The sequence below is a fragment of the Papaver somniferum genome, chromosome 2 (assembly GCF_003573695.1).
Source record: "Papaver somniferum cultivar HN1 chromosome 2, ASM357369v1, whole genome shotgun sequence".
NCBI classification, from domain to species: domain Eukaryota; kingdom Viridiplantae; phylum Streptophyta; class Magnoliopsida; order Ranunculales; family Papaveraceae; genus Papaver; species Papaver somniferum.
In genome coordinates this window covers 80,149,908-80,221,996 of record NC_039359.1, presented here as the reverse complement: position 1 = coordinate 80,221,996, position 72,089 = coordinate 80,149,908, and the positions used below count along the sequence as shown (strand labels likewise).

At 36.6% G+C, this 72,089-nt stretch overlaps 3 protein-coding genes and 4 long non-coding RNA genes across 17 annotated transcripts in view; 5 read left to right on the top strand and 2 right to left on the bottom strand.

Annotated features, from left to right (window-relative positions):
* Positions 1-749, bottom strand: part of LOC113348158 — a 9,448-nt gene extending 8,699 nt beyond the window's left edge. For both annotated transcript variants that reach the window (XR_003359514.1, XR_003359515.1), the window contains exons 1-2: positions 599-749; positions 323-466 (exon numbers count right to left, since the gene is read on the bottom strand). This is a non-coding gene — a long non-coding RNA (uncharacterized LOC113348158). The remainder of the gene's footprint in view (positions 1-322; positions 467-598) is intronic.
* A 1,037-nt stretch (positions 750-1,786) lies between these two features.
* On the top strand, positions 1,787-4,421 carry LOC113348159. Of its 9 annotated transcripts, XR_003359524.1 has the most exons (8): positions 1,787-2,051; positions 2,152-2,704; positions 2,794-2,893; positions 3,059-3,189; positions 3,323-3,417; positions 3,485-3,556; positions 3,763-3,794; positions 4,045-4,421. It is a non-coding gene; the product is annotated as an uncharacterized LOC113348159 (long non-coding RNA). The 9 variants fall into 9 exon arrangements; XR_003359523.1 differs by having other exon boundaries at positions 2,152-2,217; positions 2,664-2,704; positions 3,485-4,421; XR_003359519.1 differs by having other exon boundaries at positions 2,152-2,217; positions 2,315-2,704; positions 3,485-4,421.
* A 1,208-nt stretch (positions 4,422-5,629) lies between these two features.
* On the top strand, positions 5,630-6,871 carry LOC113348157 (calreticulin-like). Its single transcript, XM_026591863.1, has 2 exons — positions 5,630-6,568; positions 6,691-6,871. Exons 1-2 carry the CDS (start codon positions 6,340-6,342, stop codon positions 6,825-6,827), a joined length of 366 nt encoding a protein of 121 aa, XP_026447648.1. The 5' UTR covers positions 5,630-6,339; the 3' UTR covers positions 6,828-6,871.
* A 342-nt stretch (positions 6,872-7,213) lies between these two features.
* Positions 7,214-8,789, top strand: LOC113348160. Its single transcript, XR_003359525.1, has 7 exons — positions 7,214-7,275; positions 7,360-7,525; positions 7,638-7,752; positions 7,843-7,934; positions 8,018-8,141; positions 8,358-8,442; positions 8,606-8,789. It is a non-coding gene; the product is annotated as an uncharacterized LOC113348160 (long non-coding RNA).
* A 12,002-nt stretch (positions 8,790-20,791) lies between these two features.
* Positions 20,792-22,150, bottom strand: LOC113351470 (putative F-box/LRR-repeat protein At3g44810). The gene is made up of 2 exons (XM_026595450.1): positions 21,710-22,150; positions 20,792-21,013 (listed from the first exon to the last, which is right to left on the bottom strand). Exons 1-2 carry the CDS (start codon positions 22,148-22,150, stop codon positions 20,792-20,794), a joined length of 663 nt encoding a protein of 220 aa, XP_026451235.1.
* A 9,953-nt stretch (positions 22,151-32,103) lies between these two features.
* Positions 32,104-33,042, top strand: LOC113351469 (uncharacterized mitochondrial protein AtMg00810-like). The gene is made up of 2 exons (XM_026595449.1): positions 32,104-32,392; positions 32,492-33,042. Exons 1-2 carry the CDS (start codon positions 32,104-32,106, stop codon positions 33,040-33,042), a joined length of 840 nt encoding a protein of 279 aa, XP_026451234.1.
* A 9,355-nt stretch (positions 33,043-42,397) lies between these two features.
* LOC113353621 lies at positions 42,398-44,781 on the top strand. Of its 2 annotated transcripts, XR_003361423.1 has the most exons (5): positions 42,398-42,651; positions 42,742-42,781; positions 43,479-43,691; positions 43,904-44,041; positions 44,544-44,781. It is a non-coding gene; the product is annotated as an uncharacterized LOC113353621 (long non-coding RNA). The 2 variants fall into 2 exon arrangements; XR_003361424.1 differs by lacking the exon at positions 43,479-43,691.
* Positions 44,782-72,089: the final 27,308 nt, after the last annotated feature.

Below are 72,089 nucleotides of genomic sequence, written 5' to 3'. Positions count from 1 at the left end.
TAGACAACCAATCCTTCATGTTCACACTAATTAACCATAACCCCAATCAAATTACACAAAACCCTAACATTCCACCTCTATTAAGTAAATTTCCAAATAATTCCCTAATAATCAAGATATTACTCTTCAAAATCATTAACTCAAATCAAACAAAGGATCATTCCATCACAATCAAAACTTAATATACAAACTTAACTCAAAACCAGTGCAGATCAAACCAAAACCAAACCTCACCATAGCGCCAACATGAAGGAATTACTCAAATCAAACCAAAAATTAAACAACAAAAAAAATAATCAAAAGTAAAACGATCCGTACCTACCTGATCAAGTTTGAACTAATTCGAAGTAAATTTCCTCCTCCTCCTTCACCTGCTTCACCTCCTTCTTCTTCTTCTTCTTCTTCTTCTTCTTCTTCTTCTTCTTCTTCTGCTTATTCTTCTTCGAGTTGTTTTCAGAAATCAACCCTGTAGAAAAACGATACTAAAATCAAAAATCAAAACAACTAAAAAATCAACCCTAATTTCAAATCTCAACTTCAATTTTCGAATCTGACTACATATATAACCCAAACGAGAGGGGAACCAGTTGAATCATACCTGAATCCAAAAGAAATTAACGGTTTCTATGAAAACTCGCTTGAATTCTCTATGGATTGAAGAAAAATCGAGAGCAGCAGGAGGGATAGCGACCAAGAGAGTTTTGAGAGTGAAAAAAAAAAACGAGAAGAGTTCTGAGAATTCGAGGAGTAGAGGAGTAAAAGTTAGGTTTTGCTATTGGACCCCCAAAAATTTTGTGAGCTGTCTGTTTTTTCCTCTAATAGAACTGAAGGTCGCAGGTTCGAGCCACAGTCTCTGCAATTGTTTCTTAAAATTTATCCAAAAATCTTAATGGACAGATTTTTGATCACAAAATAATGATGAGAGTTGTCAAATGCATTGTAAGATCACACTTTTTAAAATATATGAGATGTATAAATAGGTCTTTATATCTACGATCACAAACACTATAATATTAATGGTCTTTATAAGTTTTAGCCCTTAAAAGACCAGAAATGTTCATACACTGTGATGTTTAGTGTGTGATCTATAGCACTTTTTGTTGTGTGAACCCACCATTAGGTAATTTAAGAGAGTCTAATTTACAAGGAAAGAAAGTACCAGTATTATTTTGGTTCTTCCATTGGATTCTAAAGCGGAAATGATTAACTTACGGTAATTTTATCCCGTAAAAAAATCCAGCCTAAGATACAGGGCGGGGCCCACTTGAAACTCTTCCTAATCCCAAAAATCATTTCTTTTAATATTTTTTTTTCTATAATTAAAAAAATATAAAAAAATGTAAACAAAATCCTTACGAATTATTTTCCTTATTAAAATATTTTGTTTCACGGTTAGTAATTGATAATTAATTAAGAAAACAAATAAAATGTAAACAAAATCTTGAAAATATTATTTTACTTATTTAAAAAATATTATTTAATGATTAATAATATCTTGCCAAAAAGATACTGCAAGTATATTGTTGATTTCTTTATATTGTTCATTCAAAAATATTAATTTTCCTAAAACAAATACTTTCAAGTAAATATGGTAGGTAAAAAATAATACATTAAGGAAAATCCGCGACCTTATCTTTCTAAAAATATTAGTTATTCTAGATATTTTGATATTGATTAATATTATTCTCAAAACAAAATCATTTTATTTATGAGATTTGTGTCTCTATATAAATCATTGGACCAAAAGCTAATCTCGACTATTTTTTCCACGCTGCTTCTCTCTTGCTTTGAGTTTTTTTTTTCCATTAATTGTTGATTGACGGGCGTTGTTTGATGTGCAGGTATCTTCGAAATCGTGATGATTGACATTGCAAATGCTATTGTAACAGGAGTCACATGAAATAAATTGGTAATTTTCTTTTGTCTAATTTGAATTATGCTGTTAATATTATTTGATTTGCATGTCCCTGAGGGTGCCATGGTTGCTGCGACAATCTATATTGGCTCTTTTTTCGAGCTTCGAGATGATGATATGATAAATTCAAGCGAAGGTATGTAATTTTTTTTATTTTATTTTGGTTTTTATTGGGAGTTTTTTATTTTGTGTATTGCATTTGTTGATGTTGAATCTGTTGATTTTGTTGGTTGAAGGGCCCTAATCGACTTAAATTTTATGATGCTCTTAACAAAGCTTGCGATAATTATAGGTTAATTAAGGTACATGTCCACTCCACTACTTTTTAATTCGTTGATCATGGGTAATCCAACTTTAAGTTTCTTTGAGTCTCATTCAGAGTCTTTTAAATTACTCTAGCTTGGAAGTCTAAGTTTGGTGATTATATCCGGTGTGGTTCCAAAGACTGTTATCGGGTAAGTAAATCTGCTAATCTAGGATATATTGATAAATAAAGGCCTGAATTTCTTATGTGTTTGCCTCGTTCAAACCCTACTTCATCATCCTCTTCAGAAATTCGAGATTCTGAAACAGAAATTCCGTGTTTCTCTAATTCTACCAATCTGTTTCGAATCTCTTTACTAAGAAATCGAAAGTCTGGAATTCGAATTGGTATACTATCTCTTTCAGACGTAGATATAATTTGGGTTTTGCGTATATGGATAGTTACAAAAGATTGATTATGATTTTGTGCAACTCGGTTTCAAAGGTTTGTGAAGATTTGGAGTTTATGCTGCCACGGAGAAGAAGGTAAACCCTAAAGAAGATCTTTTTGACTATTCGTTCTAAGGTGTTTCCCACAAGTTTTGGATTAACACATCCATGATGTCATATTTCAGCTGTACAGAGAGAACTTGATTTACCAGCTCGAGGTGATTTTTTTATTGTGCTCGAGGATTGCTTGGGCGGGGAGAAGATCGAATTGAAAGAGATGCACATGTAAGGAAAAATAACTATGAACTTTATAATTAATAGTAATTGCCTTACTTCCTAACCAATATGCTTTAATTCTTGGTATTTTTCTTTGATCCAATTAGTGCTGGTTCTGCTTCCTTTCTCATGTATTAAATAGCTATAAGATGGTGAATTTTTGAAATCTGGCAGGTTAAGAAGATACTGTTGCTGCCATAGTTTTGAGAGTGTGTATCTAGAAGAGGTGAGACTGGTGATGGTGGATAAGCTGGTGGTGATCTGTAGAAGAAAGATGGTGTTGTAGCTGCTGTTGAAGTAATTAGGTATCAATAAGAAGTTCCGTGGTTGTTGCTTTTGATAATTTAATGGTTTGTTTCCAGGTACTGTAACTTACTGATAATGTCAAAGGTATGCCAATGCCCAATAAATAGTAAGTTTTTGCTTTTTACTATGCAGGCAGAGTTAGCCAATTAGCAAAACATTTTTGAATGCAAGCCTATGGAGTGAATTTAACGAGATGGCGATGGAGTTATTATTTACGATATGCTAAGGTAGTACTCTTATCCTTCGGTTTCACTGGATGATTTTAATCGTTCTCAATTAACTATACATTTACAGTCTGGATTGCAGTGGAGATGCTGGAGGAGTGTTTTGATTCATTATGAATTGGATACTCATTATGTCAATAAGGTTGTCATTTATTCAGTTTTTTATTGGCAGTGTTTTTTTTTTGTCTTGCATCATTATCTTTATAAATCTACCGGTTAATATAGTATACATGCTGTTAGGAAATCGATAGATCCCTCCGACAATAAAAACTCGGTTTATATACATTTAATTGACATTCAAACAATGAAACTCAGTTTGATTTGTACTTTTTGGTGAATTACTTGCAGGCTTACATGGCTTGCATTATGCAAGATCATTGGTAAGTCTCTATTTACAGGATATCCAATTTACTGTTATGTTTTGCATCGAACTTCAGAGCATATTGATCACATCTCAATTCTGATAATATTGCTTTTAGAACTGAGCAATGTTGATCTAGCGACTCATATAGTCTCATTCTATGATTTTTTTCTGGATATGAGTTTCTTTTAAGTGATTAAACTGGAAAATTATCAAAATTGTAGCATCCCTATCACATTAACATTGTTAACAAAAAAATGTGAATGCAGTGTGTACCTTCAGGGCATATTAATGATTTCAATGCAGAGAAACAACAACAGAGGCAACTGCGAAGAAAGGTAACTTTAATACGCCCAGTAACATTTGCTCGAGCTTGGGTTCTTTAACTCCTCCAGTCACTCACGGATGGTATGGCAGAAGCGCTTTGTTTGAAATAAAATGAAGTGGCAAGCTCCAAATACATGTTAAGATCCTTCAGAGACAAAAAAAAAATGCAAGGCTTGAGAGTAGTAATCATTTTCAAGGTACAGGACATGCAGAAAATGACTGCAAAAATGATTATTGATTATCAAGAGTAGTCAATTAATGATATTCCCTTCCTTTTAACATTATTCTTTTTTCCCGTGCATGTATTGACTGCACTAGCTGATAAACTTGGCATAGAATTCTTAATTTTGTGAGTTATCGTTGCTGGGCACACATTCCTTGATCCATATTATCATTGCAATTGTATGAGTGAATTCATGGGTCTAATACATGGGAAATATGAGGTGAAGTGCTACTTGAGAAGATGAGAGGACAAGGCTAACTGATTTTAATATAGGGACCACCTTTGCCTCTAGAATTTCAATCCACCTTCGGGCAGTAGGTGCCTAATTTGACCCGGCTATCAAAACATGCTGGGATTACTTCCACGACTAACGGTAACCTATAATGATGTAACAGGAACACAGCAACTCCAAGTTGCACCATGACTTATACGGTAGCATTTGAAACCTATACGGTAGCATTTGACACTACACCAAATTCCCGGATTCGTAACAGGCATTCGTAACGGCATAAGCGCCGTTACATATTTTCTGTTACAAAACGCCGTTACAAAATATTCGACAGGCTTTAGTCGATACTAATTTTTAAAACTTTTGTAACAAGGCTTAGCCGTTACGAATATATTTTTAGGCGTGCCAGTCACACGCTTGGTCACACTAGGTGGTCACACTTGGATATTTTTTTCCACCCAAAGCAGAAACAGGCAGAGGATATATCCTCCCCCTCTTTATCTTACCCATACATCTCGAGTCTCGACTATTCCCCATTCTTCTTCATCTCTTTTTTTCTCCGCCTTCTCTCTCTTCTTTTCTCTTCTGTCGATCAAAGCTACTTCCATACGGATCTGCAAAGTTCTAATGAGTGTGTTGGTATCCCAACAGAGTGTCCATGATATTTGCTTGCCCTGTACAAAGAGAGACGAAGAGAATTGGAAATTAGAGTTTCAGTGATAGATGGATTTCAAAAAATTAGGGTTTCAATACACAAAGAAAGTAGTGAAATGAAGGTGAAATTTAGCTGAAGTATTGAGTATAGAGAAAAGAAAGCGAGAAAAGGATGATTTAGATCTTAATCTTTCGGAGATGGGTTCATTTTTAAATCAAGTTTCGAGCGAAGTTTGTGAGTATTTTACAGAGTGGGTTCGAGTTGAAAAACATGAGGGATTAGAGGATGAGCTGATGCTGTGAATCAGTGATGAACAAAATGGATTTCTGGAGTTGAAATTGATTTGTGGGGCTTTCAAGTTGTTCAATGAGTTCGATTTGGTATGGACAAGAATATTGAGATCGATGGGTTTTAGTCGATTTGAGTTTTAACCCCAGTATCTGTAAGAGATTAGCTGTTGGTGGATGTTTACTGTGAGAATTCAATAATTGAAGAATTGTTTTAGTTGATTTGAGAGATGGTGGTGCTTTGTTGATGGGTCCTGGTGGTGATTTAGGTCAGGTGAATAAAGAGATGATGATACAGATTTTGGTTGTTTTGTGTAATTGAAGATCAGGGATGAAGAAGGATTGTTTCTCATTGTCGCCGTGGTGATGGTGAGTTTGTTTGATGTTGTCAAGTTCAGAGATAGAGATGTTCATTGAACAAGAGATGATCTGGTGGTTGCTGGTTGTAACTGAAGTGCTGAGAAGGTTCTGAAATGGAGTCGAAGGAACTGAAGATGGTGATAGATTGATACAAATGAAGAATTAGGGCTTGAGTATTGAGAAGAAACTGAATGAAGTGTTTGTTGACATGACTGAATGGGAGTGTGTTTGAATGTTCATGCTTGCTTCAGATTCAAATGCAGTTGATGTGCTATTGAAGCTGAGAAGAATGGAAAGTTATAGCCTGAATGGAATGATGCAGTTGGAAGTGGAGTTGCAGCTAAGTTATGGCGGTTGAAGCAATGATTGTGGATTGTATATGAGGTGCTAAGTACGGATTGCAGTTAGGATTATCCGTGTTGGTAGCTCTGTTGTTGTTGCAACTGCAGTTTGGTGAAGATTGCAGGAAATGATCGAAAGTCAATGAGTTTGGTGGCGTCTTGGTGTGAAGGAAAGCTGGTTATGAAGCAGTTGCAGGAGATGGTTGAGTTTCAAATGGTGGTTCTGAGAGTCATAAGAACAATGGATTTCTGGATTATTATAGATGGATGGAAAAATCGATGGGTTAAATCTGACTGGAAGAAGGATGAGAACATGGCTGGGGAGTGGAACTTTACTTCCAGTAAATGGGACGGTGAAGCTAATGACAAAGGTAATGATACTTTACTCATTCTTTTTGAATCACATTAATATCTGTAATTGTGATGATTGTTGATTTCTCATAGACTTGCTAGATTCTAAAATACTCATGTTAACTCTGCTTTGTTTGATTAGGTATCCAAACCAGCAAGGACTACAGATTTTATGCCATCTCTGCTGCATTCCTGAGTTCAGTAACAAAGGAAAGATATTGGTTTTCCTATTCAATGTTAAACACGAGCAAAAGCTTGGTTGTGGTGGTGGATACATGAAGTTGCGTAGTGATTATGTTTACCAGAAGAACTTTTATGGTGACACTCCGTACAGGTAACTAATATTGGTTTGTAACTTTGTGTACAGGTATTGGTTAAATAAGGTTTCAATATAGTAAATTGGCCTAATACTTATTTATGTATTACCAGACACATATTAAAATCTATAAAATTCCTTATTTGTTTCATCATGTACAGTTCAATTTCTCTGTTCACGGTATACCATATATCCCATCTTCTCCATTTAATATTTTCTTTGTGTTATATTGATTATTTTTCTTGAAATATGGATAATTACTTATATAGCTTAGATTGTCAATAGGTTACTCTACTTCCATTATATATAAGTATCAATTGACTGCATTTCTTATTTACAGTGAATGAAAAGTGGGATCCCAAGCACGACGCACGCCAAGTTACAGAATAAGGATGCAAATATATGCCTTTGGTAAGTGTATCTATCTATCTATCTCTCTGTAAGAATTTTGTTCATCTTCTATATAAAAAGCCCGACATTGATTTCTTCGCACAGGTGAGTTTGAGGTATCATTGCAGACTATGGACTGCCTTTGATGGTTCTTGTTTGGACAGCTATTCAATACATCCCAGCCAATAATGTTCCACATGGTATCCTTAGACGGCTCCTCAGCCTAAATCCGTGGTCGTCTGGTGCCTATGCGACCTGGACAGTCATCGAGGTATGTGGTCTCCTGGCCCTAGAGAGTTATGTACTTTTTTTAGCATGATCATTAATTATTTTTCTTTGGCTTCGCAAGACATGCTAAATGTGCCTATCTTTTATATGTTCAGAGCTTTTATCCCAGCGACGCGATGCTTTATTATTTGCCTATAGTGTAGCATCTCAACTTGCACAGCAAAGCGAGTTCAATTTCAGAAAACCATGTATTTTCCATTACGATTTCTGGTAAACATCTAATTTCTTCCTTTTCCTGCACTAATTTGTTTCCATTCTCCATTTGGTATCCCACTCAAAGTTAATTGTTTCCATTTTCAGACTCCATTATATGGTCTTCTTGGTGTCCCCCTATCAAATGGCGTCATCCCACAATCTATACAAACTGTCTCGCCACTCTCAAAAAACACCAGGTGACCTAGCGCTGCCCCAACTTCTGTCTGAACAACTACTTCAATTTTTACCTTACATGATCTTTGTTATCTCATTGCTTCAGGTAGTGGATGGGAAACCTATTTCAACCTCCGAGGCATCTCCACCTGATACAAAAAATTGATGACAAATCAGTTGCGGTTGTGAAGAAAGATGGTGAAGCTGCATCCTCTCCAGCAAAAGCTCACGTAAGTTCAATTTCCTAAACTCCTAAATCCAGAAGTCTATTATTTATAAATCTTAATGTCCATGCAGGCAAACAAATACTAGCCACAGTACCTGGAGAAGTGCTCTTAGATTCTTTCAGTACTTTCAATAAGTGAAAAAATAACTTACGCACATATTCAGAAAATGCAATATTTTTAACGTTCAACAAATCATTCAAGTATTTTTCTTGAATACAGGAAAGCGTATCGATGCAGCTGAAGTTGCCGAAAAACAAGCTCTTTCTACTTCATCCAAAACTGCAACCAAAATGGTTAGCGATAGGTGAGGATACTCAAAATAATCTAAACAGATAATTGAGTGATTTTACTAGTGATGTTTGCAATCTTACTTGTTTGTGCATTTTCTTTGCATAGTGCAAACTAGTTTGTTGTACATCATGCATGTTGCTTACCCGCAGTTTATATGTTTTTTTTGACACTTGCAGGCAGAAGAAATGCTCTTGTCCGATCTTAATGAAAGCAGCTGAGGCGAACAAAGATAAACCTATCCGCTCTTATGGTATGCTTAGCTACAAAATATATTCATGATGTTTGTAATACATAGAATTTGTATTCTCTTAGGACATAGGAATGAACTGAACTTATGAAGTTTCTATGTATTCCCTTAACAAAAAATAATTGCTACTTAGGAAAATTTCAGTTATTTTTTATATGAAATGATTGAATTTGATATGAATGTAATATGAATTGATTGAAAAATTGTTGTTGAATGGATTGGAAGGCATATGCAGGATATTTGGAATTCCGGCAGAAAATGAACTGTCGGTCAACCTTGACCAGGTCAAGGTTGACTGGCAGTAATTTTTTTGCTGTTACAAAAAAGTTCGCAACGTCTAAAAACTGTTACAATATGCCACGCAGTAACGGCTGCAAGCTGTTACAATGTGCCACGTAGTAACGGCTGGAGAATGTTACGACAGCGTTGTTACAAAAGAAATTCGTAACGGCTTGAACCTGTTACCAAGTGGCAAATTAGTAACGGCTTTTAACTGTTAGGATGTCCGTTACAACCAAAATTCGTAAAGGCCTCAAAGCCCTTACAAAAAAATGTAACACCCACTTTTGAAACAGGCAAAACCCGGTACAACTCGTTTTAGTAACGGTCTTATTCTGTTTCTAATCCCAGAATTTGGTGTAGTGTGAATTTTGTTGATCTCTATCTCACTCTCCATATACACCTATGGCTATGATGTAACATTTCACATCCCGAATATCCCTTAGTCATTACTACGTACTGGCAGCAAGCAATGTGGTTTTTCTTAATTGATGTATTGATGCATTAGTTAAGTGTACTATTGACATCTATACATATTAGTGTTGTTAAATTGTTGGAGGATGACGTTCAATTTTATAACCTAACATAATTTAGTTATATTAGAATTACGCTACGGGAGAAAGCTAACCCTAGCTTGCCATAACACTAAACATGATTAATCTTGGTTTTTCCGGTGAATAAGTTTTTTATATCATTTGATGACCAGTCCACATTTTTATTTGTAGGAAAAATCTTTTGGACAAGCTGGACACATGTGAACTGAATGCTCATCTCAGAGAACCATGCTGTGGTTGTGCCTCACAACCATGGTTGATGGAAGCTAAATATCACAACCGAATGAGGTGATCTTGACTGGAAAAATGTCATTTATGAATGTGCTAACCAACAAGTAATTTTTATTTTATTTTTGCAGTTGAATTACCTACTTCCTGCTTTACAGTTATCCACTACTACTTTAATCGATAGCTCAATGTCATTTTGCAGGTTGCGCAATTATTTTGTAATTCCCACCCTGCCCAAACGTTAAGTTGATTGAGAAAATAGTTTAAAGATAACTACCATTTCATAATTTTTAAGAAATAGAGTTTTTATAGGTACCTGTTACAATGAAGATGCAATCTAACTTATTTTTTAATTAAAAATGCCAAGTATTAATTTTAAAAATAATAGACAACCCGAGTGGACAGCAAAACTCTTTAAATGCCCCGGCCAGAGCTACTATGACACGATTACCTAATCATTATAGGACCAATGTGTAGGTGCATTTTTCGGCTATCATGATCTAACTAATGAAACACACTACTATGACCCAACTAACTAACACACTATAATATGACACGACCAACTAAATATTTGGTCCGTTCTGCTATGACCTAAATAATAAAATATGTTCCTGACTATTATAGACAAGACCAACTAACACACTAATTTAAATGTGAGCATTATATTTGTTGGTCGTGCTAATTGTATCTCAAAATTTTGAAACAGAATGGGACAAAAGGAAGGTTTGTAACTTTAGATCATAGGAAGGAAGAATTCTAGAGAAGTGTCCTTACTATTAGGAATTTTTTGGCCCAGTTTAACGAATATTGTCACTGATGGTTATGTGATCATACACTTAAAAGAATAATCTAGCCTATGATGAATCGATGATTATTAACTGTTCTTCCCGGCGAGTGTGATTAGACAGTCCAACTAACCCTCAACTATGAATATCCGTGTAAGACACATTTTGTGCATATTCCATTTAACGGTCTAAGAGTGTCACTCTATCATTCTCTACTGTTACAAAAAAGAATAAATTTGAATAGTGCTTCTGCAATATTTGCTTGATATTCCTCAGTCCGGGATTATTCTTCCGCGTTACATATAGGCTATTGTCAATGTTGCTACTTAATTGTATCAATTTCCATGTTTTAGGAATCTAACTAGGTAGTAAAAAGATAGCCTTGGCAGGTGTTAACAAACTATCGAGTGAATTAGGATCTGTATGTTATAGTTCCTCTACTTGGATGTCATCATCTATTAATCTTCGTGAGCAATAAATTTTGGGTTCAGTGACTGTTGATGTAAATCAGAGGTAATAAAGTAGTATATGGAGGAAACTTCCAACGTGTTGCTGAAGAAAAAAAGTCAAGAAACGAACTGCCTTGGTTTTCAACACGCATGGGAAGGAATATAGATTACTTATGTAAATGTTCATAGACTTTGTTGCATGAAAATGTATGAACTAGATGGTTGTCCAACTTGTGCACACTATGTCAAGTATCACCATATATGGTTTTAAAATCTAGGCAGTACGATTCTAATTCAATTTTGTTACTCATTTTTATTTTCCTGTCATATGTTCGCATTATACAGATGCAAGATAAAATTTCACATCGCTGCTGTCATATGTTCACATAATTTTTATGTGACAACTTAATGTTTGTAAACAATTTTCCTTTAGGTTAGCATTTTCCTTTAGGGCTGTCAATGGATATCCAGTATCCTACTTCTAGATAATTTCGGGATTCAATCTATACTTAAAAGGTATATATATACTCTAGATCCCTGCATAATCACTTAATTTGAATCTTGATTTTTATTGCGCCGAAATAAAACATATGACTAAACGTACGATGATTATGTAAATAATTAACATGAACGCAATATATTCACGAGTTTAACTTACACATGATGATATAGTTCGCAAATTTACGTATATGCTATATTTATAATTAGAGATTTATATATGTTATTTTTAATTTATTTTAATTTTGGTGATTCCCAAGTGAAAATGTATTCTAGGTTTATGTAGTCGATTGAGCGAAATGAAACCAAAAGAAGGTCATTTACTAAAGAAATTCATTACTTAGTATCCATTTTGACTTTAATAAAACATTAACAAAATCACATGAATTAATTTTCATAAAGATTTTATTTTCGAAAGATGTATTGTATCAATATCATGATCTCGATAATGATTTTGTTCACGAAGTAAAACCACATAATAATTAGTTAAGATCAAGAAAAACAAGAATACATAGAAGAGCAAAATCATGACCTTATAAATAATAAGATTATCGAAATTTGGAAATGGATTTAGGACATAACTTTTGGCCAATCAATTATCGCACCAATAAATGTTGTAGTCCTTTATGATGTTAACCTCAAACTTATACTATTTTAATAATCTTTTTTTAGTTACATTTTTATTAGTTTTCAGGATCATTAACTTCTTGAATGAAAGATTGTAATCGAACGCGATGCGGATAAAGTAATTTAAGAGATAAACAAAAGAGACTTTTGTGAAAATTATCGAACTCAATCGATTTTATCGGATATTGCATATCTAAACACCAAATTTAGGAGAATAAAATTTGCATATGTTAACCGCACCTGTAATACGGATGCCTATAATGTAGCCCAATGGGCAAAAAATAACAAAAATTATATGGCATGGTCTTCACCGCCAGTTTGGCTAATGCTATATCTTAGTGCTGACTACAGTCCCCTATATTTGATTGTGGAAGTTTAATGTGTTTTTGATCTTTATGACTTTGTGTATATATAAAAAGAAAAAACTTCTTGAATGATTTATTAGTTTTTAATAATAGTGTTTTGTTGTGAAAGATAATGAGACATAAAATAAGGAGAAAAAGTAAAGAGAATTTTTTTATGAATGTGTGCGTAGCATACAATGTTTAAGTCTCTATTATATAGATAGAAGACTTGGCGTCCAAGATATGTAAACCCTAATCTTAGACACGAAAGACATCTTAGTAAAGTTTATAATATTTTTTTTTTAAACATGACTTAATATTCTGCAAGTGAGAAAATACTCGTGCGTAGCACGGGTGAAAAACTAGTTCTAAAAATAATAATCTCTCAAATTTTTATAGAATTTTAGTCTTTCAGAAACTCTAATTTACCTGACCTGGAAAACAAGATAATTCTAAAAATAATAATTTCTGAAAAAATAAATTTCAGAAATAAGAAATACTTCAAAATTATATATATTTCGAAAAGAATTAATATGAAACTTGAGCACAAAAAATCCAACTACTGAAACTCTAAGCGAATCTAAAACATGATATTGATATCTTAAATTCGTTTTCAAAACATAAAAATGGTTCCCAGTCGTATTTAATTACCATTTACCTATATTCCTTATATTTTCAGTGAGCCGCTGCATGCCTAACACCCGCGGACCATTTAGAGGTCCAAGGACTGTACTATATACCACCGGCACAAAACACAATCTCAATACCAAATAAGCATTCTTGTAGTGGAACATAAAAAAACAAAATAAAAAAAAACGACCGAGAACTACTTGTTTATTTTTCAACAAGTTTTGTTCAACATTATTTGGAGAGAGTATATCAGTGTTACTACGGAACATCTCTTTGTGGAATGATCTTTGGTGCAGAGAAACAACACTTGCTGATTCTTTCCCAAGTCTATACAAAATCTTCAGAATCAGGCACATAAAACTTGCTAATATGATTATATCAGATGGCAGCTGGGTGTTTGATTTCAAAATAGCTTTATCAAACAACGAAACTATGGATTTTGCTTCTCTTCTGCTGATAATTGGTGATACTCCACCGGTTCTTGAATCTTTACCGGATACAAGACGATGGATTCCTCACAACTCAGGTATTTTCACTGTAAAATCTATTTATTCTAAGTTGGTAGCAACTGACGGTTTAGATGATTTTCCGTCATCTTTTATCTGGAAATCCGAAATACCTCCAAAGGTTAAGTTCCTAGTTTGGTGTATCGTTCATGGGAAGTTAAATACAATTGATACTTTGAATAATACGGGAATGATCCTTTATAGTTCTTGCATATTATGCGGAAATACTGAAGAGTCCCAGGAACATATGTTTATCCACTGCAAAATTGCACAGAAGATTTGGTACTCACTCTTTCCTAACGACAGTTGGACTTGAGTTTTTCCAAACTCTCTGTATTCTTTATCCCATGGATGGGATCACAAGTTCTTCTCCAGTTCTGGTAACTTGGTTTGGGGTCTAATCCCAGCTGCAATTTTCTGGGTGATTTGGCGAGAATCCAATTGTAGAACTTTTGAGAAAGAATACACCTTAAAGACAGATTTGGATTTGATCATTGATACAAAATCGTTGGTGCTTAGTTGGGCTGCAGCTGCAGGTAAAAGGGTTCATCTAAACTTTGCAGGTTCAATTCATAACAACTGGGAAGCAATTTTTGTGTAGTCTTCTTTGTATTCTCTTTTGTAAATTCTTCTTTCTAATAATATCTTCTATATATAAGTGTTACAACTCCTAACAGGTACTTCTATAGCAAAGAATTTTGCTTGTAAACTACAGATCATTGACACTTTAGCATAACATTTTAGGAGTTGTAGAAAATCTGATATCAAAAACTTAATGAAATAATACAAAATTAAACTCAAACAAACTTCTCTTAATTGATGTGTTTCGACTCATGGCTCAACAACCTATTTATATGATTAACAAACTTGACTCTCAAGTAAAAAGACTTTCCTAAACAAAATCAAACTCTAACAAGAAACTTCTAGAAAATTCTTACGTAAATAAACTCTTAAAACCAGTAATATTTGCAACCAAAGTAAACTTCTAAAAACTGTACCATGGATCAACAACGCTTGTTTATCCATTCACTTCATGTCAATGTACCAGTTGATCCAACCACATTCTATCAACTCTCATAGTTTATCCATACTATCAACAACACTTGTTGATCCCTTCTGTCTTCTTGATAGTATCTTGGTTTATTCTTCAACATCCTCCCTTAAACAAAGATACTATTTGCTAATCATTCCAAGCTTTCCACGTAAGTAAATGAAAGTGTTAGAATTCAAAGACTTGGTGAAAATATCAGCCACTTTCTCTTCACTTTCAACAAACTCAACAACTATATCCTTATTGCTTACAAGTTCTCTGATTTAATGATATTTGATATCAATATGCTTACTTCTTCCATGAAGTACTGGATTCTTAGTTAGTGAAATTCTCGACTTTTTATCACAAAATATTGTTGTTGGTGTTGTTTGTTCTTGAAACAATGACTTCAGCATCATTCTTAACCATACAACATGTGTAGCACAGTTTCTAGCAGCTATATACTCAGCTTCTGTTGTAGATAGTGCAACAACTTGTTGCTTCTTAAATGACCAAGAGAAAAAAACAGTTCCCAACTGAAATCCATAACCTGGTGTACTTCTTCTTCCTTCTGTATCTCTAGCGCAGTCACTATCAGTAAAACCAACTAGTTTTGGATCTTCTGAATAGTATAGAAGATTCACATGCTTGTTGTTCCTTTTACATACTTCAGAATACGTTTTGCAACTTGTAAATGTGATTGTCTAGGAGCTTCCATAAACCTACTAACCAACCCAACTGCATACATGATATCAGGTCTTGTAGCAATCAAATATCTTAAACATCCAACAAGACCTTTAAAATATGTTGAATTCACAAGCTCTCCTGATCCATCTTTTGTGAACTTCAGTCTTTCTTCTACTGGTGTTAAAATTGGATTACAATTATCCATCTTGAAACGCTTCAAAATTCCTCCAGCATACCTTTGTTGATTAATAAAAATTCCTCTTTCAGTTTGTTGAACTTCAATACCAAGAAAATATGATATCAAACCAAGATCTGTCATCTCAAACTCCTTCACCATATCCTCCCTGAATTCTTTGATCATCTCTGAACTATTTACAGTAAATATGAGATCATCCACATATAAACACACTATAATATGACTGCCAAGACCATCATCTTTCAAATACAAAGTATGCTCATGTGGACATCTTGTAAAACCTTTCTTGAGAAAATAAGAATCTATTCGTGTATACCAAGCTCTTGGTGCTTGTTTCAGACCATACAAAGCTTTGTTTAGCTTGTATACTTCATTCTCCTTCCCCTCCATAATGTAGCCAGCTGGCTTCTCAACATAAACTTCTTCTTCCAATACTCCATTTAAGAATGCTGACTTCACATCCATCTGAAAAATCTTCCAATTCTTTTGTGCAGCGAAAGAAATAATCATTCTTACTGTATCACGTCTTGCAACTGGTGCAAACACTTCTGAGTAATCAACTCCTTGTCTCTGTTTATATCCCTTAGAAACTAATCTTGCTTTCAATCTTTCTTTTTCACCATTTGACTTATATTTTTTTTTGTAAACCCACTTGACACCAATAGGTTTCTTTCCTGGTGGAAGTGTTGTCAGTTCCCAAGTGTTATTCTTCTCAATTGACTCCAATTCTTCATTCATGGCTTGAATCCAACCTTGTTATTTAGCAGCTTCTTCATAAGCTACAAGATCACAATCTCCAAACAATGCAAAGTCCACTACATCATCATCAACATCTCTTGTTAAAACATAATCATTCAACCTAACAGGTATGATATATTTTCTTTTTGGTCTTGTATTTTCTTGTTGTGTTTTTCTCTACAGGTTTTCACCAACACTGTAAGTGTTGGTATATTATTTTTTTATCCAAAAATAAATAAATAAAAGAGTATCCAACCTGTTTGTCATTATATTATTTTAAAGAGAAAATTAAGAACTATTTCAGAGCTTCTGACGCCTGATCAGAGCTTACTAGCTCCCAGTAACAAAAAACATGAGTATCCTCAATTAACTACTTAATATAAAATAAGATCGTTGAAGAAACTTTTGGAAGTGCTTTTAGGTTTCCTACAAACTTCTTCCTAATTAGCTTCAATTCGACAGGTGATTCAGTTGCATCCGGTGAGCCTTCAGGATCATCGAAACTTAAATCCATTTCTTCTAGAACTACGGCCTCTTTTAGTACGAGTTCCAGAAACTTGAGTTCATTATCACATCCTTTCAGCCCTCCGATCTCAATATACTTGAGATTAGACAATTTGCATGGAAGTAAACCCACTTCACCATCTTCTCCTACATCCGACTGCATCAAAGCAATTACAGAAAATGAAAGTAAAACATATGAGTGAACTAGTTTGACGGTATTAAATTAGTTGGATAACCGGAGAAATTCAAACACAAAGAGTTTAGTTGTTACCTCCTTTGATGTAATAAATATAGATTCTACATTAGGAGAGATCTTCAAGATATATGCTAATGTGTGCAAGCAGCTTCTTGTAAAACACATATCCAGCTTCAAACATCGCAGATTATGAAACTGAAGCGGTGATGACTCAATTAAGTTAGGAGCTTCTGAGAGAACCTGGTCGAACAATAGAAAATCATTCAGCAAAGATAAGATGAAATAATGTATGTACGCGTAAACTAAAGGATGTCGAAAACACTGGAAAGTAATTAGTAGTTTGTTAAGAGGAAGTAGATTAAGGGAATAAGTAACCATACCTTATCAGATAACAATATTAGTTCTTCCACATTATGGAGTGCTATAAAAAAATTCATCATACGCTCCGGCTAAAATTCTTCTTCTATGGCGCCGCCCTTTTTTGCTCGTTTTTCTTCAGCGTCCATATAAATACTAGCAGCGACTAAAGAAGAAAGGTTCCCTAGAGAATACTCTTGTTTCATGTAGTCCTTACAAATAAAGGATTGGAGACTCGGAGTAGGATAAAAGCAGTAGGATAATTATTTTCTATTTCCAGGTGCTTCAGTTGAGAAGACTTGATGTGGAAGCTCACACCATCTGCATTGTTTGCCTTAATATTGCTTAATACAAGATATTCAAGAACCGGGCAGCTTGAGAGTAGCTTATTAAAAAATTTCACATCATCAATTCTAATGTAATCTAGATTCAATTGTTTGAGCTGAGGTAAACACATTGAGTCAGGAAGAACGATTCGTGAGCCACTGAAACCGAGTATCAACAGAGTTAATGACGAAGAATTAAAAAGACGATGTGGAAAACTAAATGTCAAATTATTGTTATATTCTATCTCAATAATTAATCGTTGAGCACTATGTTTTAAAGCAACAATGATCCATGTATCAAGATGCGTTGCTATCTCATTAAATTTATTATCCCACTAAAGATCAAACATCTCTATAGTGGATGCTCTGTCCCTATGCATGAGTACTCTATTAACAAACCTCACAAAGGGAAGTACCTCTTTAGTTTCAGAACTCATGACCTCACGGGTGTCGAAGTGTAGAGTGGAAACGGAGGTCCATAAATCTTTCCATCTTCTAGACAAAAGGCTGGTTTGTACTACATATTTCATGTCCGAGAAAGAAAGTATGCGATCAATTATGCCCTCTGGTAAATTGCTGATTCTATCTTTTTCTCTTCCCTTAGTTTTCTTATTTTGTTTTGACACGGTGCTGATTCTATCTCTTGTTTCCTTCATGGCTTGCGTTTTGCAAACTGTACGTAGATTGATTCTTATAATGACATCCCAATGGTTTCATCAAGATGTATGGAGGTTAGTAGAGAAATCGAAAAGAAACCGTATACCTTTTGAGTTGAAGTGCAGCCCTATAACTATCGACTCGTATCTTCCTTGAAGAAAAAGTTAGGGGTTAGAGGAACGGATTGATAATTTGCCGGTCCATTAGCGCCGGAATATTATTGGACCAAAATCTTGTTGGGCATATGGCTTTTACGAAACTAAAATATCAAGGAATCTCATTGTTGACTCGAGCATGCTCATTGCTCCAGCATATTTCAAATGCACATCAGCTTGTTAATATAACTTTATCCCAAATTATATTTGAACGCATCTAAATGTTGTCTGCAATCTAACTTGATGTGCACTGTCATGTACCTAGCTAATTGTGTAAAAGCATAGATATGGATCCAAAATCTAACTTGATGTGCGCTGTATCATAATTGTGTAAAAGCATAGATAAAATCTTGCCATAACAATGAGCTTGTTGAAACTTAAAGATTTTAAGAACTTTTGTTCTATATCTACATCCTATAACATGATAAATCTTGTGAAAAGTCAAAAAAGATTCAACTGTCTTGGCCTCCAATTGTATTGTGAAAAGTCAAAAGAAAAAGGTTATTTTATATCAAAATAAAACACGCAATTAAGTTCGCAAGTTCGGAAAGCAAAGAACAAGAAAGCGTATCCCTGAACTACCTAATGAGTTTAAAAGCTCAATTATGAAATTCCATTGTTAAACTTGAAGAAACTCTTGGAATTGCATTTAACTTCCTGCGTATCTTCTCTGGGTCAGGTATATCGGTCAACGTCGACAATAAGCTATCACCATGCATGGAAGAAAATATATCCATCTTTTCCAAAACTTCAGCATGTTTCAGTACAAATTCCAAAAACTTGATCTCAAAATGTACTCTCGGGTCTCACTTACCTGCTTTAAACTAGCATGCATTGTCGTATGCAACTAATTACCTTCAAAATATATGTTCAGCAAAGAAATCCGTGATATCCTTTCAGGCTTTTACCAACACTGTAAAATTGTTTCAGTGTACTCTGCTCTTTATGTATATTTCAGCAGAAAATTAAGCATACCACAGGATTCATATCAGAAATCGCATTCAGGGGCGGAGTGTTGGAAAATTGACACTAAAACAGGGTGAAGAAAAGAATGTTGTATTAGGGTTCAAGGCTCTAATGAAAGATTCTTTTTGACAATTATTCGACCCTTTCCCAATTGAATTGGTGAGTACAAACATGTCAATGAATATCGCCGTCAGGATACTTGAATCCCCACAACAGTGTTGGATTCAAAGCTTGTACGACCTTGATCCAACCAAGAACACACTGGTTTTGTTTCTGATGATGCTTGTAAGAAACAAAACAAAGAGAGTTGAGATGTTATATTGAATGGAAAAAAAGTCTCCTATTTAAAGAGGAAATCACATCCTTTGGAGATGACTCTTCATCTCTACATGCATCTTTTCAGAGTGAACAGGCGCGTCTCTTCCTTTAATGCGTCCATTGGTGAAACGAGATTTTTGTTCAGTTTTTTTTCTAACTGATGATAGAAACCTTAGAACAGAAAATTTCCAGCGAGACGATGTCCCGCACTCTGTAGAGGGTCCCTTGCCCCCTAGACCCTCAGTGACCTGACCGAGCAGGTCGAACCCCGAGAACAGTCTAAATATCTATAATTCAAGGGTTTGTTGAAAATATCCAACACGGAGTTGGGACAAATGATATGGGTATGCGAAAAAAATGTTAAGCTGGGTAATTAATGGGTAAAAGGCAATAAAATAAAATAGCAACGAGCAGTCTTGGGAGCCAGCTTGCATGGTTGGGCAACTGCCAACATGCCTTGGGCTGGCTCCACTGCCCGAATTATATGACAATTTTAGCTTGTCGGAGTATCCAACCTGTGATGCAACTCTGCAAGCACAAAAAGATTAAAAGTTCCAACCTGGTCGTCATTACATTATTTGTTAGTTTAAAGAGAAAATTAAAAACTATTTTTGAGCTTCTGACGTCTCATGAGCTTAGTAGTTCCCGGTAACAAAAAAAACATGAGTGTCCTCAATTAACTAGTTAAGTAGTAATATGAAATTTGAAGAAGCTTTTGGGAGTGCTCTTAGCTTTCCTTTAAACTTCTTCTTAATCTGCTTCGATTCAGTTGTGTTGAGATTATTAGTCCCACATAGCATGGGCAATCTAAGATCCTTCGGTTTATAATTCTAAAGGGCCTCTCCATTCATTGTCAATTGGTTTTGAGTTGGATGCCCGTATTCGAACATGGTATCAGAGCAGGTTATTTGTGTTGAGTCGTTTGATCGCACCTATACTCTGCGTCACCCGATTTATTATCCACGTGTTAGACCCAACGAGGCTACACGTGACGGGGTGTGTTGAGATTATTAGTCCCACATAGTATGGACAATCTAAGATCCTGCGGTTTATAATCCTAAAAGGCCTCTCCACTCATTGCCAATTTATTTTGAGTTGGATGCCCGTATTCGAACAGTTGCACCTGGTGAGCCTTCAGGATTACTAAAACATAAATCCATTTCCTCCAAAACTGCGGCCTCTTTCAATACAAGTTCCAGAAACTTGAGTTCATTGTCACATCCTTCCATCCCTCTGATCTCAACATACTTGAGACGAGACAATCCACATGGAAGTAATCCCACTTCACCATCTTCTGCTACATTCGACTGCATACCCAAGCAATTAATTAAAACACATATCCAACTTCAAACATCGCAGATTATGAAAATAAAGGGGTGATGACTCAATTAAGTCGGGAGCTTCTGAGAGAACCTGGTAAAAGAATACATAGGAAAATCATTCAGCAAATTTTGCACCTACGGCTTCACTATACTTAAAGCAATAGAAAAACTAACATTTGATAATCTGCATGATTATAACACAAGATATTGTGAAGAATTTTTTTTTTTTTAACTCAACATATATGTATAAGTATATACTAAACTTATTAGTGTATGGCTTAGTATCCCATATTTGATAATCTGCATGATTATAACTCAAGATATTTTGAAGAAAAAAAAAATATTTGAGGTAGCCATCTACATAACCAGTTTGCATGAAAAGAAGAATTGACTTATTAATCAACAAATACCTGCCATGCAATTTCAGTGTTCAGAACATAATCCACCAGCAAAATAGCTAGGACCGAACGCCAGTTGATTTAAGTGACTCAAGTCCTAACTAGAATTAACTAATAACCTAAGATGTTTCCAGGTGTCCTAGAAAAAATGTCTTAATTATAACAAAGTAATACAAAGATCAGGTGAAATGTTTATTTACGCGTAGACTACAAAACGTTGAGAACACTACAAAGTAATCGATCGTTGTTAGACGAATTAGTTTAAAGGAATAAGTAACCAAACCTGAAAGACGTCAGATAACAATGTTAGCTCTTCCACATTATGAACTGCTAGCAAAAATTTTAGCATACGCTCAGGATAAAGTTGTTCTCCTATTTCGTGAGTCGCGATCATGTCAATACTTGCAGTGACTAGAGAGGAAAGGTTCCCTGGAGAATACTTTTGTATCATGTAATCGGTACAAACGAAGGATTTGAGCACTGGAGTAGACAACTTGACAGTCTTAGCCACATTACAAGCAGTACGATAATTGTTAACCATTTTTAGGTGCTTCAGTTGAGAACACTTGATGTCGACCCCCACACCATCTTCATTGTCTGCCTCAATATCTCTTAATAAAAGAGATTCAAGAACTGGACAGCTTGAGAGTAGCCTATTAACAAATTTCACATCACCAATTCTAATGTAACGTAGATTCAATTGTTTGAGCTGAGGTAAACACATTGAGTCAGGAAGAAGGATTAGTGAGCCACTGAAATCGAGTGTCAACGCAGTTAGGACGAAGAATTAAAGAGACGATGTGGAAACCTAAACACCAAATCATCGTTATATTCAATCTCAATAGTTAGTCGTTGAACATTACGTTGTAAAGCAACAACGATCCAATGATTAAGATATGTTGCTATCTCATTAGATTTATTATCCCAATAAAGATGAAACAGCTCTATGTTGGATGTTGTATCTCTACGCATGAGTACCCTTTCAAGAAATATCACAAAAGGAAGTACCTCTTTAGTTTCAGAACTTATGAATCGACGGGTTAAGAATTTTAGAGAGGAAACAGACGTCCAAATATCTTTCCATCTTCTGGACAAAAGGCTGGTTTGGACTACATATTTCATGTCCAAGAAAGACATTATGCGATCAATTATGTCCTCTGGTAAATTGCTGATTCTATCTTGGCTATTAAAAAAGGGTGAATTTCTTGTTTCCTCCATGGTTTGTGTTTTGCAAACTGTACGTAGATTGCTTCTTTGGTGAAAAATAGACCAAAAGTACTATTGCTTACGACATTCCGATGGTTTCAGCAAGACGTGGGTAGGTTAGTAGAGAAAGGAAACTGTATACCTTTTGAAGTGCAGCCCTAATATTTAACTATCTCCTTGTATCTTTCTTGAAGAAAAAGTTAGGCTTGGCGGACCGGAGTAATAATTTGCCGGTCCATTTGTTTAACTTGTGATAATTTGTTGGGCTGGGATATTGTTGGGCTAATGATAGCATTCTCTTTTCCAAAAAAAAAACAACTAAATAACGAATTTCCTTTTCAATATTCAAACAAAAAAGTTGTCCACTTCTTAAAATCTTTAAGCGAGTATCTCTATCATAGAATCTTGCCATAACAATGAACTTGTGGAAACTTAAAGATTTTATAAGAATTTTTCTTCTATATCTATCATCTATTCATCTATTGTTAAGAATTATGATGACATTGGAGTATTCTACATATCTTTGCATATTATTTGCATTAGATATACCGAATATCTTCATTATATATTAGTTTCCCTGCTTCTTCCATATTATGTAATATATTCGTTTCCTTTTTTTAGGCTTGTATGGCTTGTATAAAAGGAGTAGTGCTCCATTGCATGCTCCATTGCAATTAATAGATGCACAATCAATATACAGAACTCTTGATTCCATGACTACTCTTGTCATGGCATCAGAGCCACACAAGATCCAATCTTCCGTTTCCTTTGTCAAAACCAGAAATCCTGTTTTTTTTTTAATCATTTATGTTGAGATACCTGTTTATTCATCATGTCTAGAGAATACTATCAACCTATCACAACAAAGTTTGATGAAACCAACTATAATCATTGGTCTTTCCTTATGAGAAGATTTCTAAAAGGAAAAGGCTTATGAAAATATATAGATGGTACAAAAAAATGTCCCAAAACAAAAACCTCAGAGAAAACCTTACCTGAAACCAGTGACAGTTCAAGAGATTGGGAGATTAATAATCATAAAATCCTTACATGGATTGGAAATACTGTGATCACATCAATCAGCATGCAGCTTACCAGTTTTGAAGTTGCAAAGGACGCGTGGGATTTTCTTTCCAAAAGGTACACTCAAATCAATTTTGCTCAACGTTATAGACTTGAACAAGATATTCGATTTTTGAAACAACAAAATGACCAGACTATATCAGATTTCTATTCTGAGATGTCCATAGTATGGAATCAACTGGCATTAATAGAACCCAAATGGACTGTTGGTGCTCAATTATGGGAAAAATACCGAGAAGAATCACGACTAGTTCAACTCCTCATGGCTTTAAAGGATGATTTTGAATCTTTCGTAGCATGCAGTCTTCATCGTACACCCATTCCCACTGTAGAAGATGCATTGTCTGAGCTCATCATTTAAAAAACAAGGAAAAGAATCAAAACAACTGATATCTCAGCTGTGTTTGTTGTACCTTCAAGATCAAACTATAATCTCCAGAAAAACCCATCAAACCGTGACATATCTCAAATTCAATGTCACAACTCGGACACATAGCCAGAAACTGTAATCAACCAGCAACTCAACCATCAACAACATCACAAAATCTTTCTTAATATCAATGTAACTACAACAAGGAGGTTGGACATACAATGAACAACTGAACATCACCATCTTCCAGAAACATGCGTGAAAAGAGGAGGAACTTCAATGCAAATACACCAGCTAGATTCACTGCAACACCTATCACATCTGAGATAAAAAAGAAATCCGAACCATCTCTGGCTGACATTCAGGAAATGATCAAACAAGTTACGTCATTTGGTAATAATCCCACCATGGCCTCTGCACTTGCAATTTCTACAGGTATTTACTCAACTGGATGGTTTCTTGATTCAGGTGCTTCTAACCATATGACTCATGATCCTCAATTCTTTGAGAGTTTGTATCCAATAATAACTCCTAGAATTCATACCGCTAATAGGTCTGAATTAACTGCAAGTCATATTGGTTTGGTTAAATCTTCCAACAAATTGTGTATCCCTGATGTACTTCTTGTTCCCAAGATTACAATGAATCTTATATCTATTGGCCAACTGTGTGATCAAGGGTTTAAAATTCACTTCTTTCCTACTGGTTGTGTTATACATGATCCAAGGATGGAGAAGCTAGTTGGGATAGGCCGTAGAGTGGGTCGACTATACCTCCTAGAGATGCTCATTATTCCTCCACAATTCAAAAATCAAGTTGCTGCTGCTTCAGCCTCTATATCACCATCTACCACTTATCCATTAATGTCTTGGAACTCTAGGTTAGGTCATATTTACTTTTATCGTCTTAGATACATGACTAATAAAGGTTTTTTAGGGTCAACTCAACTGGATAAAGAACCTTATTTCATTTCTTGTAAGATGGCCAAATAACCGACAATGCCCTTTAATAACAGTACAACTTTTTCAAGTGCACCATTTGATCTTATTCGCTCTGATGTTTGGGGAAAGTCACCAATTGCTTCTAAAGGAGGAGTCTTATATTATGTGATTTTTATTGATGATTACACAAGATATACATGGATATATCTTTTCATCTCTAGATCATATTTTCTTAAAATATACTCCCTCCGTTCTGTTTTACTTGATGTCGTAGAGTTTTTCACGTAGATTAAGGAACATCAGAGAATTAAATTTTTCCAATTTTATCCATATTAATACCTTCTTAAAAAATTAAATGAGCTAGTTTTTAATTTCTAGATTACAGAGAAAATTACCAACCCTATTGTAATTTACTTGAGATGTAACAAATTTTAATGGATTATAGTATATTTCCTCTACGGAAAATATTTAAAATTTGGAGTAATTGTTTATGTGTTGATTATGATAAGAATTTATGTTATGAGGTGATTCCAAAGCAATGGTAAATCAGAGAGAATTTGGGGAAAATACCAAAACTTTCATCTATATTGGAACAGAAAATAAACCCTAAAACATCAAGTAAAGTGGAACGGAGGGAGTATACTGAGTTCTCCACCATGGTCAAAACCCAGTTTACCAAAACTATTAAAACCTTCTGTGCTGATCAAGGGGGGAATATATATAAAATCCTTTTAAAGATTTTCTCAATTCTGAGGGAACTCTTCTTCAATTGTCTTGCACTTAAACCTCTGAACAAAACGGAGTTGCAGAACGTAAACATCGTCACGTAGTAGAAACTGCTAGAACTCAATTACTATCTGCTTCAGTTCCTTCTAATTTTTTGGGAGAATCTGTCCTTACTGCCATGTATATAATAAATCGTGTTCCAACAACTGTTATAGGTAGAATATCTCCATATGAACGTCTCTATGGAGAAGTACCTAACTATTCAGAGCTCCGTGTTTTTGGTTCTACTTGTTTTGTTCTTCTTCCAGAACGTGAACGTAACAAACTGAGTAAAAAGAATTCAATTTGTGTTTTCTTAGAACAGAAAGGGTATCGCTGCTATGATCCGACAAGTCAAAAACTCTGTGTTTCTCATCATGTAACTTTTTTGGAGAAAATACCATATTTTTCTCTTCCAAGAAGTAAGTCTGAAAATTTTACGTACCAAGATCCTTTTGAAGTTGAGTTCTCTCCATTAGAATCTGTTTTCTCATTCCTAATCTTGAGATTAGTGTACCACCAGAAATTCATCCATTCTCCACTTCAGAAAACCTAGATACACCTGATCATTGTCGAACCACTCTATATCTCATCCTGACACTGCTTCTCCTGAACATGCTCCTACATCTGAAGTACCTACCATGGCTCTTCGTGAACGACGTCCACCAGCTAAATTTTCTGACTATTTATTGATGGTTGTTTTTAGCTTAGGGTTAAAATCGTAAAACCTTACATCTGATATGACGTCACTAGGACCACTAGCGCATTTATTGAATCATTCAACACGCCTACGTAAGAATTACCAGGGTACCTTTTTTTTAAACATATATATGTGTCATGTTCCACGATAGAACCCTTAGTATTGACCGACATCACCTTCGTACACCAAACGCTAAATTCTTACACCACCGTGCCAATGGAAAACCATGCCAGCCACGTCTCCGCGCCAAGGCATGCCAACGATGCCAGCCGCACCACCGTGCCAATGGCAAACCATGCCAGCCACATCTCCGTGCCAAGTCATGCCAACCATAACAGCTGCACCACCGTGCCAATGGAAAACCATGCCATCCACGTCTCCGCGCCAAAGCATGCCAATCATGCCATCCACGCCACCGTGCCAATGGCAAGCCGTGCCAGCCACATCTCCGCGTCAAGGCATGTCAACCATGCCAGTCGCATCACCGTTCCAATGACAAAGCATGCCATCCACGTCTCTGCGCCAAGGCATGCCAACCATGCCAGCCGCACCACCGTGCCAATGGAAAACCATGCCAGCCACGTCTCGCGCCAAAGCATGCCAACCATGCCAGCCGCGCTACCGTGCCAATGGAAAACCATGCCAGCCACGTCTCCGCGCCAAGGCATGCCAACCATGCCAGCCGCACCACATGTGCCAATGGCATGCCGTTCCAGCCACACCTCCGCGCCAAGGCATGCCAACCATGCTAGCCACGCCACGATTACATGCCAATGGAAAACCATGCCATCCACGGTTCCATGCCAAAGCCATGCCGTCCCCGCTACATGCCGTTGGCTGCCAAAACGAAGGGTTGCAACAATCAACGACCACCCTTCCATATGAGATGTAGATCTTAGCCGTCCAAGGTCGCCATCCAACGCATGGTAACCTTTGGCCCAACGCCAAAACCCTAGTTTTGGCCACGCCTAAACCGCGCCAAGGCATGCCGACCATGCCACATGTGCCAATGGCATGCCGTGCCAGCCACCTTGCCGCGCCTAAACCATACCATGTCGTCCTTACCTTTACGGCTGCCAAAACGAAGGCGTGCGACAATCAACGACCATCTTTCCATCTTAGATGAAAATCTTAGTTGTCCAAGGTCGCCAGCCAACGCATGGTAACCTTTGGCCCAATGCCAAAACCCTAGTTTTGGCCACGCCTAAACCGCGCTAAGGCATGCCGACCATGCCACATGTGCCAATGGCATGCCGTGCTAGCCACCTTGCCGCGCCTAAACCATACAATGCCGGCCTTCTCTTTACGGCTTCCAAAATGAAAGCGTGCGACAACCAACAGCCACCCTTCCATCTTAGATGCAAACTTAGCCATCCAAGTTCACCAACCAACGCATGGTAACCTTTGGCTCAACTGCCACGACTAAACCACGCCAAGGCATGCCGACCATGCCACATGTGCCAATGGCATGCCGTGTCAGCCACCTTGCCGCGCCTAAACTATACCATGCCGGCCTTCCCCTCACGACTGCCAAAACGAAGGCGTGCGACAATCAACGACCACCCTTCCATCTTAGATGCAAATCTTATCCGTCCAAGGTCACCAACCAACGCATGGTAACCTTTGGCCCAACGCCAAAACCCTAGTTTTGGCCACGCCTAAACCGCGCGAAGGCATGCCGACCATGCCACATGTGCCAATGGAATGCCGTGCCAGCCACCTTGCTGCGCCTAAACCATGCCATGTCGGCCTTCCCTTCACGGCTTCCAAAACGAAGTCTTGCAAAAATCGACGGCCACATTTCCGCAGATCTTAGCCGTCCAAGGTTACCAGCTAATGCAGGGAAACCTTTTGGCTCGACGCCAAGCCCTAGTTTTGGTTGCGCCCAAACAATGCCAAAACCCTAGCTTTTGGCCACGCCTAAACTAGGCCATATTAAAGCCATGCCGGCCATGCTTTCATGCCACTGGATACCAAACGAAGGGTTGCAATAATCAACGGATACCCTTCCTCTCAAGATGCAAAATCTCGACCGTCGAAGGTCACTACCGAGCCGGCAAGTCTCCCAAGCTCACCTTGCCAAATAACAACAACGTTTGCTAGCTTTCCCATCTGTTAGCTTCACACTTTATGATGCAAGTCACAAAAAAACTACTCTTCCAGGATCAACTACTTTGGTCTCAACACTCTCTTCGCTTCCCTCCCCAAAACCAACCCTTCTCCTCCTCTTTGTGACCGAAGCAAGTATGGAACGACCATTTCTTGGTTTAGGTCGATTTGTACAGATTGATATCTTGAACCTAAAGTACTCCCTTGCAGTACATTGCTTAGGGTTTAGACTCGTTTCTCACCCACACACCCGAAATTACCGAAATCAGCAGAAAACGTTTTCACCCTCAAACACTATCATTGTTATCTCTCAACTATTTTACCTTTGTATGAACCTAAGAGTTATAGGAAAGCATCAACCATTCTAGAATGGAAGCACTCAATGAAGAAAGAATTAATTTCTCTTGATAGAGATGGGACATTTGACATGGTAGATTTACCACCTGGAAAATATGTAGTGGGATGCAGATGGGTGTATAAGATTAAGACAAGAGCTGATGGTTCAATCGAACGCTATAAATCTTGTCTTGATGCTAAGGGTTATAATCAAGAGTATGGTATCGATTTTGAGGAAGCATTTGCACAGTAGCTCGTATGATAACAATCCGTAATCTCCTTGCTGTTTCTGCTGCTCGTGGATGGGATCTTCACCAAATGGATGTTACAAATGCCTTTTGTTTATGGGTAAAAACTGTTTCTGCTGGTTTTGGTAAATCTGGGTGTGTGGATGAGAAATGAATCTATACCTTAAAAAAATGCACTGCATGGGAGTACTTTAGATTCGAGAGATCAATCTGTACAATCCTGGCCTAAACCAAGAAATGGTCATTCTAGTCTTGCTTCGGTCACAAAGTGAAGGAGATTGGTTGGTCTTAAGGAGGGTATCGAAGAAGGTGTTGAGACCAGAATGGTTAATTCTAAAGGTGTGGCTATTTTATGACTTGTATCATAATTTGGAACTGGCTTGCGGAATGTAAGCTATCAGTTGTTTTATGTTTTCTGGATACTTGTGTTGTTGTTAACCAAAACTGTTGTTGTTTGGTCGACATAGGTAAAACCTATTTATACAAGTCATAATTGAACGCACCAATATATAGCAGAATGTGGGAGTGATTGAGTGATGTATAAGTGGGGTAATGTGTAAATGCCAGAGACCACGTTCCTAATATGAAGGAAATAGGTTAGTTTACACCCACTACTTCTTGCCGCTACTAACTGACCTGCTTTCCTGACACTTTCTTATAATGGACGTACGTATTGCACGCCGCACGCTATAAACCGCCATACCAATACCATGATGAGCATCCCCAATTTGTGACATGTTTGATGTCTCGAGTATTTTTGTGGAAAATGTGCAGCAGATTGTTGAATGGGTCTTGTATGCAAGACCTGGCTATTCTGATTAATTGTGTACCAACTAAGTAACAAATTGGCATGTGTGGCAAGTCAAAGTCAGAAGACTTGCCTCAAGAATAAAGTGTGATGCTAATAGGCTTGTCTTAGCTGGTCACTTAAAACTTGCCATTGGCCTGTCAATTCTGTGGCGAATTTGGACGGCTGAGATTGCAATTCAGGAGGGAGGGTGGCCATTGATTATGGCCACATTCCATTGGCGTCTGATAGTAGCAAAGTGGCGCCATTGACACATGCCTGTGGCATGTGGTGCATTTAGTGCATGCGAGTGGCACATCGACATGGTTGGCATATGCTAGCGGCATGGTGGCGCAAATAGCTCCTGGCGTAGCCGTGGCAGCTATATTTTGGCATATTGGCGTTAGACCCAAATATGGCTCGGCAACGTTGGATCCAGTTTCCATATCAGACTTAATGCCTTAGGGAACATTAACTGGCTTAGTTGGCGTGGCAACCTTATTTAAATTAGGGTTTGGCATATCGAAACCCTAATTAGCGCGTGTGGCATGTGGCCGCGGCACAGTGACGTTCTTTGTGCAAACGACACCATGGCCATGCCAAAGGAATTATGGCGAAGCCATAACATGGGGATGGTCATAGGAGCAAGGGCGGCTATGAGTGGCCATATAATGGCGCCATTTTTACGGTTTCCTGGGTCCCGCATGGCTCGTGGCATGTTGTGGGTCCCAGAGTGGAGTAATTTGGGCCACAACCAAAGATAGGGTTTCAACTAATGCCACTAAAGAAAAATCGTGTTCTAGTTGGGATACCTTGACCAGACTCTGTTACGGCGTTGGCCACGAACAGAAGGTGGATCACCACGTAGGCGCACTATTTTGTGGCATGTTGACACGTTTGGCATGCTAATGCGGCAAAGTGGCACGCTAGGCGTATTTGGCATGCCGACTAGCACTTTAGCACGACATGGCACGTTTCACATGCTGGTTAGCTCGTTGGAGCGGAATGGCACATTTGGCACGTTTGGCATGCCGACTAGTGCATTGGCGCAACGTGGTGTTTTGAAGGCCAATTGGCATTGTGACCATCTGGTGCAGCCAAAACTCATGTGCATGTGGCGTATTTTGAGTGACCTGATTGGTCGATAGGAAAGAGGAGGGCCGGTCGAGCAGCATGGGGGTGTGGTCATCTGCAAGTGGTGTCGGATGGCCTATGGCACGACCACACCTTCCTTTGCTGCTGCTTCTATTTTCTGCGGCTCTTCTTTATTGCTTGTTTTCTGATTTTGGGTAGGACTTTGCACCTACTAATCCATGGCGGATCAATTTCCTAGTTTGCCTAAGCTTAATTTCGACCAGTAGGGTCTAATATACTGCACAAGGCGCAAAACCCTAATTTTTGCAAATTAGTCAGGTTGATATTTGAACCTTGTGAATTATCAAAAAATTGACTGAATTCTCTGTGTTGACACAAAGTTCTTTAAATTTATTTCCAGAGAATAGTATGCTTTCCGATTGAGTGCTTTTATGCAAGGACCTTAACCTCGATACTTTGGGAAATTCATGCTACGAGTGAACACAAATTGTCATGTCATATCAATATTAAGGGTTCAAATGGGAAACATAGCACATAAAACATTCAGAGAAGCTTATATTAACTGGATAATACATGCAGGGTGTCGAAATTTACAGAATATCTGGGATTATTGCTACATGCACCATTATGGATAAATTTCATGTGAAGATATTGAATTGCTCAATAAATGCGCCAGTCAAGAGGTTAAGCACTCATCACTTTTACATGGTTCTGTCTCTTTGCAGAATGACATCATATTAAATGTAAGGTTTTACAAATTTAGATCTGAACTAAAAAATACCATCAACACCTTTTTTCATGGAGATCTTGAAGAAGAAGTATACATGCATCCACCTCTAGGATTTCATCACTCTCCAAACCAAGTCAGTAAGCTTCGCCGAGCATTATATGGTCTTAAACAAGCACCTCTTCTTGGTTTGAGAAGTTAAGCAGTGCTATTAATCAATATGGGTTTACTCAAAGTGCATATGACTCTGACATATTCCTTAAAAGATCAGAAAAAATGAATTGTTCCTGTTCTTATTTATGTTGATGACATGGTTATTACTGGAAGTGATTTGGAAGGTATCAATGCTCTGAAATCACAATTAAGTTTGTCCTTTGAGATGAAAGATCTTGGCCATCTAAGATATTTTCTAGGCATTGAAGTTGATCGATCATCTGAAGGATATTTTGTATCACAGGTGAAGTACGCTACTGAAATTCTTCATCGTGCAGGATTAACTGATAATAAAATAGTCGATACTCCTCTTGAGTTAAATGTTAAATATAATCCTACAGACGGAGAAATTCTATCTAACCCTACATTGTATCGGCAACTAGTGGGTAATCTCAATTATTTGACTATCACATGTCCAGATATTATCCATGCAGTGCATGTTGTGAGTCAATTTATGTCAGCTCCACAATAGACACATTATGCAGTTGTTCTTCGAATCCTGGGTTATCTCAAAGGTACGTTATATCAAGGATTACACTTTTCTTCTACATCTGATTTAAAACTCAAGGCGTATTTCGATTCTGATTGGGCCGGGGATTTAACTGATCGTCGATCAACTACTGGATATTGTATGTTTCTTGGTAATTCTCTAATTTCCTGGCGTAGTAAGAAACAATCTGTTGTTTCTCATTCAAGTGCTGAGGCGGAATATCGAGCTTTACCTCATACTACATCGGAGATTGTCTGGCTACGTTGGCTGCTTAGTGATATGGGAGTTTATCTTTCAGAGCCTACTCCATTATTTTGTGATAACAAAACCGCTATTCACATTGCACACAATGATGTCTTTCATGAACGAACAAAACACGTTGAAATTGATTGTCACTTTGTGAGACATCATTACAAGAAACGGACCATTGGGCTGCATTATGCTAATTCGGAATTACAGATAGCATATTTGTTCACAAAAACATATCCCTCTAAACGACTTCAGTTTCTAAGTTCCAAACTCAATATGTGTTGTAGACCATCTTGAATTTAAGGGGGGTGTTAAGAATTATGATGACATTCTAGAGTATTATACATATCTTTGTATATTATTTGCATTACTCTAGGATATACCGAATATCTTCAGTATATATTAGTTTCCCTACTTTCTTCCATATTATGTAATATATTTATTTTCTTTTCTTAGGCTTGTATAAAAGGAGCAGTGCTCCATTGTAATAGATACACAATCAATAACAGAATTCTTGATTCCATGACTACTCTTGTCTATAACATGATAAATCTTGTGAAAAATCAAAATATATATAAAAGATTCAACTGCCTTGGCCTCCAATTGTACCATGAAAAGTCAAAAAAACATAAAAGGTTATTTTGTATCAAATCGAAACACACAAGTTTCAGATTTGGAAATCAAAGAACAAGGGTATCCCCGAACTAGCTAATGAGTTTAAAGGCTCAATTGTGAAATTCCATTGTTAAACTTGAAGAAACTCTTGGTGAAATTCCATTGTTAAACTTGAAGAAACTCTTGGAATTGCATTTAATTCACTACAAAAAAACTGACCAAAAGCTACTAAAAATTTTCAACAGCAAAAAACGATTAGTTGCATAACATTTTAGGCCACTAGGAAAGGCAACTAGGGGTGCATATTAATTTAAGCTACTAAACTGTAAGCAACAATAGTTTCTATACCCCATTAGCAATAATTGTGGGCCAGCTTAACAAACGGACTAGTGGCTTGAAACATTCAACCACTCGGAGAAAACTAACGGTAAGACATTAGTCTCCTAATCCCCTCTTCAGCCACTAAAATTACGCCACTACCAGTAAGCCTAGTTGCTCAAACTTCTGGGAACTAACTATACCAACTATAGTAGGCATATTCATTTAGCTACTCTGAGGAACCAACTTAACCATCTTAGTAGCTTAACTGAAGAGTCGAGATAGCTAGTTTAAGTAATAGGCTTGCGTAAATGAATTCTGACTGAAAATTCTGTTAGGAGATAGAGCTAAGCAGTTACTATGAAAGAAATGTAAATCAAATTTCATTATCGGAACTCAAACAAGCAGGTAAGTGACAAATAACTGTAACGAGTTCTCTTATTCTGCTTCACCATCATACTGTCCAATAATAGGATCCTTGAGCCTTACCAAGGTTGACTTCCATAATGAAATTCCTAATATGTTTAACCATGTTGGGAGTTATGCTTCTCGGGAGGCATTTAGAATATAATTAGATGTGCTACATAATAATAATCAAACTTAAAGAAAAATATAAGGAAGACAAACAAAAGTTGTTTTACGGAATCAATCTGGTCTTTCCTCGTCTAAAGGGTCATTATTAGAGATAATGAAGGCTAAGGCCTGAACTTCAATCACCAAAAGTTAACAAATACGATGCTCCTGTGTATAGCTTAACGATGCTCCTGTGTATAGCTTAATAAACAAAAATACGCTGTAGTTTCTACTGAAGTTGTAACAATTTGCTTAAAAAGAAAAGAAAAGTTTCATACGTCACAGAGTCTTGGGCATCAGTTTCAGTTTCCATAGTTCAAAAGTTCCGTACAAAAAACAAGACAGAAAAGAGTTAAATTATTCATAAAAAAAAATAAAAACTTCACTACTGCGCCTTCCCTAACTGCAGACTATCAGAATCCCATATCATCGTCAAATTCAATCTCATCGTGTTCATCATATCATCTTGTCTTTTGATGGCTGCTATTACTTCTCCATGGCTGATGGTTTTGGATTTGAACGTCAGTCATCTAAATTTTCATTGTGATCTTGTTGCAATACTCATCTAAGATAACTTGAATACCATCGCTTCGCTCCTCTGATCTGCAAAAAGATCGGCAATTAAGGCTTACTTTATAACAATGATGACAAACTGCTAGCACACAGTTCTCTTTTTAACACAAAGTACTCTCTATGTTCAATACCCAAACAAAATCTTCACATATATCCCCATATTACTTATCAACAATACACTAGTTAGAATTGAATAACCAAAAATTGAATAACCACAAAGATATTTAATAGTAGAATAAACTCAAGAATCCAAACATGGCCTTGCGACTTGACATAAAAACAACATAAACACAATGAGTAATAAATTTCATACTAAACAAAAATAGGATCACATCCAAAGAAGTTATTAAGAATGGAACCGAAATACAAGAGTAACACCGGCAGAGGTGAATGTAAATTTTGAGAACTCACATTTTGTTGACAACTCAGGAACATCTTCTTGCTCAGTAGTTTTCCCTTTTTATCTACTTCTCCATTACGTACATCTAAAAGATTCCCATAAAAAAAGTAGTGGAAGGAAAAATCACAAATAAGCAACATATTTTGTCAAGAAAATGGGAATGGTCATGAAACACAAGAGTAACACCGGCAGAAGTGAATGTAAATTCGAGAACTTACATTTACATCAAAACCCTCCGCTATAGCCTATATGAGATTCTGAAGCCTTAAGAATAGCTTCATTCAGAGATTCGCAATCTGGTAAAAGTGTTAGGGAACAATGATGGTTTGGTATAACTACATCCCTAATTAAAGCAAGTCGGCATTCCTTGTCTTCACCACCATTTATCACAACAACGTAGGCTGTATCTGTGTCCCCTTCTTGCCAACCAAAGTAGTGTTTCCATTTACTGGGATTAAGGAAGAAGTCTGGACTGCACAACTGATGCATTGTTATATCAGGAAAAATAAATTGTTTGAGTGAGCGAAGCCCATAGGCACGATACCTTCTACATGAATGCATTTCAAGAGAACCTTTATTTTCAAATTTCAGAAAAGGCATATAGAAACTGTATCTTACACATCTAAGGTAAAATACAACTAGGCAATCATTCAAATCTAACCACAGTCATGAGAGGTCGTCGTAAAGTCACGAAGAGTTAGAAATGACAGATAAAAAGAGAACCAATGGTCTCAACAATTAATAGAAAGTGAACCAATGGTCTGCAAAATTATTAGAAAACACTTTTGCCTTGAAGAAAATAAGACTACAACAATGTACTTTCGTGTATAAAATCATTCAAAACAAGACATGTCTTATTGTCATAGACACCTGACCTAGAGAGTTTGAATGTCTCCAATAAAACACAATTTACTTTAGACATAATTACCAAAAGAGAAATAACTAACGGTCTATTACTGAATCAAAACAAATACCTAAGCTGCCATTACGACTGGATATGTCTCGGACCATTCTGCGCAGAATATCATCCACAATTAGGCACTTCAATGTCATATGCCTAGATATATTGAAATATGTGAGAAAGTAGAGTATGCATTATGACAGGACGGAGGCACAAAGTAGCGGAGGAGCATCACTGCTGCAATATTGATGGATCACTATACAGAATTATAACCTGAATTTTTATATTACCTTCAATGTAAGGAGTGTTCCTTATCCAGATTAACTTGTTTATTGTTCATTTCAAGCACCTACAAAACATAGTAAGTGGTTAACAAAAATGTACAGCTGTTAAATATGGATCTTAAAACAGCTCAGTTGCAGACTTCCCATAGAGAAAGCAGAATTCCTAAACTAAGCTTCAAAGGAAACAAACAAATCAAACACAACTTTTTACTTCAACCAAATTACAAGTTATATATAACTAGAACCTCAATCTTTGGATAACCTAACTCAATTTTTCAGAATACACACAAAAATTGTGCTAAAAAAAAGTTGTGAAGCTTTACACAAAATTTTCAAAACCATAATTACTACATAACATATTCTCAACTAGAAAAAATCATAAACAACGGAAGCAAACACTTAATCCTCATTACATCAGATCAATCTTAGCAATAAAATAAAATTGAGCACACTCAGATAATAGATCCATGAGACAACATTTGAAGAAGAATTATTACCTAGAAATTACAAACTTGACAACAAGAGCCGTGGTTATGAACAGTCTACCCTTTGTTTTGTAACTTGATAATAGCCAGTCGAGGTGTTGAACCTACCAATACTTCCTAGAGTGAGTCTACCCTTTGTTTTGTAAGTTCATCTCATCTTCAAACCCTCATTCAAACAGTTTCATAAAAAATCCAACCTGCATCTGAAAATACAGTCAAAAATTGAGTTTGTCAAAATCATATCGACCAAATCTATTAGAAAACTCTCAGAGTAATTTTTTCAAACAGTTAACGTCATATATTTATGAGAATTAAAGTGCAAAGACAGAAACAAAAATAAACATGTGCATCTTCAAGAAACAACAAAACATGAGTGATATTCTTACCTTTAGCTCCACCAGAGACATGAGGAACGAGTTTTTTTCTAAGAAAAAAAAAAAAAACGATTTCTAGCAGATTGAACATATTTTGGTGAGGATGATGGATAATTTAATTCCTTTTCGTTATAAGAATCAAAGACGACCGAGAAAAATAATGAGAATAACCTTCTCTGATAATTACTCCATAAAACTGATCTCTTGATGTTTGGTTTCTTCGCCTCTATTAACAAAACCCACTAAGAGTTTTTCACAAATCATTGAAATCAATCAGAATCGAAAGAGAAAGGGAAATCTGGAGAAAATAGTAATTTTGAGAATTAGGTTTCAGAAAGTTGTACTGCTTTAGCCTTTAGGGATTCGATAGGCGATTTCTAGCCCAAAATATTTAGGCAACACATATAAATCGGAAAATCACCATAAAATTATAATTTTGCACAAATTTTTGTAGCGCGCCACAACAAATCTTGCGCGCGCAATTTTCCCTCAATTCGACAAGGTGACAAGGTGGCAATCCGTATGACTTCTATGGGTTGCTCGTGGATAGGAAATTTTGGCTTTCTATTAGCCAGATTTATACCACACGGATCGAAACGTGATGTCAAAAGACTCTGGCTTTCCATCGAAATATTGGCATATGGTTATACATAGGGCTGCACATTAACCGCACCGAAACCGCAAACCGAACCGTAACCGCAATAACCGAACCGTAACCGCACCGAACCGATGATCCAACGATCGGTCACGGTTTTCATTTTAATAACCGTTAGATTTGCGGTTCGGTCAACGGTTTTACCCATAACCGCACACTAACCGCACCGAAAAACCGAATATGTCTATTACCATTGATTTTATAAATCATTTTAATCCTAACCCTTCATTTATTGTATATAAGCAACTAACCTAACCCTAGACTAACACTCGCTCACCAATTCTCTCCGACTCTCTTTTATCTTTTTCTTATCTTCTTCAAAGAACCTGCCTCTTTTTTTTTTTTTTTCCTTCTTTTACTTACAGTCACGACTACCATATAAGATCAAGATCATCACTCCAATCACCAACTTCTTCTTTTTCTTCTTCTTTGATTGATTCTTTTTCTTGTGTACCAACCACCTGCAGCATCATAGCAAAACCGCCTCCTACACCACCATCATCAGCACCACCGCCTGCTACACCACCATCACCAGCACCACCGCTTTTTTTGATTAGGGAAATTAGAGATTGATTGGATCTAAATTTCTTTCTTTCTGTTTTTTTTTTGAAGTATCATGTTATGTTTGTACTCTTTTACAGGAAATGGATCTGTTATTATATGAAGAGAGATAGAAGGTATGGTTACGTTGATGGGAGATAAAGAGTTTTCAGAGATAGTATGATATGGTGGATCTGTTAAGGGGAATCGTGATCAATTAACTAGTTATGATTTTTTGAGGATGGAAGCTTGAAGGTTGCAGTGGAATTAGGGAACTTAATTTGACTTACTCGGTGTTTTTCTTTCCAAAGTTTGTTGGATAAAACTTTGTTTCTTCATTTTAATGGTTCAATTGTTGAATGTGTTTGGAAACCACTTGAATGTAATGTAAGAAAATCACTTCATTTTAATGGTTCTACTGTTTGTACTTCTTTTTTTGTTCACAATTTTCCCATCGGTATAAACCGATGACAACCGCACCGTAACCGAGTAGACTCATGTCGGTTTAAAACCGCACCGAAGAGGGAACGGTTCGGTTACAATTTTGATTCTCATAACCGCTGTATGTACGGTTCCGTCAACGGTTTTAACTATAACCGAACATAACCGCACCATGTGCAGGCCTAGTTATACATTTTGTGTAAGTGAAAATGGTGATTCATTCTTTTTGCCCTAATTCCTTAAGATTTTGTAATTTATCGGACTCTGGTAAGTATGATTGAAAATTTATATAAGTAAATTCCAAAATCAACTCGTCCAATTATGAAATTCGAAGCATCTAATTGGATGCTTAAAATTTTAAATAAACTGATTCCAAAAAAAAATATTCTCAACTTTTAGTTTGGTTGATCACGTTAGATGTACTTAGAAGCTTGATTAAGTCAACTCAAAGACAAGTTCATTCGTCTATGTAATTTGTTCAATCTCATGTAATATATGTACAAGTTCATTCATCTTCGTAATTTGTTCAACCTCATGTAATATATTTTGAATATCAAGACAAAATAATTTATTTTCGTAATTTAACGACGTCTAATGTTAATGTGAAGTCCAATATACATTGAAAGGTTATTAGGATTGATTAATCTCTCCAATCAATGAAGAATGAGATTATAAGACTAGTGTTTATAGAGTTTTGATAGTATAAATGTTAGTGTGCTTTCTATGTAATTAAGTTTTGCCTAACGTTAATGTGAAGTCCAATATACATTGAAAGGTTATTAGGATTGATTAATCTCTCCAATCAATGAAGAATGAGATTATAAGACTAGTGTTTATAGAGTTTTGATAGTATAAATATTAGTGTGCTTTCTATGTAATTAAGTTTTGCGATTTCTATTTTGTTAAATTTTATTGTCATTTCCTCTATTAGTGAGTTCTAGTTCAATAAACTTTAACATGGTACCAGACTAAAAAACCAATAAATATCTCAGGTTCTTCGATCTCTCCATATTAGGTTGAAACTTGTTGTTGCTAAATTGGAACTACAAACTATTAAACAAAACTGAAATATATATTAATTGATAATCCACAGGGTCTGTATAATGATATTCAAGAATCGAATACTTGTAAATTAAGTCATACTTTATATAACAAACACTAAATATTTTTGTAATATTGAATTACCGATACCATGACCAATCATATAATCTAACAGTACGAGATTCATAATCGAATGAATTATGTAGCTACACAGTGAGATTAAACGAACTCCAAAATATTAATGTAAATCTTTTATTATCCGATGAGATGAAAAGGGATCAAGTGAAGTCCAAAATCCAGAGTGTTTTGAGTTTCTATAAATCTGTAAGTATTAAATGAAAGGTAGTCAAATCTAATGAAGTTCGAAATCGAATCAATTGAATCTATGTTAATTTTTGAGCATTTGATATGCAATTACATCTAACAAAATTTAGAATCATATAAATTTACGTGGATCTTTGAGATTTGAATGAGATCGGATGATATCAACCGAAGTCCAATTTTATCTGCAGAATATGCATCTCCTGGAGAAAAAAACTGTTAATAACCCATAACCAATTCCCTTGCAAACTAAAAATTATTACTGTGAGCACCAAAACCATGCTGATGACTTGAAATCTCATAAGGGATTTCTTGAATATGATCAGTGACTTAAATCGGCCGTTTAACCATATAAGTCGAGATACGTAAACAAAATCATATTTTTTATCTGCTTATTTTGTATCTCTTGGTAGGAGTGAGCATTTGGCTCGTAATCCGCGGATTTAACCGGGACCAATCGTTCTTTTGCGGATAAATGCCCAGACCGTTCATCAATGGGTTGGATGTGGATGAAACTTTTGAGATCCAACGGATTACATATCGGGCTCGGATGCAACCTTGAAAATTAGTTGGCCATCCATATCCTTTAAATTAAGGGCATTTATATAGTTCTAGGAAACACCATGGATCATTTGGGAATTCTTAAGTTGTTTGTTTGGGATACTGTACATGGCATTTATGTATTTGTATACGTATATATGATATGTAGGTTTTATAAGAAGTTTTTTGTGTTTGTTTTATTTTCTCTGTTATAAATTTTTAACTAAAACAAATCCATTAGATTATCTGTATCCAATCCGACCATTCATGCATCCATTGGATTGCAAATCCCTTAGATGTTGGATTGGATACATATGCTTAATTTGAAATCCCTAATGCATTGGATTGGATGCGGATGAGGTGAAAACCTGCCCATGCTCACCTTTATCTCTTGAACCAAAGAAATATTTTAGAAAAATCATTATTTGCATCATTAAGTAGTGCAAAACCGTAATCGACACCGAAAATCTAACAAGGTTTTCAAGAATGCCTCATGACTTAAGATCAACCACTTTAAGTTAAAGTGAGTTGATCGGAAGAACCATATTATTATCACCATGTATAATATGCATCTTTGCACCAAAACTTCCTGTTAACCCAAAGGCAAATGCTTCGTAAAGCAAAATTTGTTATTGTGATCGATCGAAAACCATTTTCATGACTTAAAACTTCACAAAGGAATTTTGAATTTATTTGGTGACTCAAAATCGACTACTTTAACCAAAAGTTTATATACTTGGTCAAAATCAGGTACTACCAATACGGTATATATGCATCTTACCAAAAAGAATCCGAATAACCCAAACCCAATTGTATTGTAAAGAAAAAGGAAAATTATCACTTTGATTGATCATTAAGCCCTACCCAAACCCAGTTGTATCGTAGAGAAAAATCATCTTGATTGGTAAAAAAACCATACCCGTGATCTAAAATCTCATAAAGGATTTTTGAATTTGCTTGGTAACTCAAAATCTTATGCGTTGGTAAGAGTTTCTCCAATGGAATGTATGTGAAGATAAATGTTTAAGTCCATATAGGATAGACATTCATTTTCCCTAAAAATCTTCTCCAACCCAATTTTTTAAATCAATATGAAGATGACATGACTTAATTTTTGTTAGACATTGTCAAGGTGAATGTTAAGTTTTAGACATTCACCTCGACAATGTCAAGCTATCCTAGTAAGCTTTTGCTTCCTAAAATTAATTCCAATATATTGAATAGCCCTCTTTAGGTGTAATAAAATCTAAAATTCACTAAAAATAAACAATGCATTTAATTCATAAAGAATCACCAACAACATCACTGGGGATGAAATGTTTTTTCCCCTAAATTTAAGGAAAAATTGGAATGAGGATGTCTTGTTTAGGTTGTCACCTAGGAAACACACACAACCACCCTCGGAGAAGCTATAAGATTACTCGTGATTGATTGTTAACATGGTCCCCAAATGAACCGGTAAGATTAGTTGGTAAAAGATCTACTAATTATCTTGATATCCACGTGTTAAAACTATACTTATCAGACATCAAAACTTTATGCGTTGCGTTTACCGAAATATTGAACAAAACCCTAACGCTGCACTTAACGGCATGTCTCGCTCTCCATCTCTTCATTACCACCAAACCAAAAAAATCTATTGTGGTTCACGCCGCCATCACTGATTCACCATTTCCCTCACCACCACCATGACAAGCACCATCTCAAACAATAAAAACGAAGTAACCTCACACCTCAGTAATTCCAGCAGCACCGAAATTATGCTTTTTAGAGTTTTTCACTTTTCAGTTCTTCAATTTTGCTCTGTATAAAGATTTTTAGGGATTGTTAGAAGTTTAAATGGCGGTGAGTTTTGGTTATTTACATTGGTTGTTCGAAACAATTATTTATGATTCCTTCATGATTCTAAACGAATTGAGAATGTCTTTTCCACAGATTTTTCCACGAAAGAGCTAAAATCAAAGACCGGCTACAGGTCAGTTTTTCTTTTCATCTCCCATGTTTTTCATTATGCCGGGACTATGCTTAGATTTATTCTCTGATCCGTATGATGTTTAAAGGTTAGCAACGGAAAGGAAAACGCTAGTCGTTGACCTTACCATGGTCTTATTCTTTGTAGGGCTCCTGCTACTCATTTTTTTCCTGCTCACTGATTCACTGTTATGAATCAAATCCATTTGAAGAGGTTATTAAAAATCATATGTTATATCGTTTTCGTTGATGCTGATGCTATCGATTTCAATGTATGGTGAAGATACAATATCCTAATTTATTTTTTCTCCTAATCTCTATTACTCTATTTCATTTATATGCTGTTTCATTGTGTAAAGAGATGGGTTTGTTGTAGTACTGATTTTATGTGATGATTTGAATTTATCGAAGTATATTCATTTGATTTTAAGATTCAATTTTGTGTTTTATGCACAAAAAATGTTTGGCAATTTATTGGAAAGAAAGAATTTAGTTGGTTTTAATCGAGTAATTTTCTATGGCGTTTGTAATAATGTGTCTTCTGTATGTAGGGTAGACTAGTAGGAGTCATTCTTTAACCCTGTGAGGGTGTACTTATTTGAAGCATGGTTGTTATTTTTCTTGACATTGCTGAACTTAGAATTTCGTAGCCTTGAAAGTTTGTTTGCATAAACTGACCTAGGTGTATACGGTCCTTCCAGGAATAGTCAACAACGTAAAAACATGCCATAACCGAAAACAGCCGGTGTTAAGACATTCAATATCGCAATCATCATCTACGTGGAATTTTGAACTGCAGTTCATGGGAATTGATAGGCACTTATATAAGGACCCAGATTATGGAATCTTGGCCATTCTTTGCAACACCAAAGTATATAGTTGTAAATATCAATATCTGTTATTGCTTCCTGCAGGTGCCATTTTAATCTTTTTTTCTTCCTCTAATCCACTAATTTTGATTGCAATGAAGTTTCGGGATCTCTTATGGTTGCTTTGTGTACAATTTTGGATCAAAAACTAATTGGATAAATCAGACATATATTGCCAGGAACTATAAATTAATTTCTTCATTTTTATGCATTTGTATCTACTTACTGTCTTCCTAATCACTTATTGGGTGTTGCAGCATGGAGTGAAGAGATTCAACTCTCCTTTTTCAGCTGGTCACTGGACATGTTTGGAAGGGAATTACCTTTGGTTGATTCAAGAGTCCAGTTGAAACTCCACTGAAGTACCATGGCTTGTTGAAAACTACATGAAGAAGGTACTAAAATCCACTAAATCATACAGCTGTTTGGCTATTTGAAATCATACACTTTAATCAAATCTCTTACCATTTCAGTAAATGCCAGATAAATATGACAAGTTCAAGATGTAAGCTAAATTATACTTTCAGGATATCATACACTCAAAGTTCAATTTTGAACCACCATTTCAGGATGTACACTATAATTCCAGATGCCTACTTTAAAAGTTGAACACTGTCAACTCTAGTTGATAAATCATAAATGAGTAGTTCTTAGAAACTCGCAGATGTTGCTGAAAAGCTTAGTTTTTATTTTGTCTAGCTTTTGTTTGTTCGTTGGTCCCGATTGCTGCAACAGTCGTCTAGTATTAAGTGATGAAGTGAAAATGAAGTTCTGTTATAGATAGATGTTATTTCCTTTTTGAATTTCATACGGTTCTTGATTTTGTTTGGCTATTTTGTTACTGAGTATGTTTTGTGTGTGCTAATATAGCAATTGCTCATAAATCTTTTGGTGCAGGATATTACACTTTGTAGAAACCAAATCTGTTAAGGGATCGGATGATTACTTTATGTATCAGATCTTCAAGATACAACAGTCTTAGTCGCTCATTTTATCTATTGATGAGGTAATGTTGTTCATGATGCTGAACAGTAAAACTAGGATGGGTCATGGCGTTTGTATTGGACAGTCATTCCTCCTGCTTTTCAAAGAAAGCCATCTCCAGGCCTCCAACTGAAAAAGGTTTCTGTCAGGTGTGCGTCCGACTGCCACTTAATGTGTTGGCCATTTTTTTGTTTTTAAGCGTTCACTTAATATGATGTCATTGTTGTATTTTTAGAATTTGTTTTGATGTCACTCGTCACAACCACTATATTATCTTAGAAAAAAAACATATATCTTTTGTGTTTGAAATTTATTAAATATCTAGTGTTTTATTCATAAAAACCTCCTTGTTCATGGAATAATTTTCCCCTCTAATAGTATATGTAATTTTGTTAAGATTCATCCCAGACCCATTAAATTGGAATTTCTTAACCCAAAAAAAATATGGCGAAAAGTAAGGCAATTAGCTATGTAATCGTAATATAATAATGGCACAGATCTTTCAATTTGGAAATAAAATATTTGTTAACCGCAAAAATTACGGCAAAAGATATGGCAATTAACTAAATGATAAGGGGTCCAGATCGTCTGTGCCACTGCTTGGGTGTGCCCTATGTGCCACACCAATAGAAACACGGTATTTTCTATTGGATTTGTAATATCTTCTTTAACTAATTAATTATCTTTCAATTTGGAAATTAACTAAATAATAGTGACAGTAATGGCACCGATCTTTCAATTTGGAAATAAAATTTTATTAACCGCAGAAATTACGGCAACATATATGGTAATTGAATAAATGATAATATCGGTAATTGAGCAGCTAAGAAATTGTAGCTTTAACTAATAGGCTGTTACAGATACTCGTAGCTCTAAAATTTAGGCCACTAAAACTTAGTTGCGTAGATTTTTGCAAGCAAGGTTAGCAACTACCAATACATGTAGTATTCTATATCCGTAACCTGTTGAACCACTAGACAAAAATTTAGTGGATTAAATGATTACGCATGTAAACCACCTGGTACAGAATCCAGTGGTTTTATATCGTTGGCTACTAGATGAACCTCTAAATGCATTATCTATTAAACCACTACAAGATTATAAATGCTTTAATGTTTTCGCTAATAACAGTGCAGCTACTCAAATTAGTGGCTTTACCTATTATGTGACAACTGTTGGTCAACTAGCCATACTAGTAGCTTTAGACATGGCGACCAACTAACCATTGCGAACTTGTTGCTTTAAACATAAACAACACCCTCTTACGCCACTACGGCCGGGCAACTAACATTAAATGCATAAAGTGATACGCAACTAAAGATTTGAATAGGCCACTACCATTGGTCAAATAGCCTTTGGTTAGTTTTTTTGTGTCAACGTCAATAAGCTTTCACCATCGCAGAAAAATAAATCCATCTTTTCCAAAACTTCTGCATGTTTCAGTACAAATTCCAGAAACTTGATCTCAGTATCACATCCTTTAAACTCTCTGAGCTCAATAACTTTTAGGCCAGACAAACTTCATGGCACTAATGAGTTCACTTCATCATCTTCCACTTCATCGGACTGCATTTACTATTAGAGAAAATGAGAGTGAAACAAAAGTAAACTCCATGATTGGATGATTTGTGGAGCATTTTAGACAGCGTTTAGGGCTAGCTATAAGCCTTTTTAAATATCAACACAAATAACAAATAAAAAAAGATTTGGAATGTTGTTATGTAAGAAAAAGAGCTTCTACATAAGGAGAGGTCTTGAGTTACCATGTCAATGTTCTCAAGCAACGTTTGGTAAAACACATTTCCAGCGTCAAACTTCGTAGATTATGAAAGTGAGGGGATTGGCACTCCTTTATGTTGGGAACCTTGTTAACCAATAGAAAAAACATTCAGATATAGTTGCAACTAGGGCTACATTACACAAGGTAAAGAAGAATAAATAATTGTGTAAATATGAAGTACAATGTGCTGCATTGTAAAGTCGCAATTAGATAATCTCCAAAGCACTAGTTTTTTACTTGTAAAAAGAATTCCAGGTAGCCTCCGATCTCCTAAGAGCTAATAACATGAAAAGAACGGTGTACCTAATCTTGCCATTACATCGTTGTGATGCCTAAATTTTGAAATAAATCAAAGTAACACAGGTCAACACTAGAGGTAATTGTCATCCTATAAGATGTTTCGCGTAAAGTTGGTTACAGCCGTACAGGTAGAGAAGTCCCTGAGCTTATTAAATGAATGCTTAAAACATCGAAAGTAAAAATAAATAGGTTATATATGTTACCATTTTGTGATCAGGAAAATAAATTTACGTAAAGTAGAAAATGTTGAGAACAATAAAAAGTAATCAATGGGTGCATGGATGCACAAGATAACAAACAAATAAGTGAAGCACAGGTACGCCCATACCTGAAGGAAATCAGCCGGGGATATTGTTAGTTCTTTCACATTATGGAGTCCTATCAAAAAAAATTATTATACGCTCAGGAAGGCACTTGTCTTCATTATGATCATCAAATGCTCCTCTCATCATATCAATATTAGCTGTGACTAGAGAAGAAAGGTTCTCTAAAGAATAGTCTTGTAACATATAGTCTTCACAAATAAAAGAACTGAGATTCGGATTAGATAACTTGATAATCTTTGCCATAAAGCTTACACTAGTATTAGTGTTGATTATCTCCAAATGCTCTAGCTCATGACAGTCAACATTAATACCCTCATCATCATCTCTTACCCACATATCTCTTATTATAAGCATACTTAAAACTGGACAACTTGACAGCAGCTTATTAACCCATATTAAAACCTTCAGTGCCAGTGAATGAATAAAGAGCCAAGGATTTGAGCTGAGGCAGACGCATTGAATCAGGAAGAAAAATATTTGATGCTAGCATGCGGCCGTCAAAATCCAGGGTCAAGTCAGTTAGCGATTGAGATATAAATAGTTGATGAGGTAGCTTGAATGTCAAAGTACTGTTACATCTGATCTCGATATGTAGGATCTGTACGTTATGACTTAAGGAAGCAAGGATCCATGAGTTAAGATGTTTTGCTATTTCATTGGATTGTTATCCCAATAAAGAACGAACATCTCTATGTCGGAGGTGTCTCTAAGTATGAGTACAATGTTAACAAATACTATAAAAGCAAGCACCTCTTTAGTTTCCGAATCGAAGAAAGCCCGAGTATCTAACTCCAAAATGAAAATCCTGTAAAAGGAAGCACCTCTTTAGTTGCCGAATCGAAGAAAGCCCGAGTATCTAACTCCAAAATGGAAACATACTTCCATATGTACCTCCATTTTGTGGATAAAATGCTAGTTCTAACTATGGTTTTCATATCCAAAAAACCAAGGACTAGAAAAAGTAAAGCGTCCGGTAAAATACTGATTCTATCTTCATTTTCAGAACGATGCGACTTTTTTGTTTGTCCCATGAGTTTGTATTTTGCAAATAAACTTCTTCTTCTATGAGAAATGACCTATCATCAAGTAAGATATATGACAAAAAAAATAAGTACTCATTTGTGACAGTCAGATTATTCATCGTGAAAAATAAGTTAATAAGAAAGGCAGAGATAAACCCTAAAATATTGTACTAGTAGTACCATTGCTAGATTCTATTTCATAAACACTAGGTAGTTAAACGAAATTCAGCTGCTGCTGCGTGTACAAATATCCTTATAAGGACCATGCAAATGCGAATTCTAGTTCATTCCCTAGTATATGTATTGAAATATCGAGTAAAACTACCCTACCATGCATCGATTTGAATAATCGGAAAATGGGTTATTTGTCCAAATATTTTTAAAACATGGTTTAAATGGACGAGTAAAAATTATTATGGGTGAAATGGACACAAAAAAAATAGCAAGGATGAAACTGGATTCATCCTGACTTAAACTTAAAAAATAGCAAGGATGAAACTGAATGCATCCTAATGTAAATTAAAAATAAAAAAAAAATATTTAAAAATGGGTAGGACGAAACTGTTTACATCCCGGCTATTTTTACATTTTTGTCCATTTAAATAGTATCAAAATCTAAATATTCTTTTCACCCAAAAATTGTTGATTTTGATCTTTTTAACCAATTTTGTGTTGAATAATATGGTCTGTTTTATGGATTGAACAAAACAATAGGGTATTCATATTTCTGAAGAAAAATAAACCGATTATGCAAAAGAAACACCTACTTATTAACATAAAGTTTAAGCATCATGTGCAAAGAACTCTCGAGTTTTTTTTTCTCTTTTGGTGCATGATTTCATTTTGTAGATTTGAAAAGATTAGTGATATCATATAACCATCTGTGAATCAATAATCTTGCCGTTTCAACAAAATGAAAATTTTAAAAGAATAAGAATATATAAAAAAACGTCACAAAATCCTAAATAACTAGTTTAAGCAGTTACCTGTCTGGAGTAAGCTTGGATGGCGTTGGGTGACTGCAGGATTGTCGAAAGAGAAACTCCACAGAAATGTTACCTGAGTCTTCTGTGTCTGGGTTTTGTTATTATTTTGTGAGTTTGTGACTCCTATTATTTAGGAATACACGTTTAATTTATTAATGGATTATTAGGAAACAATCCTTTTTCAGACAGGAATTAAACACCAAAAAGTAAGCTTTAATTGCTTTTTCCTTTCCTCAATTTATTACGGTAGGTGAATAACTAAGATAAGGTTATTCATTTTACTCAGAAAGTTACCATTCAAATAAAAAGCTGATTTTGTTCCTGAAAGTTGTACACAAAATTACGCTGTTGTGCAAAATTGCAGTGTTATATAACGGCATGTTTGGGCTAAGTTTCATGTCATTTGTAAGATAGCCTGTATCTAAATCGTAGCATTGTAGTTTGACGGCATTAATTGTTGGAGCAGCTGCAGGTACGTGCCACTCATTTTTTGAGATCGTAATAGCTTGTAGCAGTAATATTTGGATATTTCAGGTGAGCATAAAATTTAACACTTGATTGTGCATCAAAAGCTGATTTTGTAAAAAGATAAAGTTTCATATACATAAATGTATAAGGATACAGCTATATATGTTGGCTGATTTCAAAAGCTAGCATTGAAGCTAACGGTACGTAGTTTTCAGCTAAAAAACTATCATTTAGGTGCTGTTAGACAGTTTAATTCAGTAAGGATAATGCAATCATCCTAGTGAGCAGATTGAAGGTTAGCAGGTATAACAAGGAACTACAATGGTCCTGCAATCATTTTCATAAGATCGTGTATCCTTAACTAATGTAAACACATGAATTCGACCAATGCCGAAGACACGAATGGGGACTTCGGATATTAACCGAAGCCACCATTGACGAAGCCCTGACTACAACCGAAGCCACTATTAGAAAAGTCGAGGTCACTATAAGCGATGATACAATACGAGTGGGCTGCCCCAAAGGTGGGTTTCCACGAGAAAGATAACCAGTGGGTGCCTAGATAACCCCAGCTGTGATAGTACATGTGTATGGCTAATAATAGAAGTCTTACCAGAAAATATATTAGGGTACACATGTACGGTATTGACATACAGGCTTTTCCTATAAAAGCAGGGAATTCTCCCAGAAAGAGATAGATTTCTCCAGATAATTGTATTCTGTATTGGATTACTCTCCTCATTACCCTATGATAATTTAAGAGTGTTTACATTTGGCAACTTCACTAGGGATTAGTTCTCGCCACCAATACAATTCTAATGGAGTCCTCGGACACAGGTAATTTAAATGCCGCAGGATCGGAACCTCTCTCTAAAGAGGCAGGGGGACCAATGGAAACACTGAGCGTCAATGAGACATCGAATCAACAAACAAATCCTGAATTTGGAATGCCGCTGACAGAAGAATCAGGAGGAGAGAACTGAAGCCTATTAATAAGGGTAAACCAATCAGATATGCCCGGGGCTGCACCTAGACATGTTGAGGAGACCCAACAAGTACAAGTCGGGGCATATAGGGCAAACATATCAGCACGCGAACAACCCTTACTTGACCCGCAACAACTCGAGATACAACAAATGGACCAAGAATTGGCTAGCTCGGATAAAAGAATATTGGTCCTCATGGAAAGGTTATCTGAGCTACATCCCGAGGGTGGTAATGAATATTCTGACCCTTTTGGAATTCCCCAACACCCCCTTCTACTACAAAGCAGAGCTCAACGAAACCCTTTCGGAAGACGACTCTCATCTATCGGACCAGACCCCCAACGTAGCGAGACACCGGGCTCCATCCAGATGCCGAAGGAGGTTTCTCGGATCTCAGAAGGACAACGTAATAAGGAAACAGATCATGTCACCATAACAAGAGGAACACATTTCTAAATATCTTAAGGAGCACTATGGCCTGACCCCGCCCACGACAAATTTTACCATGCAATCCCCTTTTACTCAAGGCTTACTGGATAAATCAACGTCGGTGATATTTAAAAAACCCAAGTTCCAAAAGTTCGACGGCTCTGGAATGTGACAAAACATGTATTTTGTTTTCTCATGAGCTTGAACGAATACGCCACGAATGATTCCATCTGTCTTAGGGAATTCGGGAAGTCACTTACTGGAGAGGCCTTCACGTAGTTTGTAGGACTTGAAGAAAATAACATCACGTCTTGGAATGAGATGAGAACCCAATTCATGAAAAAGTTCTACTCTCGGCAGAAACAAATTACTATTTCGGATATTTGTAACCATAAATTCAATCCAGGTGGAAAGTATCTAGATTTCGTGAAAAGTTTTCGGGGGGGTGTCTACGCAGCAGCATAAAAATTCCTGAAAGAGAACTTGTCAAGATAGGTATCAGAAGATTACAAGCAGAGCTCAGCTTCATTCTAGCGGATGCCAGGTTGGAAACCTTTGCATACTTCGAAGACGCGTGTTCTCAGGCAGACGATGCGGCGGAATTCAAAACATCAGAAGCCAAGCAATGGGGACATTCGGTGGCGTGCGCTAAGGATAAAGGAGTTAGCGAACAAGGGAAAAGATTATTCTAGTTTTAGGGATGGGAAAGGTTACAAGAGGAGCAGCGACTCAAGTGAAATAGTGGAACCCCCAGACTTCCCATGTCCATTATAGGTTTCTATAGAACTTTTAGAAGAGTGGCGTAAGGATGGGGACAAGACTCTCCCATCTCCTGCAAAAGAACCGACAGAACAAGATAAGCGTCACCCAAGGTACTGCCACTTACACCAAAAGCTAGAACATGCGACCAAAAACTGCAGGACATTCAAATGGAAGATCCACAACAGACAGAGAAGCGGATAAATTGACTTCGGCTCAGATATCCAGAAGGATCTGTTGCCACGACAGGATTTCATGATTACACACGAAGAACCCGAGATAATACAAGAAGAAGTATGCATTGTTTCTGAAGTGGAAAATTACGAATACATTGCAGCCACGGTCGCAAAGAAACCATTATTTTCAGCATTATTCGATACCTTGAACTTTACAGCTGAACAACACCAGATTGCCGCAATAATATTAACCAAAATAGCCGCGAATGAAGAAGTAAGTCAGTACCTGGACCGCAAATACCCGCTCCCTACCGACATCATCACCTTCTCGGAAAAGGATCGAGCAGAGGATTGTGACCATATAAGACCCTTATACGTCACAGTGGGAATCCGAAAGTATAAATTTAAGAGAGCCTTTGTTGACACATGAGCGTCACTTAACTTGATTCCTCGACATATCGCCGAAAGCATCAGAGTAAAAGAAGAAGATATCAATAAATTTGCTACTGGGATTCAAGGTTTCGGAGGAATCACACAGCAGACGATAGGGACTATCCAGTTGAAAATCCAAGTAGGACCTGTCCAAGCCAGTGAACCTTTCTACGTCATGGATGTGCACCCGGATTACCATTTGCTCCTAGGAAGGCCGTGGTTGCACAAACATGAGATTGTGCCCTCCACTTACCACCAATGCATCAAGTTCATTTTGAAAGGGAAGCAGAAGCGACTCCCTGCCTCGGTTGGTCCTTTCACAACCGAAGAAGCACACTTAGCAGAAGAATCCTTCTACAACGGATTGAGTGAACCAAACAAGGTAATTACACATATATACTCAACTCTGATCCCGGACTGGGCAACTACTTATGCTAATCCAACTGAAGGCAGCTCCATTAAGTGAATACAAGTTCATAAAGATGAACGAAGGAAGTTTCGAAAAACTACCCGCCCAGATGGGGGACATGTATACAGACGTTAATAAAATCAAGTACACACCACCAAAGCCTTCAATAAGACCCCCGACGAAGAGCATAATAGTAGAAAAAGGGGGGAATGCATGGTGCTTACTGTTTATGGTGGTTTCTAGCTTAGACAAACAGTGACATCACACTTGAGTAATAATGTCGCCACTAGCACATTTATTGAAACATTCAACATGTCTGCGTAAAATTACCGGGTACCTTTTTTATATATATGCCATGCTCCACGGCAGGGCCCCCGGTACTGACTGACATCATCTCTACACATGCCAGCCACGCGTACTATCCAAACGTGCCAATGGAATGCTATGCCAGACACATCTCCGCGCCAAAGGCATGCCGACCATGCCAGCTTCACCACCGTGCCATTGGCATGCCATGCCAGCCACATCTCCGCACCAAAGGAAGCCGACCATTTCAGACGCACCACTTTGCCAATGCCATGCCATGCCATCCACATATCCGCTCCAAAGGCATGCCGACCATGCCAACCACATATTCGCTCCAAAGGCATGCCAACCATGCCAGCCGCACCACCGTTCCAATGGCATGCCATGCCCACCACACCTCCGTGCCAAAAGCATACCGACCATGCTAGTCTCACCTCCGTGCCAATGGCATGCCATGCCCGCCACATCTCCGCGCCAAAGGCATGCCAACCATGCCAGCCGCACCACCGTGACAATGTCATGCCATGCCAGCCACATCTCCACGCCAAAGGCATGCCGACCATGCCAGCCGCACCACCGTGCCAATGGCATGCCATGCCAGCCACATCTCCGTGCCAAAGGAGTGCCAACCATGCCAGCACCACCACCGTGTCAATGGCATGCCATGCCAGCCACATCTCCGCGCCAAGGGCATGCCGACCATGCCAACCGCACCACCGTGCCAATGGCATGCCTTGCCAGCCACATCTCCGCGCCAAAGGAATGCCGACAATGCCAGCCGCACCACCGTGCCAATGGCATGCTATGCCAACCACACCTCCGCACCAAAGCCATGTCGTCCATGCCTCCATGTCGCTGGCTGCCCAACGAAGGGTTGGAACAATCAACAACCACCCTTCCTTCTGAGATACAAATCTCAGCCGTCCAAGTTCTCCACCAAACGCGTGGCAAATTTTGGCGCAATGCCAATCCCTACTTTTGGTCGCGCCTAAACTATGCCAAAACCCTATTTTTGACCACGTCTAACACTATGCCAAAATACTAGCTTGGCCGCGCCTAAACCATGACAAAGTCATGCCGGTCATGCCTCCATGCCGCTGGCTGCTAATCGAAGGGTTACAACAAGGAAGAAGATAACTAAAAAGATAAAACCTAAGAGAATCCCTTAAAAATGTGACAAGCCTAGATTATATATACTCGGTAAGTCGGTGGGTTATACTTTAGTCGGCGCATCTAAATTTTAAGGAGTGACCTATGGCTCGGTTCACAGTATACACCAAGTATACCAGTCTTATTGTTCTGCTAAAACAGGATGCTAAAGTTACATTCAAATTCTCTTATCATACTAACAAATTAAGTCAAGAGCCAATCACAACGTGACATGCAGTAAAAAAATGAAATAGAATATAATTCTCTAATAACACGTTTAACGTAGCGGAAAATCAAAGATAGTGGTTCAAAGTCAGGTCAGGGGGAGTAAGCCTTATCCCACATTTCCTTCCCATTACTAGGGAAATTCTTAGTCTAGTCTAACAAGCAGGACAAGTGTCAACAACGAATAATTAATATTATTTAATTCATCATAACTAATTCAACGTGTTTAATTCTTTTTAGCTGGAGAGAGTAAAACGATTTTCACTTATCTAGGTTACCAAAATGAAGTAAAATTACCAGATTACCCTTCTTTTAAAATTACCAAATACCCTTTTGTTAAAAGACAAAAATACCCTTTGAATTCAGACCGGGTATTACATCATTTCTCACAACTAGATCATTAACTTCCGACCTGCTTGCGGGAAAGCGTTTCCAGAACCACATCTGCAAGAAGCTTGGGGGACGTAACTCTCAATTACATGCAGGGGGCTGTTGGTAGCTTCCGTATCCCAGATCAGTAATCCAAAGGACGATATACACCACCTAAGAACATGGGGGGCCAACAGATACGTAACCCCCTGTGCCATCTTCACAGCTATCCGAAATACATCCTCTTGAATGATATCCTTAGGAGAACATTCAAAAAAGTCATGAATTAGCCAATATGATAAGAATGCAGCTAGTTCGGCATCTTCGCCATGACCATGGGAAGGAGGCTCGTAAGAATTCACGACCGAGGGAAGGTCCTTCTTGCTAGATGCCTCAGTTACCTTAGGTGACCAATAACTCATCCAACCCGAAAGAGAAGCACGTTTATCCTCTCTCGTAAAGCCCTCAGTTGCACGAGCACTCATTTTACGTGATATGGTCTTTCGGAATTCCACCAACTCCTTATACAGCGTCAAGTACGTATCAGTCATGGTTCCGGGGTCAGCCTCTTCGAAATCATGAAAACTATGGGTAACCCCGTAAGGGCAACAACATATTCCAACATGGGGGAAGCCTCCCCCATTCAAAGACTAAGGTATGAACACCGGCAACCCACCGAAGAAAAGCATAGGGAAGAGCTTTATTGGACCGAAAGATACTACGATGAGCAGAAATGTCCAAGCCATGCTCAATATTAAGCGCCCGAATACGCCGAGCATGTTGTGGCTTTTACATAATGTAATGTTCCCAAGAAGACCATTCGTAACTAACAAGAGTGATGGAGGTAAACTCGATAGAAGGGTCTCGATAATCCCCATGTTCGATGCATAGTCGGGGGAAATTCTCAAGGGGAAGCTTTGTAGGGGGGGTGACTTCGGAACCATTAAGTTTGTGATAGTATCGACAAAATGAAACCCTATGTTCTTCAATCTAGGGATGATCTCGTCCTGGAAAATAGACCCGGCATTACGGTTGCATGTTGATTCTGGACCGAACAAGCGAAGTGCTCCCACTTCCAATCTTTTAGTGATATCGGCTTACCAGCACCGGATATTGGCGGTTCCATCCTGAAATTCGAAACTAATAGGACCACTAGATACAATAAGAAACAGAGAAGAGAAAGAGATAGAGAAAGGGAAGATGTCAAAAATAAAAATAAAAAAGAAGAAGGAGAAAATGGATTTTATACGAGGAGATGTCAGAAAGATGAACAGTCGGCATGATACATAAGCATACACGTCAGCCAATCAATGGGAAATGAAACATCAGAAGAAAGATATACCCCATGAGTGATAAACCAATGGGTAAAACCTGAATGACCCAAGGAGAATAGAATCCTTAGGATTTTTCATTGAGGCGATACAGATTCGGATGTCGAAACAACCCCTTCAGCCGATAAGAATCCAAACCTAAAGTTATGAGTAACATGGGGCTCCAAGAAGGGAGAAACGATCAAGAAGACGCATCCTGAATACAAGTCATGACTGATTTCCAAGTCTGCAAGTCTTGAAAAAACAGTCAAGGGGATAATGTAAACACATGAATTCGACCAATGCCGAAGACACGAATGGGGGCTTCGGGTATTAACCTAAGCCACCATTGACGAAGCCCTGACTACAACCGAAGCCACTATTAGCAAAGTCGAGGTCACTATGAGCGATGACACAACACGAGTGGGATGCCCCAGAGGTGGGTTTCCCTGAGAAAGATAACCAGTGGGTGCGTAGATAACCCCAGCTGTGATAGTACATGTGTACGACTAATAATAGAAGCCTTACCATAAAAGATATTAGGGTACACGTGTACGGTACTGACATGACAGGCTTTGCCTATAAAAGCAGAGAATTCTCTCAGAAAGAGATAGAGTTCTCCAGATAATTGTATTGTGTACTCGGATTAGTCTCCTCATTACCCTATGATAATTTAAGGGTGTTTACAACTGACTTATCTTATAATGCTTTCTTTTGAATGCAAATTTTTTAGCTCCGTTTGCATGACCATGATGCAGATTATCTTTCTTCTTGAGTTTATAATGTCTATAAACTGTTAAGTGTAATCTAATCTTACTCAAGGACCCGACCTCATACACTAGAATCCAGTTAGCTCTTTGAGGCATACCTGTTGATCTTGTTGAAAATCTTTCTTTATGATTGAAGTTTTTTGAACTTTAGCTCCACATTCCGAGAGCGTGACATATTTGTGAATTTGGCATAAGTCAATTATTTTGCAAATCTAAACCTTATCTCGTTATCTTGCTGTTTTGAGCAACTAATTGTCATTGACTTATTTTCTTAGCTTTAAGCTAGCTTATATCTGAAGTTTGTTTATTAATAGAGACAATTCGTAGGCATGAAATTTTGAAGTTTGGTTGCTAGACCACCAAATCCTTAATATAATAACTAAACTGAATATTTTTATATAACCGAGTGTGACTTGAGGTAACGGAGAAATCATTTTTTTTATCGGAAAACATATATAGATGAAGGAAACCCATCTGAAATGGCCAAAGAATACAAGGAAAGGAGACCGAAAGTAACTCCAAAGCCTCTAGTGTAGAGGTGACAAAACCCAAACACAAAGAAAAACAGTTAACCGGAAACTAAAATGTTATCCCAATTTACACAAGTGATTCATATTCATAAAAATAATAGGATGAATCAAAACCTATAACAAGCTAACTGTGTTGGAAACTTATCTAGATAGAATAAGCAGGTAACTGGAGTTGTTACCGACTTGGTTTTCTGACTTAATCTTGAATACACCGTATATTCCAATATCCTTCCCCCTAAAGTTGGACAAGCGTGCAACTTAAATAATATATTGAAAATAGAACCTTGTAAACCAAACTTTGTAGCTTGTACTTAGGCATACAATCTTCATTCACGGACCTTGGAATTTGAACCTCATGCGTTGGATGTCTTAAGTGGTTAACGGAAAATTATTTGATTTTATTCTCCATTGTCTTATTTCTTTTCACTAATAAATATAACCAAACTAAGAAATTTGATTTTAAGCTATGATACCAAATTAAATTATGATAAGATAAATCAAAGATAAAAGTAGAATACAAGAGAATTGATGTGGTTTAGTTAATTTAACCTATATCTACAGACAAACCCCATGGGGTTAATTATATTAGATATATTTAGTAATTACTGAGATGAATTTATAATTACACAAGTCATTCCTATTTCGAAATAATAGGACGAATCAAAACCTAGAACAAGCTAACTGGGTTCACTAGGGAAACATATTTAGATAAAATAAGTAGGTAATTAGAGTTGTTATCGGACTTGGTTTTATGACTTGATCTAGAATATACCATATATTCTAACACGTTTTACATGTCCAGTAGTATTAATTACAATGCCTCTTTCAGTTATTTGATGCTTCTCATCACTTTACATATTATGGTTTGGATTCGTTTTGTGTCGGCTAAGCACAATTTCTTAAGTACTAGTAAAATCACATTTTTCATCAACCTAATCAAACAAGCAACAAAGATTAATTGTTGGTCAGACATACTGGTGTCACTTTATATCCAGTTGGAATTATTTAAGGTGTTTTCGAACCACCTTGAGTATTTGCTTTGCATTTGATGTTTCAGGGGATCAACATATTGTTGTAGTTCATCTAATATGTCACCTCATTAAAATATAACTAATTTTGTATGACATTTTTGTAGTACATATTTCATTGAATTTTAGTTAATAATAAATAATCCAACTCAACTTATAATAATCGTAATCAAAAAATAAAAAATCTAACATATTAGTAGCATGATATTGAAGAAAGATTAAAATCGATAACACATATCAAGGGAGAACAATTATACAAAGGATCAAAGTGGATTACAAATTAACGAATATTAACTAAATTAAATTTAAAACCACAACATTGAAAAACCTAAAGTTCACGAAAGTAAAACTAAAACTAAAACTTAAATGATAACAACCAGATATATTATTCTTCTATTCCATCTGATTTTATTCCTTATTCTTCTATTTTTTATTTTCTTCTATCTAAACCCTATCGTCATTAGTAGAACAAATGTAACAGTTGGTATTTCCATTATTGTTATTTTTGAAACAACTAAAAATCAAAATAATAAATTATTTAGGTGAGTGCTTATAATAATCGATAAAACTTGCAGTAGCAATTACATTAAGTCATCCTTGTTTATCCATAATTTTTATGTGCCTCATGCCACCATATGCATAAGCCTTCCAAGGGTGACAACCATTTATCTATTGGGATTCAAACTATTCAGGGTTTTATGCGGTAGTGACCAATTCAGAATTTCTGGCAAATTATTCGTCGAATTACTAACTAGGGTAGAGAAACTCTTAAGTTTTTTTTGTTGTTACTTTTACATTGCCTAGTAATTGTTCAACAATTATTAATTGTTCTGACGTAAGTGTCTTGAGTTAAGTCTGCAGGCTCTTGAGTCAGGATTCTATTCAAAGTTCATAAGCCACATTTGGAAAAGCGCAATCAGATATGTGCCTTTAGCAAAATTGAGTTTTGTAGAAAGTCCATAATAAGTATGAACTGTACAAAATATACGATTCAACCCATGACATATTAGTTTTTGGAGACCCACATTCTACCGAACTGAACTAAGAACGTTTTCTTAGATAAGAAAGCTGACCTTTTGCAATCCAGAGTTATGTACCTAGAGGTGTAAAACGTGCCGGCCCAGCACAACCCTACATACGAAGTTGCGTGCTTCACGTGCCATGTGTCGTGCTGTGCCAACGATTTAAACGTGATGTGTCGTGTTGTGCTTTACTAGTCAAAAGCTAATCACAGCCCAACCCACGGGCACAACACACGAATAAACGTGTTGGGCCGTGTTGTGCCGTGCTGGCACACGTGTTATAAATAATTTGAAATCACTTAATGGTATACATTAAGTCGGATATTATCACGAGAATCTAAATAGACAACATATCATTTGAAATTATTTCAAGTAAAATTAACAAGTTTATTCAATAAAAAGAAATAGCCCATCAATATAAAATTGGATCATTGTCATGTAAATTAATGTTCTAGTCAAATATAGGTAACGACATTATAACAACGATATTGAAATATATTTTCCAAATATTTAGGTATTGTATGTGTTGTTATAAAAATAATCTAGCATAAAATGTCAAAATGAAATATATTTTCCAAATATTTAGGTATTATATGTGTTGTTATAAAAATAAGCCAGCATAAAATGTCAAAAACTAGCTAGTATAGTGACTCTTTTGTGAAATTTACACAAAATATGATGTATTCTGCCTTCTTATATGGTGTACTTGTGCATGCTATGACGTGCTGGGCTGGGCTGGGCCACGGGCTTATCCGTGCCGCGTGATTTGCTACTGTGCCGATTAGGCTAACCTAGCACAACCCATGAAACTATCGTGCTAGGCCGTGCTGTGTTAAATCACGTGCTGGGCTGGGTTGGGCTCAGATTTTAGCATGCTGGGCTGGGCTGTGCTCGTGCTAGCACAACCCAATTTACACCTCTATATGTACCAGTATTCCGATGTCTTTCTCATTTTTATTAGACTTGTTATTGGCATCTTGAATAACCTCGCCTGCAACCACAATATCACTTGGTAAGCAAATTTTTCTATTTTCTTATTGGCTTATGATTGGTGTTGTACCCAATACAACATTAATTGGAGGCTTAATTTCTATAAAATTGGGTTGAAATTCATTAACAAGACCATATATATGATCGATGAGTTGGATTTTCCGATGTCTGTGAATTCGAACGAATCATAATGTATTTGACATTCAATTGGTTAAGTGTTTGTATATTTTGTTTAACCGGATTGAATTAACTTGGATGTTATTACGAAAATGACACTTCCATGTCAGAATTTTTCAGGATAGTGTTTAGTAGCAATGATAGGATGTTTAGATTAATTTGGTTTTTTATTTTTGTTTGTGGATTGATACCTATGATCTCTGTACCTTGGTATCTATTACTATAAAGGCGGAATTCAGAATAATAATAGACGAGAAACTTAGAAAACAGAACACAAGTAGTAATTTGAAGAAAATATTTTCTCTAGATTATGAACAAGAAAACAATTACAATTCTCTCTTTGTTATGCTCACAATCTCTCTAAACAGTGGATCAGCCTTAAACTGTTTGCTAGCTTGCACAAGTATTGTTCCAAGCTTCTCCTAGGTTTTCTGTACCTAGTATATGTCCTTATCTATTAGCCAAAGCCCTTTATTTATAGCCTTCATCGTACTCAGCCGACCAAAGACTTCTATTAGGAATATATTTCCTAAACAAGAGTATTTCCTAAAACAAAACTCTTCCCTAACTAGGAATTCTGCCTAAACAAGTATTCCTTCCTAGAATAGGATTCTTCCCTCAACTTAGCTTGAGGTAAACTAAGTTCCCTAAAGGAGTACGGATACACCTGTATCATGGGTCCCCCTTTGAAGAACTTGAACTCCTGTGAAAGTTAAAAATTAAGGTTAGGGAACTCGAGAGTCTCTTTTTACTTATTAAACCACTTGGTTTCTAGGAACTTGACCTTTACATCCAATTAGAAAAGCTTCTTTCTCTCCTTGTCGTGTTTTAGTCATTCTTCGCTCCAATATGCAGTCTTCCTTGAGTGGTTCCTCTATATCAAACCATAAGTCTTCTACTTTTGGTAAGATCATAGTGTCGTCTCCGTCATCATCAAGTGATGGTGGTTCAAAAAACTTCAAGTATTCGGCATTTATAACCGAGTACATTCCTAGATAAGGTGGCAGATCTAGACGAAAGGCATTGTCACCAATCTGGTCGAGAATACGAAACGGTCCATACTTCAATCGCTTCAACTTATTACCTCCCCCCTTCAGTCGTTCCTTACCTAAATTTAAACATACCAAGTCATCAACACCGAAATTACAAGGCACAAGATGCTTGTCATGCTTTTCTTTGTATCTGGCTTGTGACTTCTTTAATTGTGCTTCAACAGTTGCATGAATCTGAGATATTTTCTCCAAGAACTTTTGTGCCTTTTTTCGTTCACTTCCTTCCTTCCTCCCCATTGAGGTCTCACTAGAAAATACTAGATCGAAAGGGCTTGGTGGTAAGTAACCATAGCACGTCTCGAAAAGAGATTTCCCCAAAGAACTATGACCTGCTCTATTGAAAGCAAACTGTAGATATGGTAAAATCTCATCCCACGTTTTAGGATGCTTAGAATTATATCCCCTTAATATGTGAACCATAGTCCTGTTGACCACTTCTGTTTATCCGTATGTTTTTGGATGAAAAGATGTACTCTTCTTCAACCTAGTTTCCATCATCTTCCATAAAGAATCCCAAAAATGACTAAGGAATCGACTACCCCTATCATAAATAATCGAAGTAGGTAAACCAAAATGCTTCCACACATGCTCAAAGAAGAGCTTTGCTGTACCAGATCCCGTTACCGTCTTTGTACATGGAATTAATGCAATCATCTTGTTGAATCAGTCGACCACTGAAAAAGCGGGGGTCTAACAACACCACCCAATATTTTCTCTTAGAAATCTGTACGGACTAAATCCGAAATACTTTCTAGAGAATCAACTAGACAGTCAGACTCAATCTAGGTAAAAGTATCTCAAGGAGATAATATCTCTCTCTTGTTTTGATTTACTTGAGCTAATAGAAATCAGCGAGTCTTTACTCAAACAGAAGGAATAACTTGGATGATACCAAATACCAATATCCAAGGATCAATCAATGATAATCAACAACCAAAGGTTGGATTACTCTAATTGATGATATAACGCACAACCTGTATTATTTCAATTATAAAGATAAAACAATATAATGCGGAAACTGAAATAACACAGACACCAGAAATTTTTTTAACGAGGAAACCGCAAATGTAAAAAAAACCCTGGGACCTAGTCCAGATTGAACACACACTGTATTAAGACGCTACAGACACTAGCCTACTCCAAGCTAACTTTGGACTGGACTATAGTTGAACCCCAATCAGTCTCCCACTGATCCAAGGTACAGTTGAACTCCCTACGCCTCTGATCCCAGCAGGATACTGCGCACTTGATTCCCTTAGTTGATCTCACCCACAACTAAGAGTTGCTACGACCCAAAATCCCAGGCTTTAACAATAAACAAATCTGTCTCACACAGACAAGTCTATCAAAGGATCAATCTATCTCCCATAGAAAAACCCTAAAGTTTTTGTTCCGTCTTTTGATAATAATCAAGGTGAACAGGAACCAATTGATTATCCTGTCTTATATTCCCAAAGAAAAGCTTAGATAAATCAATCACCTCACAACAATCTTAATCGTATGTTAGCGAAACAAGATGTTGCGGAATCACAAACAATGAGACGAAGATGTTTGTGACTACTTTTTATATCTGCCTATCGGAGATATTAATCTCAATCCAATCAATCTGATTGTACTCGTACGATAGAAGATGCAAGATAAGATCACACAACTACGATAAAAGTAGTATCGGTCTGGCTTCACAATCCCAATGAAGTCTTTAAGTCGTTAACCTGTTTTTAGAAGAAGAAAACCAAATGTTAAAGGAAAAACGACTCTAGCACGTAAATTAGTATCACAGGTGAGGTGTGGGGATTAGTTTTGCAGAGTTGCTAAATGTCCCCTTATATAGTCTTTCAAATAAGGGTTTCGCCTTGGTCACAAAGCAAACAATATCCACCATTAGATGAAAAACTGATTTAGATTCAAGCTAATATTTCTCAACCATTGGATCGAAAACTTAGATTGTTATACACAAATGAAATGTACGCTTCTAGGTTTGTTAACCGTACCCAAACGTGTACATTGTTGGTTCAACAATAGTTAACCAAAAGTTTATCCATATGAGCATTTCGTACCAACCATATTCTTCTTCACCATAACACAAGACACAATTGAAGAAAAGATGATTTGATTCACTTAAATCGGTTCATGAACTTTATAGCCACGGTTTGCAATTTGCATTCCTTAGTCTTTATAAGTTTAAGTTCAGAAATCATCTTCAGATATATAACCTTCTTAAGTTCGCACACTAGGTTCGCGGACTTAAGAAATCGGGCAGAGTTTACAAACTCCATCAGAAAATCTCGGCAAAGAATTTCCGCTGGTTCACGGACTGGGTTCGCGGACTGGTACTCACGTAACAAGTTTGTCAACTCCAGCAGAATTTCTCGGGATGAGAAGTTCGGCAGTTCGCGGACTTGGCAACAAGACATTCTTCCGGTTTTTCTTGATCAACAAAGTTCGCAAACTTTGGTTCAAGGGATAGGACTTATGCACATATGTGTTTCCACAACAATACTTATGTCTATCATTGGTTATGTAATCTAAAATCTCACTCCAACCATTGAAACATTCTTAGAGGACGTTATATAGTTGTTACACCATTTATCGTCAAAGCAATTTTCAAAGTGATTGAAACATATCATGACTTTCGTCACTTGGTAAAGATAAACATGGTCGAAGCGAAACACTTACCAACACATATTTCTAGATATAGATAGGCGAGGTATACTCGGCTCGAAATACCAAATGTGTATAATCTAAATCTATATATAGCATACGACTTTTTGTCTCAAGAAGTAGGAGATAGAGTAGATATACTTTTGAGTGACAGATAAGTTCAAGTCTTCACATACCTTTTTGCCGAGAAGTTCCACCGGTTCCTTGAGTAGTTCTTCTTCTTGTATGATGAATCGCCATGAAGTCCTTGAGCTCAACTACACTTTGTATCCTAGTCCGAGTCTTAGCTATAGTAGACTAGAAATCAAGACTTCTAGTTTTGATCATTAATATTGACAAACATGCTTGAGATAACAACGCATGCGAGTTCGACCGAGCAATGCTCTAACAATCTTCCCCTTTGTCAATTTTAGTGACAAAACTATCAATACATATGGAATACAAAAAAGATAAAGAAACTTTAATAGATCCTATTCCACATGTCTAATCTCCAACATTCCTCGAAATCTTCGTCACTTCCAAGTACTCCAATGATCCCAAAGGTTGTAAGTTTAGCATCACCGTTGTTGAAGATCCGTAGCTATGACAATGAGAAATTATCGGTCTCGATCATTGTTATACAGTGTCATAGTATTGTTACACAGTGTCAAAGTCCAATTGTATCACAACTTCAACAATAATACTATGGTGATATGTGTCACTTCCCCTTAGTCAATACTCCATCTCACATGGAAACCACTCCCCCTTACACAATGATCCGAAAACCATATGTATTTGTAGTGTGAACAACATATTAATTCTCCCCCTTTTTTCCAATAAAATTGGCAAAGGTACAAGAACGGGATCATAGTGAAATTCCGTAAGAGACATTTCATGACTAAAAGAAAAAATACATACCATCTAATTTAGATGCAATCATATAGCCGAAGCTAATAGCATTCATCAAGGAGTTTAAAAGATACAAGATAACCCCATTAAAATTCCACAGCCGCACACCCCTCAAGATATGACCATTAAGCACAAGTTCAAAAGAACACTCCCCCATTTGATGTCATTCCCAAGGGAACAACACGAGCGACCTTAATTTCAAAAGAAAAGAAGGATTTTTATTGGACACTAAAAACCATGAGAATGATTTTCTATATACAAAAACTCAATCAAATTAATCACAAGTAAACCCATGATTAATTTAATCGGAATACGCAATCAAATTAAACATAAAAGTGATCAACTTAATTGATTATGCTCGACATAAGAGAACTTACAGAGCATACGACTAACATACCCATAAAAAAATGAATAGTATAGTCGTTCATATACTCAACATAAGAGGAATCTTATGGAGTATGAAGATACTCAACTAGATTAATTACAAGAGAACCCATAATTAATCTAATTGGAATACACAATCAAACTAATTACAAAAGTAATCAATTTAATTATCATTTGTTTTGCTCGACATAAAAAGACTTATGGAGCAATGACTAAATAACCAAACAAGATGATTAATTTAGTTCAAGAATGTTAAACATAAAGTACCTTACAGAACAACCAACAAAGCTAATCAAAAAATAATCAACTTGGTTGTATCGTGCTCAACATAAGACACAATACGGAGCCTCACAATGTTATATAAAATATGGATCAGTGAAGATCAATACTGTGGAATACACAAGGATTCATTCTGTCTTCCATCACTATTTGGATAATGATTTTTAATAGACATAATCCTTGAACACAAAATATTTTAACCTATCTTCCATCAAAGAGTTGACAATATAGGCTTAACTTTTGTATATGTCAAAAGTCGATTCATCCTTAAATCAATATATGAATACCGATCACGAACGACTTTACTTTTGACAAAATATGGGACAACATAGTTCAAGGACGTAAACACCAATACCCCATAACAAATTGCAATATAACAAATCATAAATATTAAATACTGCAAACCATCATCCTCCAAATATTTTTAGAATTTAATATCAATAAACCTAAAAAAGGAACAAGAAGATGAAACATAATAGCTATGTGTAGTTACAATTATTGCTATTCAAAGAACTAGTTATTCTTCCAACTAAACCAAAAAGAAGACATACTAGGAAACATAAATAAAACAAGCTAAAGAAAAAAAGACTCAAGTGCTATCTCGAACACGAACTAAGATCATATGGACGGTTCAGAATCCTCACGAGACAAGGGTTCTTTGAGCTTGTGATCAACAACATTCATTGCAACATCGGAGAGGTGATTCTCTTCGCGAAGATCATTGATGTAAGACTTTATGAGACCAAGGTCAACAGTAACCTTTTCCAACTCAGTTTTCAACACATCAAGATCTTTCAGAGTAGCAATGAGCTCATGTTTTTCTTCCCCAAAGTACTTAAGAAAGTCATGAACAACTTCAGCAGAAATCATATCATCCTTTTCAGCATCCTCATGAACATAGGAAAAATAACGTGAAACATTCGGATGATTATCATCTACAAGGGTTCTCTTCTTATTGGACTCAACAAAAACACCTTTGTCAAGGAATCCTCTTGCAAAACCACTATAGCAATATGAAGAATAAGACGTTCTTGACATCCAAGAAACCAGCCTAGAGTATGCGTACGTGACTTTTGCAACTCAATAGGTAAGTATATAAGGGTTTCCCGGGGAAAGGATTTTACGGTTTAAACAATTGACTCGTGCCAGAACATGGATAACCGTTCGAGTGCAACATTTTACAGAAAAGAAAGGCCCACAAACAAAAATTTCACTACAAAAACAGGGTTTGAAAAAATTCATAGAACAGAAAAGCACTTTTGAGCATAGTTGTAGCAAGAAACAAAATTCAAAAGAAGACTTCCTAATGAAAATTTACAAACAATAATTTAAGCACAATGAGTATGCAAAAAAAAAGCTTAGATATGGACGATAAGAAGATAGCTCAACTTAACAGACATAAATGCCAAAAGTATACCTGAATATTAACACATCTTACTCAACAGGGTTTTTATGAGTAAGCTCTTCAACCCTTGTGATTAATTAGCACAAGTATGATCCACAAGATCATCAAGAGATTTGTGTTTATTGTCAAGTCTCTTTTTCTTCCTGAATCTAGAGAGGGACTCTCTTTTATGTGAGAAATTATCATAAAACTTACTGTCATCAAAATACGAGACATAGTTTGAGTTCTTACCAGAAGAATTTTGGTTTAAGGAGAAGGACAACCTGTTGACGAATTCTTTATACCCTTCAATTATCTTTTTTCAGATTATCTCTCATTTCATCAATTTTTCTTCTTTCTTCTGAACATCCTTTCTCAACATGAGTAGCGTTATTTCCAGAGACAACGACACAATCTTCCTTTAGACAATGTTTATTAAGACGTCTGTTTTGTACTTGTGTGTTCGAGGAACTCATTGAACTGACTTTCCTGGTAAAATACACAGGGTAGGTACGAAAACCAATTGGTTTAGTCATAAAAATGTCAGTTACACCTTTAATAATTAAATCTAAGGTGTGTTGAAGTTGAACCAAGGAGTTTTTCTTCAACCTAGAGGTTACCTTTCGTTTAACAGAACTCTTTGTCTCACAGACAAGACATACTTTCTGATCATCAGAATGATTAGATAGTACGGTCTTAATATCATCGTTAGAATATTTCTTCCCTCTATTGATGTGCAACATCCTTGAGTGTTGGTGACTTCACGCACATCCGTTTTACTAGAAGGAGCTTCCGTTTTTACTTCTGAGCATGAATCATCTTTTGATGTGTCAGAAGTACTTGGCATATTAGATTGTTTTGAGCATCCTTGAATAGAGAGCTTACTCAAGCGATGGTCAATTTCCAAGGCATCTCTTCTGAGGCTAGCTTCAAGAGACATGCACGAAGAATGATCTTCAGAATTACCTTTGGGTTTGCAATCTCTTATTCCACCAAGTATAACATTGAAATGGTTTTTCAACCGATTAAATATATTATCTTGGATTCTAACAAGATTTAGAATCAATTCACTCTCTTCAGCTGAATCCCATTCATTAATAGAGAAGCTCTCTTTTGAAGGGTAATCGAGATCACACATGTCAGTGTTTGTTTGTCTCGTCAGTACAGAAGATTCATCTATATTCGAGATTGAGGAACCTTTCTCTTTAATAGAGTGAGACGAGATATAACTTTTATTTCTGGTGACGCGTTTATCAGAGATAGTACTCTTATCCATAGAGTCAGATCGCTACAAACACCGAGTTTTGAGGTCTTGAACGTGTTTTCCTGCTCTGATACCAATTGAAAAAACGGGGGTCTAACAACACCACCCAATATTTCACTTAGCAATCTGTATGGACTAACTCCTAAATACTTTCTAGAGAATCAACTAGACAGTCAGACTCAATATAGGTAAAAGTATCTCAAAGAGTTAATATTTCTCTCTTGTTTTGATTTACTCGAGGTAATAGAAATCAGCGAGTCTTTAATAAAACACAAGGAATAACTTGGATGGTACCAAAGACACTTATCCAAGGATCAATCAATGACAATCAAAAACCAAAGGTTGGATTACTCTAATTGATGATCTAACGCACAACCTTTATTATTTCAATTATAAAGATAAAACAATATAATGCAGAAACTGAAATAACACAGACACCGGAAATTTTGTTAACGAGGAAACCGCAAATGCAGAAAAACCCCGCGACCGAGTCCAGATTGAACACACACTGTATTAAGCCGCTACAGACACTAGCCTACTCCAAGCTAACTTCGGACTGGACTGTAGTTGAACCCCAATCAGTCTCCCACTGATCCAAGGTACAGTTGTACTCCCTACGCTTCTGATCCCAGAAGGATACTTCGCACTTGATTCCCTTAGCTGATCTCACCTACAACTAAGAGTTGCTACGACGCAAAATCGCAGGTTTTAACAATAAACAAATCTGTCCCATACAGACAAGTCTATCAAAGGAACAATCTGTCTCCCACAAAAAAACCCTAAATTTTTTGTTCTGTCTTTTGATAATAATCAAGGTGAACAGGAACCAATTGATAATCCGGTCTTATATTCCTGAAGAACATCCTAGATAAATCAATCTCCTCACAACAATACTAATCGTAAGGTAGCGAAAAAAGATGTTGCGGAATCACAAACAATGAGACGAAGATGTTTTGACTACTTTTTATATCTTTTCTATCGGAGATATTAATCTCAAGCCAATCAATCTGATTGTACTCGTACGATAAAAGATGCAAGATCAGATCACACAACTACGATAAAAGTAGTATCGGTCTGGCTTCACAATCCCAATGAAGTCTTTAAGTCGTTAAACTGGTTTTAGAAGAAAAAACCAAAGGTTAAAGGAAAAACGACTTTAGCACGCAAACTAGTATCACACGTGAGGTGCGGGGATTAGTTTTGCAGAGTTGCTAGATGTCCCCTTATATAGTCTTTCAAATCAGGGTTTCTCCTTGGTCACAAAGCAATCAATATCCACCGTTAGATGAAAACCTGATTTAGATTCAAGCTAATATTTCTCAACCATTAGATCGGAAACTTAGCTTGTTATATACAAATGAAATGTACGCTTCTAGGTTTGTTAACCGTACCTAAACGTGTACATTGTTGGTTCAACAATAGTTAACCAAAAGGTTAGCCATATGAGCATTTCGTACCAACCATATTCTTCTTCACGATAACTAGTTCAAGTGACTCAAATGAACTAGTTAGAGAGTTATTCAATTGCAAGGAAATCTTATGTACTACATAAGATACAATTGAAGCAAAGATGATTTGATTCACTTGAATCGGTTCATGAACTTTATAGAAACGGTTTGCAATTTGCATTCCTTAGTCTTTATAAGTTTAATTTTATAAATCATCTTCAGATATATAACCTTCTTAAGTTCGCACACTAGGTTCGCGGACTTAAGCAACCGGGCGTAGTTTACAAACTCCAGCAGAAAATCTCGGCAAAGACTTTCCGCAGGTTCGCGGACTGGGTTCGCAGACTGGTACTCACGTAACAAGTTTGTCAACTCCAGCAGAACTTCTCGGGATGAGAAGTTCGGCAGTTCGCGGACTTGGCAACAAGCCATTCTTCCGGTTTCTTTTGATCAACAAAGTTCGCAAAGTTTGGTTCAAGGGATATGACTTATGCACATATGTGTTTCCACAACAATACTTATGTGCATCATTGTTTATGTAATCTAAACTCTCATTCCAACCATTGAAACATTCTTAGAGGACGTTATATAGTTGTTACACCATTTCTCGTCAAAGAAATTTTCAAAGTGGTTGAAACATATCATGACTTTCGTCACTAGGTAAAGATAAACATGGTCGAAGCGAAACGCTTACCAACAAATATTTCGATATATAGATAGGCGAGGTGTACTCGGCTCGAAATACCAAATGTGTATAATTTAAGTCTATACATAGCATACGACTTTTTGTCTCAAGAAGTAGGAGATAGAGTAGATAGACTTTTGAGTGACAGATAAGTTCAAGTCTTCACATACCTTTTTGTCGATAAGTTCCACCGGTTCCTTGAGTAGTTCTTCTTCTTTTATGATGAATCGCCATGAATTCCTTGAACTCAACTACACTTTCTATCATAGTCCAAGACTTAGCTATAGTAGACTAGAAATCAAGACTTATAGTTTTGATCACTAAAATTGAAAAACATGCTTGAGATAGAAACACATGCGAGTTCGACCGAGCAATGCTGTAACAACCACAACGAACAAGTAATCATAACCAGACTTGGTCTTTGGTAACCCACCAAAAAAATCCATAGAAATACTCTCCCAAGGTCTTGATGGTACTGGTAATGGTAGATATAACCCACGTTTCCTGTTAGAAGGTTTAGACGTGCAACACAACTTACACCCTCTAACTAACTTAGCCACATCATCTTGCATATTTGGCCAAAAGACATAGTGGTATGTTCGGAAACCTACAATAAAATACTGCAAGTGCACAGCGTCTAACTAGTAGACAATGGCAAGTACAGGTCGTTCCCACGAGGAGTGTGAAATACCACTACTAATTAATATCAAAAATCAACTAACCAAATTCAATATTTTTAGAAGGTTATGGAACGACGAAAGCAAAATAATACTAAAAACATAACCAAGGATGTGAAAGTGTTAAGGATCCGGGAATCCGTTGTAGGTGAGTTACTTGCATTTAATCACAAAGGGTCTCAATTTTACTCATGTAGAATCGCAAACCTAGCTACTCATACATGGAAGATATTTCGTTAAAGAATCGTTGACAAAAATTATCAAAACAATTGTTTGTTCTCACCTTAAAGTAGAACTCTTAAGCACTAGATATACATGGCATAACTAGTCATATGAAATTCATAATTCAATTATTGCTAAGGTTCGATGAGTTCTTCTACTGATCTAACTATGGACTATGCATGGCATAGAACATGAAAAATATAGCTAGAAGGTAAAACATTGATAGAGAGACAAAATCATAATCATTAAGCTTATATTATAGAAAACCCTTGTTTCAAAAACTCGAATAAATCAAACTAAAAGTTCATCATTTCACACTAACATGGATTAGCTCGACATGGCTTTCCCAAAAACCATAAACAAATCACAAAAATCAATAACTAATCAAAATGAGAAATAAACTCAAACCCTAGTCTTCTCTACGGCACTGCAGCCGCAGCCTCCCCCTTCATCCCATTTTTTTTTCCTTTCACTCTGGGATTTTATCTCTGTGCTGTAGAGAGGTCCAACAAAGACCTACCAAAATTACCAAGGCCCAGTCCATCACCGGCTCCCAAATCCAGTCC

What these genes read in the sequence shown, in the direction of transcription:
- LOC113348157 (XM_026591863.1), top strand. Translation starts at nt 6,340, where the DNA reads ATGAGTTTGGTGGCGTCTTGGTGTGAAGGAAAGCTGGTTATGAAGCAG. An exon ending in CGGTGAAGCTAATGACAAAG is followed by an intron (nt 6,569 to 6,690) that starts GTAATGATACTT and finishes TTGTTTGATTAG; the next exon opens with GTATCCAAACCAGCAAGGAC.
- LOC113351470 (XM_026595450.1), bottom strand. Translation starts at nt 22,150, where the DNA reads ATGTGTTTACCTCAGCTCAAACAATTGAATCTACGTTACATTAGAATT. An exon ending in TGTTATCTGACGTCTTTCAG is followed by an intron (nt 21,014 to 21,709) that starts GTTTGGTTACTT and finishes TTGGGTATGCAG; the next exon opens with TCGAATGTAGCAGAAGATGG.
- LOC113351469 (XM_026595449.1), top strand. Translation starts at nt 32,104, where the DNA reads ATGGTTATTACTGGAAGTGATTTGGAAGGTATCAATGCTCTGAAATCA. An exon ending in ATTGTATCGGCAACTAGTGG is followed by an intron (nt 32,393 to 32,491) that starts GTAATCTCAATT and finishes CACATTATGCAG; the next exon opens with TTGTTCTTCGAATCCTGGGT.